Source organism: Girardinichthys multiradiatus, chromosome 7 (assembly GCF_021462225.1).
Source record: "Girardinichthys multiradiatus isolate DD_20200921_A chromosome 7, DD_fGirMul_XY1, whole genome shotgun sequence".
Lineage (NCBI taxonomy): Eukaryota > Metazoa > Chordata > Actinopteri > Cyprinodontiformes > Goodeidae > Girardinichthys > Girardinichthys multiradiatus.
The window spans coordinates 42,094,872-42,147,927 of NC_061800.1; the positions used below are offsets into that span (position 1 = coordinate 42,094,872).

The 53,056-nt window shown below is 45.2% G+C and overlaps 1 protein-coding gene across 1 annotated transcript; it reads right to left on the reverse strand.

Moving 5' to 3' along the window:
* Positions 1-38,539: 38,539 nt before the first annotated feature.
* On the reverse strand, positions 38,540-41,563 carry LOC124870889 (the record flags this gene model as incomplete). The annotated part of the gene is given in 1 exon segment (XM_047369712.1): positions 38,540-41,563. A coding segment is annotated over 1 exon segment (3,024 nt), but the record flags the coding sequence as incomplete, so codon positions are not given.
* Between the last annotated feature and the right edge of the window lie 11,493 nt (positions 41,564-53,056).

The following is a 53,056-nucleotide window of genomic DNA, read 5'->3' on the forward strand; positions in this document are numbered from 1 at the left end:
AGATTGACTGTCATGTTTAGCTTCTTCCATTTTCTAATAATTACTCCAACAGTTGATCTTTTTTCTCCAAGCTGCTTGGTAATTGCTCTGTAGCCTTTTCCAGCCATGTGCAGGTCTACAATTGTGTCTCTGGTGTCTTTGGACAGCTCTTTGGTCTTAACCATTTTAGTAGTTAGTCTTACTGATTGTGTGGGGTGGACAGGTGTCTTTATGCAGCTAACAACCTCAAACAGGTGCTTCTAATTTAGAATAATAAGTGGAGTGGAGGTGGACTAACAGGTCTTTGAGGGCCAGAATTTTTGCTGATTGGCAGGTGTTGAAATACTTATTTGCAGCAGTAACACACAAATAAATTATTTTAAAAATCATTGTTTTTTTTTTAGATTATGTATCTCACAGTGGACATGCACCTAAGATGAAAGTTTCAGACCCCTCCATGATTTCTAAGTGGGACAATTTGCAAAGTTGCAGGGTGTTCAAATACTTATTTTCCTCTCTCTCTCTCTCTCTATATATATATATATATATATATATGTATATATTTATACACTGCTCAAAAAAATAAAGGGAACACTCAAATAACACATCCTAGATCTGAATGAATGAAATATTCTCATTAAATACTTTGTTCTGTACAAAGTTGAATGTGTTGACAACAAAATCACACAAAAATCATCAATGGAAATCAAATTTATTAACCAATGGAGGCCTGGATTTGGAGTCACACACAAAATTAAAGTGGAAAAACAAACTACAGGCTGATCCAACTTTGATGTAACGTCCTTAAAAAGAGTCAAAATGAGGCTCAGTATTGTGTGTGGCCTCCATGTGCCTGTATGACCTCCCTACAACGCCTGGACATGCTCCTGATGAGACGGTGGATGGTCTCCTGAGGGATCTCCTCCCAGACCTGGACTAAAGCATCCGCCAACTCCTGGACAGTCTGTGGTGCAACGTGACGTTGGTGGATGGAGCGAGACATGATGTCCCAGATGTGCTCAATCAGATTCAGGTCTGGGGAACGGGCGGGCCAGTCCATGGCTTCAATGTCTTCATCTTGCAGGAACTGCTGACACACTCCAGCCACATGAGGTCTAGCATTGTCCTGCATTAGGAGGAACCCAGGGCCAACCGCACCAGCATATGGTCTCACAAGGGGTCTGAGGATCTCATCTTGGTACTTAATGGCAGTCAGGCTACCTCTGGCGAGCACATGGAGGGCCAAATGCCACCCCACACCATTACTGACCCACTGCCAAACCAGTCATGCTGAAGGATGTTGCAGGCAGCAGATCGCTCTCCACGGTGTCTCCAGACTCTGTCACATCTGTCACATGTGCTCAGTGTGAACCTGCTTTCATCTGTGAAGAGCACAGGGCACCAGTGGCGAATTTGCCAATCCTGGTGTTCTCTGGCAAATGCCAAGCGTCCTGCACGGTGTTGGGCTGTGACCACAACCCCCATTTGTGGACGTCAGGCCCTCATTCCATCCTCATGGAGTCGGTTCTAATCGTTTGTGCAGACACATGCACATTTGTGGCCTGCTGGAGGTCATTTTGCAGGGTTCTGGCAGTGCTCCTCCTGTTCCTCCTTGCACAAAGGTGGAGGTAGCGGTCCTGCTGCTGGGTTGTTGTCCTCCTACGGCCTCCTCCACGTCTCCTGGTTTACTGGCCTGTCTCCTGGTAGCGCCTCCAGGCTCTGGACACTACGCTGACAGACACAGCAAACCTTCTTGCCACAGCTCACATTGATGTGCCATCCTGGATGAGCTGCACTACCTGAGCCACTTGTGTGGGTTGTAGAGTCCGTCTCATGCTACCACGAGTGTGAAAGCACCACCAACATTAAAAAGTGACCAAAACATCAGTCAGAAAGCATAGGTACTGAGAAGTGGTCTGTGGTCCCCACCTGCAGAACCACTCCTTTATTGAGTGTGTCTTGCTAATCGCCAAAGATTTCCCCCTGTTGTCTATTACATTTGAACAACATCATGTGAAATTGATTGTCAATCAGTGTTGCTTCCTATGTGGACAGTTTGATTTCACAGAAGTTTGATTTACTTGGAGTTATATTGTGTTGTTAAATGTTCCCTTTATTTTTTCAGCAGTGTGTGTATGTATATATATATATATATATATACATACACACCACCAGAACATGACTACTGTATGCAGGCAGGTATAATATCATAGATGTGATTAATGTTTGAGGGGTATAACTAATTGTCATATTTTGTGAGCACCATCTTCTAATTCTGCATATTCCTGATTACATTCCTGATTAGTGATGTGATCCAGCCAGCCCTTTAAACTTGATGACGTGGACAGCGGAAAGAGGCATCACAAATATCTGCAGACCACCTGTGTGATGCTTCGCTCAACATCCAGAAAGACAAACCACAGGTCTCAGTTGCAGCATCCCATCCAAGTCTCTGACCTTGTGAGAAATTTAGCCACACCACCAGACTTTCTGTTCAGAAAGACATCTGCCTCTTTGTTCTGTTGAAGAGGTTTTTCCAGGAACCGGTCATTCAGGTTGATCTTGCTGTCACCATTGTAAATATTAGTACAGTTTTATTTTATGCCTTTTGTCTTGTAATCTTGATTTGTTTGAATGTTGTTGTTTTTTTCACATTCTGTTTAAAATGCTATTTGTAATTTTCAAAATAGACTGTGTTTAGAAATTTAAATGAAGTTGATGTATTGTTAGGTCAAATGGAAATAAAATACATTGATGACAAAAACAATATTGAAATTTATTAGAACAGCTTGAAACTTTAAGAAACTATCTGAACAAAACTTAATATTATTTCTTATATAGCACCTTATTTCAGTACCATTCTTTCTAAGATGGAAAACAGTCTGTCCATTCTCTGTACCCTCATGTCCTCCCTGATCAACTCCATCAACTCCATCATCTCTGTCCCTCTTTCTTTTCTGACCCCTTCCTGCTGGCTCACTGTCTTCCTTCTCCATCTGGTTGCCCACTGCTCCACTTGGCCTTGGAGTGTCCTCAGGGATGGAGGCAATTAGGACAGGAGGTGCTGTGGAAGACCTCTGTCCCAACACCTCATCCATAAAGACAAACCAGGGCCAAGCAGCAGCAGTGGACTTTTCACTGACTCCCTCTCCTGACCCTGGATACTTACAATCCTAAAGTTAGAAGGAATAAAAGAAGAGTTGACTAAACAGAGAAACCAACAAGACTTTTATAAACATTTTTTATTTGTGTGTCATATGAGAAGTTCTGAACATACTTTATATTTCGTTTTCATATTGTCCCACTTTTGTTTGGCCTGCAAGGAGGTGACCTTCCCCTGTTGGACCATCTTCTCCAGAATTGTCCTAAACAAGCAAAAGGAAAGAGGGAAAACCAAAAGAAGTATGTTAATCACTGGATGGATATTTATGAAAGTTAGAAAGATAGGAGTTTTTGAAACTGGACAGAAACTGACTGAAAAGAATGTTGTTATTGTACCTCCAAGCCACGGTGGCTGAGTTTTTAGCTCCAGTAAAAAGGTGGTGGTTCTCACCCCTGAGCTTAATAAACTGGCCCGTCTGCTCCTTTGTCCCTAAACAACAAAAACAACAAGAAAAACCATCTTGCTTAATATTAGTGTAAAACAAGTCTTTTTTTTATTTTACATTTGTCTTAATTTGCAGAACATATTAAAATATTTCTATGCAGATGCCTAAAACAAGCTCTTTCAAACTTTTCATTTCTTTACTGAGATTTGCTTGCAATTGAAAGTGTATTTCTCTTCAACTGTACCTGGAATCATGAATTATAATGCTAGCTGAATTATAAATATACTTTTAAAAACACATATAGCACATTTCTTCATCAAAAATGAATATTTAAAAGCTTATTTATTCTCAATCACACTCTCCAGCGATACGGTAAGATTACATAAAATTGTCCATTTATTCAGGTTAACTTTAATATCACCTGTAATGTCAAATCGACTTGCATGAACAAATGACACAATACATTAAAATAATACTAACATAAACTGTTAGAAATCCCTTGTGTTTAACGTTCACTGTGATGACTGGCAGCAGGAGCTCAGTGCCGATAGTCCGGTCAGATCTCTACCGGGTCTAGCTCGCTCCACTGGCGAAGCAAGCCGGCAGTTACTCCCCCCTTTGCAGGCAACATGGGGTCTGCTTTGCCCACGCTGCCTTGGTCCTCCTCAGGGGCATCTGTATGGGCCGTAAGACGGGTATCCACCCATCTGTGGATAGTGGTCCTGCTGGGGTGGTAGAGGTGCCATACCGCAGTTGTAGCACACATTTCCCAGTGCCCTGCTGGCTCCACCCCTTCCTCTGGGTGCTCCACACCATCCACCACGACCAGCTGACCACCAACATGCCATCCGCCTCCACGACCGGGGACACTGTACCTGTAATTATAAAAATGGATAGGGTGGAGGAGGAGGTAACCCCCCTCCTTGCCACTGATCAGTCACAGACATTAGGGGTGTGTGCTGCTGGAGATGCAGACGCAGCTGGAGGAACAGGTTGAGCTGCAGCTAACATTACATTTTCAGTTTTATCGATTTTTCTCTTATTTAATTTCTCTTTGGCCTCTTGCAGCTGTAATTTAAGGAGCTGATTCTGTAGGTTCTCTTTCTCTTCTTTTCTTTTTCTCTGCCTCCTGAGCTGTATGTAAATGGTGAATTAAATGTTTTTCCCACTTGGTGAAGTCTTTTCCCTGCAAATCAGGATTATTTTTCACCTTTTGACACATGACAACAGGAACTCCTTTTAATATGGCTTTTAAACAGCTGTCCCATTCCTGTCCCGTCACCCTTAGGATTAACTCCTGTGTGTCTCATCCACGTGTCCACTGCAGCACTAATGTGCTCTTTAGGATGCTGATTAGGGTCCCAATCGAATTGAGGGACTGCAACGGGGCGAATACTGATTTCTTATGGCCTGCCCTAGGGCTGTTATCAGGGTCCTTACTGCAATCAGCATTCTGTTCTATCTCCCTAGCCACCGAGGGACGCACAGATCGCCCCAAAATTGATCTAAAGTCACCTAGGCCAGTGTCATACCTTTAGTCAATGTATCTAATTCCTTTAACCAGACACGTCCGCATCCTGCAATAGGTGGCAACTTATCCACTAATGCCTGTACATCTCCCAATGAAAAAGGGACATATTTTGTCATTCCAACTGATGAGGTCAACAACAGACATTGAAATCTGGATGGACCGCTCTGGCTACGAGTAGTCATGGTGTGTGTTCTTCCAGAATCTTTATTACAGTTTCACCATTTAAGTATCTCAACTGTCTTCCCTCACCTGCCAGTTCAGGGTCTCAGGGTCCTATCCCTGGCCACTTCGAGGCGTCCCAATCCCTCGGGGAGGCTCTTACTAACCCCAGCCTAAATACCCCAGTCCTCGTCAGGACTGAGTTTGGATTGCCAAATCCGGAACTTATTTACTTCAACACCGTCACCATTTAAGTATCTTCGGTGAAAAGTATGTTACAGCCTCAACATTCAAGTATCTCGGCTAAAATTTATCTTGTCTCAATCAACAAATATTTTTACGCACTATATCATTTCTTTACCGTAATACATTATTTCAACCAACAAATATTTTACCCAAAACTGATCAAGACTGTAAAATTAAGAGAAAACAGATATGTTTTCCACAACACCACCTACACTATTAGCAGGCAAAAGGAGAATAAATATAGATCTCCTTACCTTTTGTTTTGGGTCGACCCTGTGGTGTTGTAGAACGACGTCCGCCTCGTAGTCAATTAATTATCCTTTAGTTAGTCCCAAATCCGGGTTACGGCACCAACTGTCTGCAGGGCGTCTCCCTTTACACACTCTCACCCACTCCGCCTGATAACGTCTGTTTACACAGATTATTTCTTCTGTGAACAGCTCATGTATTTTTATATGTTTATGTTTTATGCAACTTCTATCTATTATTGGAGTGCACTAAATGCGCTCCAGTTTCTGTTTTATTCAGCTCATAGTTTCTCTTAATCTGTTCTATTCTCACTATTATATATAACTCACATTCAAAGACTCTGTTACTGATCTCACAGGCTCATCCAGCCTGCTCATAGCTTCACGGGACTTTTGACTATGTGTTTTTAAGTTTTACCACATCTGTAATCTGGTTTTATTGAGACAGAACTCAAATAAAACACAGCATTCAAACCTTTGTGTTTTTGCCCGGTCTTAGCTTTCTGACTCCAGAATACAATGCACAACCTAGGGACTTTAACCCTATTTTAAGGACTCAAACCTTAAGAAAACTGTTTACAATTCGGAGGTCCCCACCCCCCGGGCCTTCAACCCAGCTAAATCATCAGTAAAGATCACGTGATTGGGATGGTACAGGATAAAAAATGAACGGGAGCAGACGGGAGCGGGAGCTAACCAATAGGAGGGGAAATAAACTAGGATCAATTGTCCTTGGAAATGTAAAACTGAGACTTTGTTATAAACTTTAAGAAAAAAAAACTTGAATCGACGCCGCCATTGCGTAGTTTTTTTCCAAGAAGCATAAACTATAATGCGAGTCAAACGAACTACACGACCCACAAGCCAACAGTGCTTCTGCTCAATGTTTTCCACCTTCGTTCAGAATGGAGGGAAACAAACGCAGGTGGAGAACTGGACGTGGTAAAATTGGATTAGCAACGTAAAGTCAGCAGTAAGGACTTATCTATTAAACTCATAGAGCTGACAGGAAAGTCGTAAATATTACCGAACTTCAGGAGAGTTGAATGTAGCGGTTTTAACACGCAGTCTGCTGCTTGTAAAACGTGTTTAGTTGTAATCAAGTTCACCAGTGATTAAGGGACACTTGTAAGACAGATTTTGGATTAAATCAACTCTACATCTCTTCATTCATCAAACCAAAAGTACCAACACATGTCAAGTCTCATCTAACCAACAAAATTGCTGCATGTGCAGTAAAGATTTAAGAGGTAAGGTACGGAAGCCTGTGAGGGGACATGGAGAAATTTATTTCTTTTGCGTCCCCACGCAATACTTTTGCGTTCGGCATTTTTGAACAGCAGCACAGATGATAAACTGCTCATAAAACAAACACTGATATGTGATTGATATGGTTTATTTGTCATATGCAGGTTAACACGCAGTAAACAATGCGATTAAATGCTTAGGATAAGAAGAACCGTTCAAATCACGATAAAAACAAAAACACTAATGGCGTACAAAAAAAGTACACATCATGCAGCAGTAATAAGGAAATAAAGTGTCACAGATGTGGTTTCGTGCAGTTTTATTGTCCAGAGTTCAGTAGTTTGTTTGACAGCTTGTGGATAAAAACTGTCTTTTAGTCTGATTTGAAGATCATTTTATTTAAGGCTGATTTCAAAATAAAACTCAATAAATCTCAAAACGGGTGTAGTGTTTGTTTCATTTTTGCAGTTATCTGGTTTGGAAACTATCCCACAAAGTATTGCGAGATAACGCAAAGACTATTGCGTGGGAACACAAAAAGAGAAAAATTCCCCCATGTCCCCTCGTGGACTCCGTATAGAAAGGCTTCATCAAGGGAAGATATTAAATAAATATGTTGTGAAATAGAAAAAAATGTATGTACCATTAAATGTACAATTTATTTAATACATCATTAAATATTAAGTGTACCACTAATTACGTCATGTCTTCTTTAAAATCATACTTAATTATTCAGTGGCACATTTAATTGCATAATAGTCCATTTCATGATATAATGGTACATTTATTGTTTCTAATGATGTATTAAATAAATAAATGGTAACTTTAATTTAATGGCACATTTAATGTTACATTTCTTTCATGTTACATTTACTTCACTTATGGGACATTCACAACATTTATTTATTTAATGATGATTTTATTGTATTAAATTTGTCCAGTTTGACCCTCCATTCTTGATGCCTGTATAGGAGGTCATGTCAGAATTTGAATCAGGTGTTCTGGAGCAGACAAACATCTAAAACCTGCAGGGAAGGGGTCCCTGAGGACCAGGGCTGTGAACCATTGAGGTACAGTTTCTAAATTATGAAGGTAATGCCTTTTTGGCCTTTTGTTCAACAAGTATAGTTCTCTTACTAGGTGCATTTTTCTTTCGTTCCAGCAACTTGAAACATAAAAATGATGTCATTGTTCAAATGAAACGATCACTTAATAAATAAGTAAAATACAACTAGGTACATTTTGTTTATTCAACTAAGATAGACATGGTCTGTTTCCTTGTTTGATATTTTATTATTTCTTCATTATTATTCTTTTTACTTTAACTGGCCTTTACTACAACTAAAAACAGGGACCTAACTGGTCCTTCAAAGAAAGAAATTACCAAAAGACTAAATGAAGAAAACAAAAATGGGAGTGGCACAGGAGTGGGAGTCAATTTACCAGGAGTGGGACGGGACAGGATTTTTTTTGTTATGCTGGCCTGGGATTGGGACGGGACAAGACATTTTTCTGTGGGAGCGGGATGGGACAGGAGAGAAAATCCACTCCCGTGTCACCCTCTAGTGTACAATTACAAAGAAAAAACACATTTTTAGCTGAGTGTCAGTTGAACTCTTACACCTGGCATTCAGCCGTCTGTTCAGACCCTCACCACATTCCCGTTATTCTACTTTTGGCTGTTATTTTCAGACATGTACAGAAATATCTTCACTGGTGCCGGCTGACCACAGCCAAGTCAGAAACACACACATACCTGTTTTGAGCAATCCACTAAGTTACACAGTACATTTTATTTCACACATTATTAAACCTAACTTGAGCATAGCAATGCAGACCCTATTAAGTATTTTAAATATTTTCCAACACATGCAGGGTTTTCTTTACCATGAGTTAACAGAATCATGCATTTAAATCCTAGTGGATCCACGTTCTCATATGTGGGAGCAGGTACAGTGACCAGAGTGGGTCTAGCAGCCGCACATGCAATATAATTGCTCATGGCCGCCTCACGTGCTGTCTGAGCCATCCATATTAACCAAAAATTGGACTCTGTAAATCCCAAAGCCCCTTGGATAACATCTTCCGGGGTTAAGGTGTTATAGTCTATCTGAACCACAGGGGTTTTCATTTCACCACCTTTGGACATAACAGAAACAAGATTAATTCTAACAATTCTACCCTGATCTCGTGCGAGCCATCCTGGCAAATCTACTCCTAAATACATATAAAATCCAGAACTCATATTTCCACATCTAAGAGTAGGTGGCCTTATTGTAATATTAGGGGTTGCTCTGTATTCTTCCAATGCTGAGTAATATTGGATTAATACCTCCAGTTGTCAATTTATCCTTCGCTTGTCCTCTAGCCAAGGTCACCAAATGCTGAAATGTTTCTGCATATGGATTATCTGACAGTATTCGTCCCTGTTTAGTGTCCCAAATGACAAAACCGGCATGCCGATGTTCTCCATACCATTCACCGCACCTTTCTGATAGATACTCAGATACACATTATATTTAGTCCAGGCTAGCTCACTACCTTCACATGTAAACACAGAACAGAGATGAAACTGAAATGTGGTGTCCGAGCTAAGTACATAATCTAGTTCAATACCTCCATGTCTTTTAATGCATGTGTCCGATATTTCAGTCATTTTCCGGAGTAGATGACGTTTGGGACTGGAAGGGTACTCACCACTCTGGAAAACATCACACATCAAGAACACAATTATTCCCACAAGTGTCATTATTAAACATCTCCCACATTTCCATTTACAACTAAAAATCCCATAAATGCGTCACCATTTTTATCCTTTGTACCAGATCAATACCACTTACCCAGGAGCTTACAATATTCACAAACTGTGGGATTTACTCAAAAATGTTGATTAAACATCATACATCAAATACATAAAACAACAATAACATAACTTTTAACACTGTTACAATGATCCAAAGATTAATTAAACAGAGAAAACACCATGTTCACTGATCACATAATCAGAATCAAGAGTCACATACATTCCTGATTCCCAGTCCTGAATTTATCTGTTGATTAGTTGAATATCATGACTCCTTGTAGTGGATAAATTCTCTTCTTTTAATCTTGAAAACTAAAAGAAAAGGTCTCTGGAGTGGTTAAATCCTCTTCAGCTCAGTGCGATCACCGGTGATCCTCCTGATCCAGGGGATTTATTATGCCTTTCAGGCTCCTCTGCTGGTGCACACTGGCTCCAATGATACCAGGTTTCTCCTTTTCCTCTTAGACGAACTGCATGAGATGTTCTTTCCAGGACTTGGAACGGGCCTGTGAACCTGGGTTCACAGGCCCACTGCCACTTCCGCTTGATGACCTTGAGCCACACCCAGGTGACTCCTGGTACCACAGATGGGCTTCTTGTTCCCTCAGGTCCTCTGGAGAACTCTGCCGCTAGGGTCTGCAACTCATTAAAGAAAGTGTTAGAAGATAATTGTGCAGATTCGCCTGTTTGTCCTGATATCTGCTGTGCTAGTCCCTGGAAGACTCTCCCAGTCTGTAGTTCATGTGGGGTGTAACCTGTGGACTGATTAACAGACATCCTGACAGACATTAAAGCAACTGGCAAAGCATCCACCCAATTTAATTTAGTCTGTGCACAGATTTTAGCCAATTTTGTTTTCAATGTTTGGTTCATTCTTTCAACCTTGCCCTGTGATTGAGGATGATAGACTGTACCAAAAGCATGTTTCAGTCCCAACATTTTCTCCACCTATTGCAGATCTTTGCTCCTGAAATGAGTTCCATTATCAGATATTATATTTTCTGGGAAGCCATGTCTGGGAATGTAGTGATTAATTAAACATTTCACCACAGACTTATTGTCTTCCTTTCTTGTGGGCCATGCCTCAGGCCATCCTGAATATCCATCCACACAAACCAACATGTATCTACATGCCCTTGCTGTGGATACCATGTCTGTGAAGTTAATGATAATCTCCTTCCCAGGTGGGGTGTAGTTTTTAAACGTACCTGGAAATGGATGCACAGCAGGTTTTGGATTAAATTGTCCACAAATAGAACAGTTCTTGATCTTCTCTCTCATCATATCTTTTAAATATGGGTGCCACCATTGTTCTGGATTGATAGGCACCTGCAAAATACCTACATGTGATGTGTTCTCTCATGTTTGATGGCTTCACAACTTTTATCACCAGGGCCTTTTCTCTTCCACATAGTAAGTTCTTCAGGGGAGACCCCCTTTTGTTGTTGTTTAATTTTTTCCAAAGTTAGATGTTCAAAAGTTTCAGCTTCAACACTTACTAAATTGAAGCTGACTGTATAACCTGCCGCAGTTTTCGCTGCCAAAATCTGCGGCAGCATTCCCGTTTGCAGTCATACTGTTTGAGAAATCATGACCTCTGCATTTGATTACCGCTACCCTTTTAGGCAACAACAAAGCTTCTGCCAAAAATCTCATTTCATTTTCATGTTTGATCAGCTTCTGTGCTGCAGTCACAAATCCACATCTCATCCATTGTTTCAACATGTACAGCTCTTGTTACATAAGCAGAATCAGTAAAGATATTTACATCCTGGCCTTCTGTCGGCCTCAAGGCTTCAATTACTGCCACCAGTTCAGCTCTTTGTGCCGACTGAGCTCCAGACAGTCTCTCTGCTCTTAACTGTGTGAATCCTTGCGGTGAATGCTCCAGCACTGCATAGGCCGCTTTAAGGCCATCCGTGTCATGTTTAAAACAGCATCCATCAGTAAAAATGTTGCGGACACTGTGTCTAGCGAGTGGCTGTGATTCCAGATCTGGCCTGACTTTCTCCTCCTTCACAACCAGGGCCACACAGTCATGTGGTTCCCCCGTTCCCATTTGCTCAGCCATGTTTACCCCTTCAGGTGTAAAAGTTAGATTTGGGGCCTGCAAAACCCTGCTAAGGCGCTGTTGTCGTAATGTAGTTAAAGTAAAATTCTCTGAGTTTACATATGCGACCACACTGTGTGATGTTAATACAGTGAGTGGGTAACCCATAACAATATGTGCAGTCTTTTGAATAGCTTTCACAAAGCCTGCTGCGTGACGGGTGCAAAAAGGATGTCTCATTTCCATGTTATCTAGCATGCAGCTAACATACTGAAGCACCTCTCTGTGTCCCCCTTTTTTTCTGAAACAACACGGCGTTCACGACAGTGGCCGTTACAGAAACATCCAAGAAGAAAGGCAGACAGTAATCTGGGAGTGCCAATTGAGCAGCAGATGCTAGCAGCTGTTTAAGTGTAATGAACGCCTCCTCTGCTTCTGTTGTCCAGTTTAGTGTTGCATTAAGATTTCTCATCCCCTGTTCTTTTGCCAAAAATCTCAGCGACGTTGTTAAAACAGTGTAATCAGGGATGTAGTTTCTGCTATAGCCCGTCAAACCCAAAAATGACAACATGTCTTTCACCACACGTGGTTTAGAATGATGTAAAATAGCAGATTTGTGTGCAGAAGACATATGGGTTCCTGATGCTGAAATAACCCATCCTAGAAAATTAACCTGTTTCCTCACAAGCTGCATTTTGTTCCTGCTTACTTTAAAACCTTTCTCTGAAAGATGTAAAAGAATAGATTTAGTAGTTTCAAGACACGCGGTTGCTGTTTTGGCTGCAATCAGTAAATCATCAACATACTGAATTAGGGTCACATCAGCCGGCAACACGCAGTCCTGGAGCTGCTGTTTGAGAACCTGATTAAAAATACCCGGGGATAAGGCAAACCCTTGAGGCAATCTGAAGTATCTCAGTTGTTGATTCTTATATGTAAACGAAAAGACATCCCTGCAGTGTTCAGCTAGAGGGATGCTGAAGAAAGCGTTAGCAAGATCTATACATGTGAACCAACACTGTGAGGGATCCAGGGATGCCAATGCAACTTGCGGATTTGGAACAGTTAAAGTTGATGTTTTCAGAATTCTGTTAATGGATCTTAAATCATGAGCCATTCTGTAATTACCAGTACCTTTCTTTTCTACCGGCAGAATGGGGGTGTTCCAGGCAGAGGTACAGCTTCATCAGACATTTCATACCATATTTTTTGTTCAGGTTGAAGTTCAACAGCAGCAGCAACACCTTCAGGCGCCATATAGATGTTTTTAGATGAAATGGTCCATATTTTCCCTTCTAAATATTACTCAGATTGTTCCTGATACCAATCTGTTTGATTTCTGTCATAAAACAAAGTCACATGTGGTGGGTCAAGCGTTGGGCGGTAAGGAGCAAGGGCCTGAATCCAGGGCTTCCAGAGGAGGAAACTGAACATCACCCCAGCGCTAGAAGGGGTTTCAGGCTCAATGTAGCCCCAGTATATGTCCACACAAGGCTCCTCTACAGACTGCAGTAAATACTGGTGTGCTTCAGGGCCAGCCGCTGCCTGCAGTGTGGTTCAATCTGGAAAATTCACAACCAAACCATCCATGGAACATAGTATTGTTGCTCCCACTGCAATCAAAATGTCTCCGCCGAGTAGATTCACTGGTGTGTCAGGCGGAGCAACAAATGAATGCAACAGTTTTTGTTTTCCAACCATAGTGTGAAGAGGTGTAGACACAGGCAGAGTCTGTTTAACCCCAGAGAATACCATCAGTGAAATACAAGCCTCAGACACTTTATCAGATGGGGGAGGAATATTCAAAGTGGAAAAAGTGGCTCCAGTATCCACAATAAATGGCAACATTTGTCCCTCAATTTCCACTGGAACAATGGGTTCTGCTGTTTTCCCATTATCTGAAACTCTCTGTGGGGTGTGTCACTGCTGTTCCCACCCTGTACAGGATATTGACAGCCTTGTGGAGGTATGAATGCTGCATTTGGAGGTTGTGCTGTAAAAGGCACTTGTTGCGCCGGGGGTTAATGCAAAGGTGGAGGAGCTCCTTCTGGGCGTGCCCCGTAGTGCTGGGGGCAGCTGCAGGCCCACTGATCCATCTGCCCACAGACTAGGCAGGAGGAGGAACCAGCCCCTCTCCTTCCAGTCCTTCCTCCGGCCCTATTTCCAAACAGCCCACCCCTGCCCCGCCCACGAGGACCATATGAGTATGACTCCCACTGAATGGGTGGAGGCATATACAATACAATATATACAATGGTGGGGGCCATGGGTATCGCCAGGGGAGATTTTACCTCCTCCTGAGACCCTGCAGGTATAACAGGAGCCATCAGCCCACATGTTTCACGGTCAACCTCTGCTGTGATCATTATTTTATCAGTTTTTTTTTATTATTCATCTGCTGTCGTACTGATGTTAATTGGGCAGTTTTAAGTTATTTGTCTAATGCTTCAGCCTGTTTCTTTTCATCTTCCATTCGTTCCTTTTTGTCCTCCAAATATTCCTGCACATGATGCAACAGGTGTCTCTCCCATCTAGCATGACCACACCTTTTCAAATCTGGATTTCCCCGCATTATTTTCCTGACTTCTTCAGGTATGCCATCCATCACAGTTTGTCTAAAGTAGTGAACTCCATCCTTGGAAGGATGAGTCCCTGTCTGTCTAATCCATGTTTCCACTGCCTCATCCAGGAACAACTTAGGGTGTGTTCACCCATCCCAGGAAAATTTAGGCACAGTGTCTGATTCTTTGGATGGGAACATGTCACGCAGCGCGTCTCCCAGTAATCCAGCCACAGCATAATATGGTGTAGCGTCAGACTGATGAGAGGCACTGGTGGCCTTTAGTTTTATATTTTTTTTGACAGTAGGCAGACAGGAAAGAGTGGTAGAGAGAGGGGGAGACATTCGGCAAACGTTGCCAGGTCCGAGACTCGAACCCAGCTGTGCAAGGTCTGGAACAAAAATCTTCAGGCCAGTTCTTAAAATCTAAAATAAATTTTAATTTGTGTGGAAATGGTTATTGATGTGCAAATCCATGCTTAAATGCAGTGCTAAATAAATTGATTGTTGAAGTGGTTTAATAAAGCCCGCAGGTTCTAATAAAGCAATGTACCAATTACCACAGTAAAAGGGTACCACTAATAAAGAGCCCTTTGTTACATTTATACACACAACCATATCACAGCATGTGGAAATCACAAGGAACATAAGCATTCAGACTTAATTTTGTTTAAAATAAATACTTTAGTGTTTTCAATTTCAGTTTTTCAGTCGTCACTGGAATCTTACTGTTGTATGGCATGGCAGATAGCAGGAAACAGGAGGAAGGTTTAGGATGTTTAGTGAATTGCTTTTGAAACTGCAGTACAAAAAGTCACACAAGTTAAGGACTTCAGTGAGTGAGAATTGTTTTCACACAAGTAAAATATTATAAACAATGAAACTCCCTAAAACTTGCATTCCCAGCTTCTTAGCAACACTAAGCATCAAAGCCATTTTAACTCTGAAAATGCCCCATGACAAACTAGCAAGCTCTATGGAGCTAAATTGGGGCCATAAAGTTTGTTCAAACAAAATAAATTTTAACCTGAAAAATAAAAGTTTGTTCAAACAAAAAAAAATTAAACCTGAAAAATAAAAGTTTGTTCAGAAGAAAACAATTTGAATCTAAAAAATAAGTTTGTTCAAAAGAAAAAAAATTGAAACTGAAAAATAAAAGTTTGTTCAAAAGAAAAACATTTGAACCTGAAAAATAATTTTGAACTTCCCCCAAAAAAGTTTGAAAACTGGAAAAAATGTTTTGCAACTGAAAAAAAAACTGAGGTGAATTTGGAAAAAAACAAGTTCAAAACTACTTTTCAGATTCAAGTTTTTTTTTTAAACTTGCAGATTTTTTTTTCGGCTTCAGAATTTTGGCCCTGTTTTGGCTTGAGGGACGGGGCCTCTGCCACAGGTCATTCATGACAAACCTTGGGCCATTTATCCTTGTAATGTGTGTCGATGAGCATTCTTGTCCTATTAACAAAAAGGAAACATTAGAACTTATGCTTTATATCATTATGGTATAAATGGGAAAAACTGCTATGAGTCATATAAATAAAGATTATCCTTAACAGGTTGATATGGCATAGGTTAGGGCACAATGGTCCAGAAAAATATCAGCGCCCCAGAAACTGTCGCCTCTTCCGTACTTGATGTCGCGCTCGCCCTGCGTCTGTGCAGGGCGGTGAGCCGGTGGTTCTGCTCGTGGGCTGGTGGTTCACGGGCTGAACCACCGGCCCAGCGCCCTGCGTCTGTAAAAGGCGGTTATTAAAAACTAAACATTCACAAAATAAGAAATGCCTAAGCCAGCGGTCCACCGGGGATTTCCCTGGCTGTGAGTCACTTCACTAAATGGAGACCAAACATGTTTTAATCAAAAATGCACCAGAAACCGAAACCTGAGTCCAGTCCATGTGAAAACAAGTCCAGGCTTAATTATGCAAGGATATTCGGAAAATACCGGCTCGTTTTGCATCTGGTTTCATACCGCCGCTTAATCTGGCGGTTCTTTTGCTTGATGTTGAGAGCATGGGAAATCATCTTTCAAAACCAATCACATATATATAGAATATCGATGATGTATTACAGATATTTACAGTTCCCACAGTCCCTGAATGCAACAGCTGTTGCTCAGCCGCTGTGTTGAGCTGTCAGTCATGATTCCGCACCCCCGTGATCTGAGGCCCCGCCCCCCACGCCAAAACAGGGCCAAAAGTTTGAAGCCGAAAAAAAAATCTGCAAGTTCGAAAAAAAAAACTTGAATCTGAAAAGTAGTTTTGAACTTGTTTTTTTTCCAGTTTCACATAGGTTTTTTTTCAGTTGCAAAACTTTTTTTTCCAGTTTTCACATTTTTTGGGGGGAGGTTCAAAATTATTTTTGAGGTTCAAATGTTTTTCTTTTGAACAAACTTTTATTTTTCAGGTTCAATTTTTTTTCTTTTCAACAAACTTTTATTTTTTAGGTTCAAATCATTTTCTTCTAAACAAACTTTTATTTTTTAGGTTCAAATCATTTTCTTCTAAACAAACTTTTATTTTTCAGGTTCAAATTTTTTTCGTTTGAACAAACTTTATGGCCCCAATTTAGTTCCACAAGCATCACCAGACATTTTCTTCAATTACAAATAGCTTTCACGCTGCAAAACATTACACCATTACTTACAAACATTGGAAGTCGGCATTCAAGGGGAAGAAGCATGAGAAGCTCCTTGGCTGCCTGACCTTTTCTCATTGACTCTTTGTGGCAACTGATCTAATAGGCTGCAATTAAGAACGAAGAAAAACCTGCAACCACTTGGCAAACATAATAGTAGATTGTGTTATTTCTTCATTTAAACTACTGACAATTTTGTGAAAGTGCAATACAGAGCAATAGTTTAAAGCATCAAAGCCAATACTTATGTTAACACAAACATTTTAAAAGATATACATCCTTCAGCGAGTACTGCCTTTGTGCTCAGGTATGTTAGGAATTACCTTTATTAATATGCTCATAGCTATTTTTCCCATTTATACCATAGTGAAGTAAAGTATAAGTTCTAATGTTTCCCTTCTGTTACAATAGGATAAGAATGCTCATAAACATACAGTACAAGGATAAATGGCCCAAGGACAAGGATTGTCATGAATAACCTGAAGCTGGGGCACTGGGGTTGATAGTGGAGCAGCCGGAATTTCTGGGTTGATTAGAAACCTACAGCACACTTAGATTAAGTATGGACACCCGCTTCTACACAATCTAACAGATAGACACCACAATGGTGACACATAGTCTACTGATAATCACTGAGGGAGAGCACATCCATTGCATTGGAGAACCAGATATAAAAACTGTATGTGACCTTCTATCGAGGCTCCTCGTCATCCTCTAACAGACGGCGACAGTCCGAGACGGGAGCCTCAGCGCTGATCTCTGTAATCATTCAACTGCCTTAACTTAGATTAAAAAGAGCTAAAAGTTAGAAACTGGTTGAGAGTCGTTCCTTTAATAGTCTTTAGATAGAGTGTGTAACCGTTTTCGGGTTTCCAAAGGACCGGTAGGGTTCCGAGGCATCTGACCGCCAACAGGGGGCGGTAGTGCGAACAAAATGGTGTTTCCGCCCGCGCCCCAGAAGCGGAAACCACTTTTGGATAGCATAGGGTTGCCACGGAAGGACAACACATCACAGCTGCGGCCACAACAGGTAAGGAGATCCTATTAAAAATCTCCAGTGTTTTTCCTGTAAAAACATTCTGGCTGTGTTGTTAGTTCTGAGTGAGCTGTTTTTGTAATTCTTGGAGGCAGAGAAATGGTTCAGAATAATTGTTGCGTACGTATTAATAAGTGATAAGACGTGTTAATAAGCGGTGCGATTTTAACAGTGACAGCCCAAGAAGATAGGTACAATCTTCTAAAAAATAGCTAAAATAAGGGTGTAGGTTTTGTGTTCCTTTATTGTATGCAAGGGAAGATCGGTTTCCCTCGCACACAATATAAAAGCTACCTCCCTGAATGAGGCACGCAATACTCGGCTAAGGTTTGAACGGGTCCTGAGTTCCGCTTAACGGAATTCGAAAGCGCCGCCAAGGGGGAAGTATTAGGTTTCAATAGCTCCTTGGGCTTCTTAAAAGATTCAAAAAGCCGCTTGGTTCCTTGTGAGTAAAACACGCAGAGATAAATGCGCATCCTCGGTTTAGGTCTCAATGGTTCCTGTTTGCTCTCGTAAAGAGCACGAAAGCCACCACCGAGAGGGAGTCTTGAGTTTCGATAGCTCTCTAATTTTTCCATGAGAAAAATTAAAAAGCCGCTGGATATTTTTTGAATAAACAATATCCAGCGGTATAAAGCTGTATAAAGATAAAAATGTAACATCAACTGGCCAGTGGGAGTGTGGATGTATGTGAGTCGGAATTGAGCTGACGGAAGTGACGGGGGACATATTTCACTGATGGACACTGACTGACTGCTACATGCTAAGCTAACATGCTCAGCCAGAGTGTGTGAACGTGTGTGTAAAGTGAGAGAATGACTGAGAGAATGACTAGAAAATGAGCTCTGTGCTCTGTAGGAGCAATGCTTGGACAGGGGAGGAGAAATATATTAGCAAGTTTCAACCACAAACACGCTTTAACAAGTTAAAACAACAATTGGACTCTTAACAGCTGGTGCAAATACATGCAGGTTGTGGGAATGTTTTGGAGATGCATGGAGTTTTATAGGGAAATCATTTTCTCCCACTCTACAGCAGCCGTGGCACTGCGATTCATAAACAACAGGTGAAGAAAATACTTTTATAACTCATGTCAAAATAAGGTGAGATCTTTCCATGTAATCCATGCAATAATTATTAAAGCACACAGTTGAAACAGTGAGGAGTGAAACAAGCATGTTCTCATATTCTGGGGCTGAGAGACTGGAGAGGCCTGTGTGGAGCCACATATTATTTGCCATATATTATCTGTCTTATCTTTTGCAAAAATATAAACAAGTATATCCAAAGAAATGATGTATGATGATTTTATATTCTTTCACATGTATTGAATAAAATTAGTAGTCTTTGATTAACAAGTTAAAAGATGCATGATTGAAATGTGGTTAAGAACTGAGAATTAGAGGAAAAATATTAAGGTTTGACATTCTCAATCAGCTATATATGAAAGAAATATAACATTAATCATTTGTAAAGCATGAATAAAAAGAATGAAGTGATGGTTTTGCAATGGTGTTTTAAAGTAAATGCTGAAAGCTGAAGAATGAAATGTGTAATACTGTGTAAAGTTTAAAACTGAGCAGATTAGGGAAAGAACTGGAGGATGACAAGGAGTGACGAGAGCCAGCTGCATGCTGACAGCGACAGGAGGATGCGACTACAGACCAGCGTGGCTATTATTAGCATCTCCAAGGCTGAGAAGCAGAATCAGTAGGTCACAATGACCATGACGAAAGTATTGAGCAATAATCAAGAAGCTGAGCTGAATAGGTTGCGCAATAACTAAGAAGCCTAATAAGGGCCTGACCGGTGAAGGCATCAAGCGCTATAAAAACAATGCTGAAAGCAGAAACTGGGTTTTTCCTCGCAGAAGACCAGCGAACAAGTTTGGACGGAGAAAATAGGCTTGGATGGAAAAGGAACAGAGACACAGCCCCACTGATTGACTGCATTGAAAAAAGGATCAACCCGTGTTCCCAGAAAGGACTGTGCCTCAAAATTAAGAATCTGATTTTATCTAAAGCCTTTTTATCCAGAAAACAGAAGTGAACTTGATCAGTGAACAGCTGATTGCTCCAAGTTTCAGGCTTCTGGAAGTCCTGAATCAACTTCATTTATGTCTCCGGGTTTCCTTCAACTCTTCAGCCTCTGGAAACTACTGTCTTCTGAGACAAATGACAACAAAGATCCTGTTTAACCATCAAAGCCTGGAGCATCAGTGCATGCCACCTAAAGGAAGAAAACTGAAGATTAAGTCGTAATCCCTTCAAGAAACCACTCGTTGTTAGCAGAAGAAACGTCTCCATCAGGTGCATGGATGAGCCTCCGTCTTCAAAGCCTCTTCAAACCCACTAGTTTCAGCATCAGGGAAAGACAAGTTGAGTTGATTGATTAATTTCTATTATTGAAATTATTTTGTGTTGCTGAATTTAAGCTGTTACTGACCCCTGCAAAAGCGTTACTAATTAAAGAAAGCAGATAAAATTCTAGTTAAATCGTGGACATTCAATTATTTGAGTTACCGTATTGTTGGTTTTTCATTGGTAGTAAAAAGTCTTGTTGCCTGGTTCTAAGATATTTTAGGAGGTTTTTATAGGTTGCCTTAGCCATGTTTGTTAAAACAGCGCCCTAGGGGCTCGTGCCGAGCTACTAAAATAACCTAGCCCATATACCAAGAGCCAGTTGTAAATTAGGGAATGAGCAGCCATGAACAAAAGTGACGGTCGAGGGTGTGGATGACTGCGATAGGCTACTCGGTTGCCCAGACCTCCAGTTGAAGAAGGGCGAGACTTTTGGATGAAGGCTGTCAGAGGCTAGGCGAGTCATTTCCCGACACCAGCTTAAACAGAACTTTCAGTAAACCTGCTTAATAAGATCTTTCAGATTTAGGGAAGTCTGGACCCATTAGATGGAGAGCTGGATTGAGCAATCCCTTTAGACATGGGGAAGTAGGAGGGAGGGGTTAGCTCTTCGGACAACGAAAGGTGGCGCCCGAACAGGGACCCTGAAAGAGATAAAGGGGCCCCACAAGAAGGATGCTCAGCAGAAGGACGTCTCTGCCTGAGTACCCCGGACCGACAGCCTGAAAGGGAGTAAGGTTGTCTGTGACTGATAAGGCCGTCAGTCACAACCCTCGCAGTAACTGCATAAGCTGAGGATAGGGCTTTATTGAGGGTAGAATGACCAGACCCAGACAGTAAAGCTAGTAGCCAAATAGTCTTAATCCATCCCTATTCGAAGGATCCTCGAGAGGCTTTGGAGATGGACAACTCGAGACGACAAAGACATAGCGATGGACGAAGAGAGTGAAACGCAGGACTGGACGGAGCGGGGAGCTGAAGGACAACTCCCGTCAACAGAACAACCGACATCAACACAGTTAGAGCTACACCGCATACCTACCGAGATGCTGTTAGGTGGGGACGGATATTCAACATGGGCTTCATTGGTAAAGAAAATGTTCTTCAGTTTCAACAAAGAGCAATCGAAAGAAGCACTAGAGAGTGAGCTAACAGACCACCTCCAAAGAGATGACGCATTCTATTGTTCAGAGATAAAACATGGATAAAGACTTGACGTGGTACCATGCCCCAAGGCAGTCCAGAGGAAGGATGAAATTGGTCGATGGTTACGGTGGTGGACAGGGTTCATTGAACTATGGGGACTGGGGAAACTGATGTCACTGTACAGTCCATCCGAAAAATATGACCCGATCGTAAAGATGGTTTCTAGTGAGTCTGGACTGAATGGGTACCTCAAAAGCCCCAACACCAGAGCCACGGCAAGGTTAAAAGAGTATGAAATGGAGATCAGAAAGATGAGCCAGTTCAAAGAAAAGCTCCGAGCCATCCAAGATGATGACAAAGAGAGTTTGCTTGAGGAGTGTAGTGACTCTGGACCGAACGGGTACCTCACAAACCCCGACACCAGAGCCACGCCAAGCTTGAAAGAGTATGAAATGGAGATCAGAAAGATGAGCCATTTCAAAGAAAGGCTCCGAGCCATCCAAGACAGCGACAAAGTGAGTTTACTTAAGGAGTGTAGTGAGTCTGGCGGACCGGATCCAAGAAAAGACCACAGAGCTCACTTAGAGATACCAACTTATGATTTAACTGAAGAAACAGAGAGTGAAGAAGAGGGCAACGAGTCAGAACAAGAGGAAGACCAAAGAAAAGCTGAACCCGGCCAAGGACCAACCATTACCCCATTCATCACAAAGCCGAAAGATGAGATACTTCAACATATTGCTCTGGCCAGACAAGAACTGCAAGAGACTGCCAGGCAGAGAGCCCACTTATCAGCAGCCCTCGAGTGCCATAAGGGAAGCCTCCAGCGTATGGCCAACACCTCAAGCCACAAGGAACATGACCCCACACAAAGTAAAGTAAGAGACCTTACCTTCCAGTATGAACAAGAAGCCAAAGAAAACAGTGCAAGTAACCAACCCAAAATGACAGGAAAGATGGATTTTGAAGGAAAAGAGCCAAGAAAGGTTAGTCAGAAGTAAGACAGAGTCATGATGAGGAAAGTCCTAGAGCCGATGCCCACAGATGCAAGACGAATTTCCCTGCAAAACGGGACTCGACTCTACCAAGTTATCGGAGACCCCTGGGGCATAGAGGGAGACGGACTGTTAGTTTTCACAAATGATAACTTCAAGATCCACAATACCAAATTCAGAAAAAGGTTAAGAGCCCAGGCAGGGGAAGATTACAAACGAGAGGTTCGAGAGCTGAGGAAACAAGTGAGCCAGAACAAAGCAACCAAAGTGCATCTGACTAGTGGGGCCGACCTCGCTTATTATGCTGTAATCCACTCTCCCATTGCCGCTTACAAAAAGGGAGAAGACTTGAAAGAGTACAGAGAGAAAATGTGGGTAGCCCTGGAAGAAGGACTGAATGCTGCCATCAACCAGGGCCTGAGAAGGGTAACAATATGCCTAGACGGACTGAGATCGCATAACCTGCCATGGGAGTTGGCAGCAAAAGTAGCCGTTGCAACAGCACACCATGTAGTCAAGAATCTGCTGACAGATGCCTCACTGACCGAAATAGTCATCGTCACTTCCCTTAGCCAGCATGAGAGTCGGAGGAAGAGAGAGCTGGCGTTAGTAGAAAGGATGGATGAGAAGAAGCCGAAAGATCCTCCTCAATTAGATATCAAGAATGAAACAAGAGAGTGAAATCAAACCACACCCTGATGAAAAACGCTACATGCATAAGAGTGAGACCAACCAAGTGTCCCGCCTGGAGAAAAGACCAAAATCAGCAAAGAGAGACGCAGCTGCCCCTTCAACCTCCGTGCTGGCTGTGGAACGTAGCCTAGCTAATTGCAGCCTGGAAGATCTAGATAAAACAGAGCCGGTTCCAATAAAAGATTTAAAAGCAAAGAAGAAGATAAGACAAAATCCAGCCCAAGAGGAGCTCCTGAGTCCATTTAAAATGGAGCCCTTGAACCCAGAAAGAGAAGACAGTGAAGACAGTGGCTCGGAAGAAGAAGAACCATCAGAACAGGAAACCTCTGGGGCAGAGAGTGATGACAGTGAAAGCCTGTTTTCAATCCTAGTGCAGCCGGCAACCTCTCACAAGCCACTCAAAGTAGGACAGAGAAAAGGGGAAAAGAAAGCAGTGGAATGTTTGACATCTACCGGGTCTCAGAAAGAATGGCCAGAGACCTGACATGGGGGCCGGTTCAAGCAAATGATGGCCGTCGAGTGTACATACCAGAAGCTGGACAGAGAGACTATCACATCCAGGCTGTATGGGCTGACCGCCTGGAAGACAAAGTCAAACTCAGGGTAAAAGCAACAGTTGGAGAATGGGCCAACATCCTAATGATGCCATCCTACCACACTCTAGCAACTTATCAGCCCCTGACCAGCAAGTTCAGATCTGCTTATGTTGGAGTTGTGCATGATGTGATGTTAAGAAGACTAAAGAAAGCCGCATACAAGTATGCACAAGAGATTGAGTGACCAGTTGATGAGCTGTCAGCCGAGGAAGAAGAGGAAGAACCTCCACTGCCATCAGCACCACGCTCCACAAGCAAGCCTATAGGGAAAATGTTTGAACAACACACGGCATCCAGCCCTGAAGCTGATGTTTTTCACAAGTACAAAAAGATCAAGACCTTAGTTACAGGTCCTTCTCAAAATATTAGCATATTGTGATAAAGTTAATTATTTTTCATAATGTCATGATTAAAATTTAACATTCATATATTTTAGATTCATTGCACACTAACTGAAATATTTCAGGTCTTTTATTGTCTTAATACGGATGATTTTGGCATACAGCTCATGAAAACCCAAAATTCCTATCTCACAAAATTAGCATATTTCATCCGACCAATAAAAGAAAAGTGTTTTTAATACAAAAAACGTCAACCTTCAAATAATCATGTACAGTTATGCACTCAATACTTGGTCGGGAATCCTTTGGCAGAAATGACTGCTTCAATGCGGCGTGGCATGGAGGCAATCAGCCTGTGGCACTGCTGAGGTCTTATGGAGGCCCAGGATGCTTCGATAGCGGCCTTTAGCTCATCCAGAGTGTTGGGTCTTGAGTCTCTCAACGTTCTCTTCACAGTATCCCACAGATTCTCTATGGGGTTCAGGTCAGGAGAGTTGGCAGGCCAATTGAGCACATTGATACCATGGTCAGTAAACCATTTACCAGTGGTTTTGGCACTGTGAGCAGGTGCCAGGTTGTGCTGAAAAATGAAATCTTCATCTCCATAAAGCTTTTCAGCAGATGGAAGCATGAATTGCTCCAAAATCTCCTGATAGCTACCTCTTCTCGTTGTGCAGCGTTTTCTGCCACACTTTTTCCTTCCCACAGACTTCCCACTGAGGTGCCTTGATACATCACTCTGGGAACAGCCTATTCGTTCAGAAATTTCTTTCTGTGTCTTACCCTCTTTCTTGAGGGTGTCAATAGTGGCCTTCTGGACAGCAGTTAGGTCGGCAGTGTTACCCATGATTGGGGTTTTAAAGGCCTCAGGAATCTTTTGCAGGTGTTTAGAGTTAACTCGTTGATTCAGATGATTAGGTTCATAGCTCGTTTAGAGACCCTTTTAATGATATGCTAATTTTGTGAGATAGGAATTTTGGGTTTTCATGAGCTGTATGCCAAAATAATCCGTATTAAGACAATAAAAAACCTGAAATATTTCAGTTGGTGTGCAATGTATCTAAAATATATGAATGTTAAATTTTCATCATGACATTATGGAAAATAATGAACTTTATCACAATATGCTAATATTTTGAGAAGGACCTGTAGAGAGAAAAGATCAAAAGCAAGTAATGAAAATTACATCAAAGATGTGTGGCCGATGATTACCAATGCTACTGAAAGTGACGAAGCTAAAAAGTTGTGGCTGAGCCATGTAACAGCCCATCCCTTAGACAAACAAGGAACAGCTCAAAGCCATTATGAGAGGTTGGTGTTGGAAGACATGGATGATGAAGACTCCCAGATCAGAAGAGCTAGACTGCGCATGGATGGAGGTCAGCGCCTCGCACTGGTGTGGCATGTGCTTAAGTAAACAATCTCACCAGCTAGATATGTGAAGGCCCTCCGAGAAGTAACCAAAGGGAGGAGAGGAGAGATCGCTTTTGCCAAAATGCCGATGCTGGGTACAACAGTTCCACAGAAGGATCAAGCAGTAATTTCTTATGATCTAGAGAAGCAGTTTTATGAAGAAAGAAGAAAGAAAGAGACAGGACAAGGGGCCAAACCACCAACTAAGGCCAGTGTGAAAGCTCCAGCCAACCCCCCTAACCGACCACCGCTTCAGAGAAGAGAAGAACCGCAAAGAAGATTTTACGGACCACCAGCATCACAAGGCTCACAAAAGAAAAATACCTTTCTCCCTAGAGAACAGTACGACAAACTGTCCTCTGAAGAAAAGAAGGCCCTCTTCGAGTCCCGCAGATCAGGGACCCGGGGGCCTGCCAAGTAATGATGACACGGCCGCGATTCACCCTGGAAAATGCCTACTGGAAGGGGGACGGCATCCACACAGAAGTGGGAGAAGAACCCTATCTAGTGGACACTGGGGCTGAGGTATCCATGACTCGCAGAGGCCTGAAGACAACAGGATACCTTACAGTCCAATTTGCCAACGGGACCGTAGAAGAGATGCCGTAAGGAACTTGGCAAGGAATCATTTGGGTGAAGGGCCCATACAACCTCATCACCGTCGCAGACTTGAAAGAACTCAACAAACCATTTGGAAAGCGCCGCTCTCTATCTCAAAGGCTGAGCCAGCTACAGTCAAGGTTAGTAAAAGTAGGACCGACTCAGATTGGAACCGGGACTCAAGAGTGGAACAAAGCAGTAGATGTGCCAGAAGTAACTGAACAGAAGCTGAAAGAAAGCGACTTCTGCCCGGCTGGGAAAGAGAAGTTACGGAAGATCATCACCTCAGCTAATGTGGCCCGATTCAAGAACAATTGTGGAGATTTGGGACCGAAGTATGTGCACCTCATAGAAGGGGGAGTGCATCCACCTGTTCGACAGTACCCCCTGAACCCGGGTGCTGTTGAAGAAATGGATAAAATAGTAAAAGAATTGAGCGCTCTAGGAATCATCAGAGAAGAGTTAAATCCCATCACTAACAGTCCCATTCAAGCAGTAAAGAAACCAGAGTCAGCAGGAGGAGGTTGGAGGCCACTAATCAACTTCAAGGCCCTCAATTGAAGAACCATAGCAAACCGAGCCAGCCTAATCAATCCCCAAGGAGCATTGAAGATGCTAAGAGTCAAGAAATATAAATCCTGCATTGACTTAGCAAATAGATTTTTCTCCCTCAGACTCGCAAAGCAATCACAAGGCAAGACAGCATTTACACACAAAGGCAAGAGTTATGTGTGGCAAAGGTTACCTCAGGGGTACAAGAACTCCCCTTATGTGTTCCAGTCAGCTGTGATGGAAGTTTTGGGTGACCTAGGAGCAACAGTGTACATAGATGATGTGTTCATCGCAAACGACACTGAAGAGGAGCACCTAGAGGGACTTCAAACAGTGGTAGAGAGAATCACAGCAGCAGGTTTGAAGCTGAATCTCAAGAAATGCCAGTTTGGACAGTTTCAGGTGAACAACCTAGGGTTCCAAGTGACAACAGATTTGGGACTCTCAGAAGGATATCGAGAAAAGCTGGCACAAATCAAGCCACCTGAATCTGAAAATGATCTACAAAAGATTTTGGGACTCTGCAATTATGTGAGAGATCATGTTCCTAATTATCAAAGATATGCTAAGCCATTATATGCCTGCCTAAAGAAGCGAGAAGGAGAAGAAAAAATGACAAAGAAAAACTGGACATGGACTGCATCAAACCAGAACGACCTGGATAAGCTCAAAAGAGCAATCCAAGAAGCCGTGAGGTTGGAACCGAGGAGCTTGACTGAAAAGTTGGTGGCCGAGATCAGCTGTGAAGATGAGGACTCCATGCTGAAAGTAAGCAATGAGAATGCGGGGTTAGTAACGTTGTGGAGTTACTCTTTGTCATCTGTAGAGAATAAATTCCCCCAAGAAGAAAAATTGTTAGCAGTACTGGCTAGATACTGGAGCACCATAAAAGACCTAGCACAAGGACAGCAGATTAAAGTCAACACTCAGAGCCAAGTCCACAAGTATGTCAGGACAGGGACGGTGGAAAACACAAAAGCAACCAATACAAGGTGGGGAAGATGGGAAGACATCCTGCTGGACCCCAACCATGAGATTTGCCCAGCACAACCAGCCAACAAGAAAACACCCTTAGAGCCGTCTGTGACAGAAAGGCCGCCAGAGTGGGTCCTATACACTGATGGGTCGAAGAAAGGACTGGATCAGATGGCCTACTGGGGGTTTATTCTCAAACAGCACGGTCAAGAGAGGTGCCACCAGAAAGGTAAAACTCCCGGTAGTGCACAGACAGGAGAAGTGACAGCAGTGCTGGAAGGAATGTTGGAGTTGATAAAGAGAAGAATCAAGACAGCAAAGATAATCACAGACAGCCACTACTGTGCACAAGCTTTGAACGAAGACTTATCCATTTGGGAAGAGAATGGATTTGAAAGCGACAAAGGAAAGTTAGTGGCCCATCATGATCTGTGGAAGAAGATCGCCGAGTTGAGAATGAGCCTGGAACTTGAAGTGGAGCACCAGAAGGATTATATCCAGAAACGAAAACAGAGTTCAGGCGGGCGACCAGGAGGTCATCCCGAGCAGGCACAGAGTTCAGGCGGGCGACCAGGAGGTCGTCCCGAGCAGGCACAGAGTTCAGGCGGGCGACCAGGAGGTCGTCCCGAGCAGGCACAGAGTTCAGGCGGGCGACCAGGAGGTCGGCCCGAGCAGGCACAGAGTTCAGGCGGGCGACCAGGAGGTCGTCCCGAGCAGGCACAGAGTTCAGGCGGGCGACCAGGAGGTCGTCCCGAGCAGGCACAGAGTTCAGGCGGGCGACCAGGAGGTCGGCCCGAGCAGGCACAGAGTTCAGGCGGGCGACCAGGAGGTCGTCCCGAGCAGGCACAGAGTTCAGGTGGGCGACCAGGCCTGCACCAAAGACGTGGAGGCCGAGTGAGCAGAGTAGATGGCGTACCCTCAGAGGCAGAAGCTGAGGCGTCAGCCGGACCCTCAGTGGCATGAGCTGAGGCGTCAGCCGGACCCTCAGTGGCATGAGCTGAGGCGTCAGCCGGACCCTCAGTGGCATGAGCTCAGGCGTCAGCCGGACCCTCAGAGGCGTGAGCAGAGCCTGGCGAACCCTCAGAGGCGTGAGCAGAGCCCGGCGAACCCTCAGTGGCGTGAGCAGAGGCTGAGGCGTCGCCGAGACCCTCAGTGGCGTGAGCTGAGGCGTCGGCCGGACCCTCAGTGGCATGAGCAGAAACAGAGGCATCGGCCCGACCCTCAGTGGCATGAGCAGAAGCAGAGGCGTCGGCCGGACCCTCAGTGGCATGAGCAGAAGCAGAGGCGTCGGCCGGACCCTCAGTGGCATGAGCTGAGGCGTCAGCCGGACCCTCAGAGGCGTGAGCAGAGCCCGGCGAACCCTCAGTGGCGTGAGCAGAGGCTGAGGCGTCGCCCGGACCCTCAGTGACGTGATCAGAGGCTGAAGCAGAGCCTGGCAAACCCTCATCTCTGGGTTCAAAGGCCAGAACGAGGACAAAACATTCCTTAAATCCCTCAGGAACAGGGTCCAGCGGCACTTCCTCCTCAAACTCCTCGTCGCAGGGTTCAGAAGCCAGAATGATGACTAGTTGCTCCTTGAACCCTTGCGGAACAGGGTCCGGTGGCGCTTCCTCCTCGAACCCCTCGTCGCAGGGTTCTGAAGCCAGAACAAGGACCAGTTCCTCACTGAACCCCTGCAGACTAGGAACAGGAGCTGAGGCGTTTTAGACACCCTCAGTGACGTGAGCTGAGGCGTCGCCGGGGCCCCCGATGACTTGAGCCGGGGCGTCCCTTTTACGACTTCCTCTGCGACGTGTGTCTGGCCTGGAGTCAGGCTGTGGTGTGTCTGGCCTGGAGTCAGGCTGTGGTGTGTCAGGCTGAGGCTGTGGTGTGTCAGGCTGTGGACCTGGCGTGGGCTGCTCTGCAGCAGCATCAGCAGCAACAGTTCCCTGGAGACTTGAAGTAGGCTGCTCTGCAGCAGCTTCCTGGAGACCTGGAGTGGGCTGCTCAGCAGCAGCTCCCTGGAATCCTGGCGTGGAAGGAGGTGGACGGCAGTAAAACTGCCTTACTGCAGCCTCATAATCCCTCTCCATCTGCCTGATTCTGTCCATCAGCTCAGGAGAGGAATACATGAGTCTGGTCTTCCTGAAGCTCTTTATCTGTCGTGCGTAGAACCTCAAACGCTGCTCCAGCTTGTCAGGTGTTGCCTCAGAACACCGGGCTGGAGCGAGCGCAGACGGCATGGGCGGAGGTACAGCGAGCCTGGGAGACAGTGCTGTGGCAGACGAAGATGCGGGCTTACTTGCCGCAGTGCTCACGTAGGCTGGCTGGGAAACCACTTCCTCCCCAGCCGAACCACAGGAAGGTGCTCCACGCCGGCGTTTCTTGCGGCGAGAGGAGGGCGAGGGCTTCACTGGCGGACCAGAGTGCGCAACCAGGGGAGCAGGCGGAGAACGGCGATGACGAGGACCTGTCCCCGGACATGGAATCCAACCCGGATCCACCACAAGCCGACTGCGGCACAGACAGCCCTGCAGACCGGCGCAGTGACTTCTCCGCCTCCCGAGACAGGAAGGTAAAGAGGTCCACCGCATCGCGGCCAGACCCAGGACCAGCAGGTGCGAGTTCCATCTCCTCCAGCAGAAGTGGAGAGGGCACAACCTCCAGGTTGCTCATAGCCTCCTCCTTCTGACGCTGAACCCAGCAATCCGAGGTGTCCGCCTTCTGCGCGTCCGCGGGGTCCGTGGTTGGCGGAAACATTCTGTTATGGTTTGCCAGATATAGGACCCAGAATGCAGACCAGAAGGCAGCATGACGGTAAGTGTAAAAGATTTAATAACAAAAAACTCACTCACTACAGGAGGCAGGAACAAAACAAATGGGCGGGCAAGACAGGCATTGCATGATCAAAAAACAAAACTTGAGCATGAAAACTTGACATGAGCATGAAAACGTGACATGAGCATGAAAGTGAAAAATGTTTCCGCGAAGACTAAACATAACAGGTGTGTATAAATGGATCATGGTACAGGTGGAGCAACAAAACTGATTAACATGGTGCAGGTGAACCGAATAAACTTAATTGACAGAACAAAACGTGACTGGAGCAAAACAGAGACTCTTGAACACAAACTAGAAAAACATGAAGCAAAAGCATAACCAGATCCGAAAACCAAACTTGACAAAATATGAACAAGATGACAAAACAAAAGCATGAGTCAAAACCTCAACTGTGAAAAACATAAGAAACCCGAAACCAAACACCAAACAACCCTACATCATGACAGGATCGCTATGTTCAACAGAGAAAAGTTGTCTTTGTCGGGATCGAGAAGTGGGACAGAACGCCCCAAGGACAGGCGGTCCCTGAAGAGTACGTGGATGAGGTAGTACGGAGCGTGCATGAGGCCTTAGGACATGTAGGCGTGCTGCCTACCCGTAAATAATTGGAAGAGCAGGAGCTCTGGATCCCTATGAAACACATCCGCCACGTATTACGGGACTGTGAAGTATGTGGTCAATACAACGCAGGACGCCGTGGACAGCGGCTGGAAGGTGTGACCATCAAGAGCACCATCCCCTAGGGCTCAGTGTGCATGGATGTCGCGGGCCCCATGGGGATAACAGGGAAGAAAGGTGAGAAATACCTCCTGGTGTTAGTAGACTCAATGTCAGGGTATGTAACTGTAAGAGCAGCAAGGAGAGCCAATGCCAGCAGTGTTGTTGCCATGCTGGAGCAAGTCTGTAGTTCCCTTGGGGTGCCTAAGGAACTGCGAACAGACAATGGGACTCATTTTCGCAACGCACAGGTTGACCACTGGTGCCAGAGACATGGAGTAATGAGAGTTTACTCTCCACCATACACTCCCCAAGCAAACGGAGTGGCGGAACACACCATAGGTCTGGTGAAAAACTGGATAGCAAAAAATGCTAATTCTCGTGACTGGAGCACCAAAGCTGTAGAAATAGGGCAAGCACTGAATGACAGACATCGAGTCAGTAGTCTCTCCCCTGCGGCAGAACTCAACCAACGACCATTTTCTTCAAAAGAATTGGGGCGGCGCTCCAATGAGAAAACAGGGAAGCCAAGGTTCCATTCCGTGAGGGACAACGAGTGTAGGTGAGACCACGAGATCACCCTGTGTCGACAGCAGTGAAACCCAAGTACGACACCACTGACATTGTGAAACAAGTATTAGATCGTAACAATGTTGTTACAGAAGAGAGGGATCCAAGGAGTTGAACAGCTCAAGCCAATACTCAGCTAAGGATAACCAGAAACCGGAGAGATGGCCAGTGAACCAAGCCCCATGCCACCCTACATCAGGCTGGCCACTGTATATGGGGTGGTTGCCATTCGAAGAACCACTTAAGGGCTTTGGGCAGGAAGAGCCTTGAAGAAATTGGAACTTGCTAAAAAAGGATTCCTGTCAACAGAAGATGAAATGCTGTGATGGCGAGAGGTCAAGAACTGTTGCGCAATCTGCTCGGGCCCAAGTCAGCTCAAAGTCCGCTGGGAAGGACCAGGACGAGAGAAACCACTACATCATAACACAGGTGGCGATGAGTTAGACAAACTGCCATACAGGGCTGTCAAGGTAACAGACATCTTCATTTGTGGGGCGTGCCGAATCACCACTCTCCCCAGAGTGGTTTTTTGTGACCCAGTGGGATCTGCGTAAAAAAAACCAAGAGAATGTACCTGCCTGTGGGACGGTTCATTTCTTAAGTACTGGGACTCGTGTGGAGCCCGGACAAGATCAGGAAGGCTGATGCAGGTGGTTCAGGCAGAAGGGTGGCAAGTAAAGCGATTTTATGACCCACTCAGATCCTTTAAATCGCATCCTGCTAAAGGAAGGCCTGCACCGTATAGACAAGCCACCCAGGACCAAGACAGTGTGGTATTAATAGCTTAACCATCAGCTCCTCCACTTTATGAAGGGTTATGTGGAACCGAAAGATAGGGTCACCTGAAGGATGGCCTGGATGGGGGACCAACAGATCTGCTGACAGCATCAATTAGGGAGTCCTGGCCATATGATCCAGCCTCTGGCCAGGAAAGCCACCCACCTTTAACCACCACACAGTATCCCCTGGTGTTCCGAGTGTATAGAGACCAGGGTCCAGAGGGTGTCGGCACTGCACTGGAACAACCTCCTGACAATGAAGAACAACAGGCGCAGCCAAGTGGATGGATCGGGCCCTGGGAATTGACAACCTGGGGACAGTTAATATTAGAAGTTGTTGTAAATCCAGACCTCCCCTTGGAGGACTTGCCCGACACTCCCAAGGAAAGGGGTGCTCGGAATACAGGGCTATACTACTTCAACACCAGTTTAGATGCCTGGGGCAGCCAGGGAGCCAGGCCCAAACAGAAGGTGGGAGAGTTCATAGTAACCTCTGAAAACTGGCATCGCGATAGGGTGCTATAGATTCCAGGTACTGTGGCTCATTGGACAAACACGCCCACTGACCCTGGCTCCACCCAGAGGGTACAACTGGCAGTACAAATGGTTGTAGTCCCATTTAGAGGTGTATACTCTGTAGGGGCAACAATAACAGTCATCCCAGAACATCAAAAAGAAGACTCTGGAAAAGTAGAAGCAGCAGCAGCATACAGGAATAAACGCTCACATTCCTGTCCTTGGCACTCTTTGCCACAGAAGTGGAAATGGATGAGGAAGGACAAAAATTGACGGACCGACAAGGAAAAGGGACAAAAGTTGTCAAGCGTCAAAGGAAAAGAAAAACGCAAAAAGAAGAATGTTATTCCCCATCGGGTTCCTATACAGACGACAGAGTTACAATTGGGCCTAACACCTGGAATGGCCTGATGCATGGAATCCCGTATTTGAAATTGCCATCAGGATTAGTTCTACTGGACACACCGAGAGCGGATTTTGCCCCTTTCTATCCTAACTCAGAGAGTTATTTTGTCTCTAATATAGAGTATCATACAGCAGCAGATCTGCAAAATCCTGACCATGCGGGGAAATGTCAAGCGTTGCCATGGAATGTAAGTAACTTTTTCCTCTCATATCGCAAAATGTCCTGGCCTGGCAACGAAGGGCTTCACCCACTGGACACTCAGGTTAGAATCTCACCAGAAGGGCCTGAAAACCTGCCATGGATATTCAATACAGTCTACCTTGAAGTAAAAGGAGCAGTTCTGGGAATCAGATGGGGACCACATTTTCAAGAACCATTACAAGGCATGTATTATGAAGTTTCAATGGCCGGAGCTGTAATCTGGGCCATATCACCTTCTATGTCAAGAGAAGTCAAGAGAAAAGAACGCCAACCTGGTAGATATGTCTTCAGCAACACCCAGTTACCCATTTCGGTGGAAGAAAGCATGGTCTACCCTAACCCTCCACATCCACACTGTACCATTCCGGCTCGGCCAAGCCGTCGGGTCGAACCCAAGATTCACAGCCACCCGCTGTACACGTCAATCTGTATCCTGTCAGACGTAGGGTTGGCTTATGAGACCTACAGACAAAGGTGGGCCATAGACAGATATAACCTTGCAGGACCACAGGTGCAACCTGACTACTGGATAGTATACCAGTGGACGTGGGTGTGGAAGGGGTTGGAACTTGGATTGCCTTACCCATCACCTATTTATCAAACCCTGCTAAAAGGACGAGTGGACAGAACTGAAGAAGCAGATCATCTAGAATTAGCAGGCTATTCCCGAGGATAACCATGCCAGAGACTTATTCGGATAAGATTCCTCTCAGTTATTTGGCTACTTTTAATGCCCAAGATGAAGAGCCTCCCAACGACCCTGACAACACAAGTCCCTCTACTCGACCCAAGCTATGGAAACGGATAAAGTTTACGGATAAAGCGTCTTGTTTAAAGACTTTTCTTAGGCTTTTTGCTTTGCTTATCGGCATTATTCTTTTGTTAATTATACTTTACCAAGCCGGAGTGGGACCATGGAACTTAACCCATGTTAAGGTCGCTCATGGTCCTTCAAAATATGCCAACCAAACTTGCTGGAACACAATCTCTCTGAACGTCTTTTTGCCTTGGACAGAACACCCTCCCCTAAAGAACCAGTCTGTGTTCTTTCGTGAAAGCCAAGAAACCAATTTCACCAGACTAAAGAAGGTTATACAGAGAAACCCAACATGGATAAACGACTCCACGACCCAACAACTTGTCAATCACACCTGGTCAATCTCCAACCTTGAACTCACTGATGAAGGAGTAATAATATGGGTTAGAATCCTGCACCGACTTGTCCGCCGTACATTTCGCTGCAATTGGATTCACCCTGATCGAGGGGTCCCGGAGTGGCACTGCGACTGGGCCTGTCGGCCCTTAGTACAGTTTAAGGGCCACGGTTATTGGGAGCCTGAAGTTATCCACAAGGCTCCTTCAAGAGTTGTGACTTGCCCAGCCTGGTTTCCCCGTTGGGAATTTTGGGGGAAATATCAGTTAAATTGTGACGAGAATGTGTCCACTGCACCAGACGCATCCCAGCACACCAGCAACCACACCGACTGGAGCCTTGTCATCCCCGCAAGAGGCTCCAACGCCGCAGTGCAGAACCGCACACACCTTCCTGACACTCCTAGGCCTAAAAACACTTTGTCAACCAGAAACCGTACAAATTACCCGTTGGCTTTTCGGAATCGAGAAGCCCTGCACAAATGTATTAATACCAAGCTCAGACATCTGCCCAGCTGTTTTTGGAACATATTCACTCGATGCCGCACTCAGAACTATCTGCCCTTAGCCCCTCTTTACACTCATCGAGTATACCTCTCCTTCATAACCTCCTGGTCGAAAATCATCTGGACTGAACATGAAGAATAGCTGAATACATTTCCCTGGGTTTGGAAGGCTAATGGTGTTCCTCACTTCAAAGGAGACTTCCCAGAGTGTGAAAGCCGAACACATGAAGGTTTTAAAGGACCTTATTATGCAGATATGTACGTCCAAAAACTACCTAAGTCAGATGAACTATTGAATGTAACAGCAGGGGATTTTCATAAAATTGACCAGTGTGTGGCACAAGTTTTTGACAGCCTTATCAACTCTGTTTGGTCAAGCAATGGAGCTTCCCCCCGAAGTGACTTGTGGCAAGCTGACATCTCAGTCATGTCAACATGGCGATATGATTGCTCCGTCCTAAATAAAATCAAAACAGCAAAGATGCTCCTGCAGACCTGGGCTGAAGGACACAGCAGAGATTGGTCCTGAACCTGGTGGGGATTGCAGGAGTATGAAGTTAAAGAGTGGGTTATTCCCTGTTTGTCTCAGACTGATAACTACTGGGTTCAATACCAATATTTAGCAACGATTTACTCCAAAGAGCGAGACATTTGGCCGCAACCCTTCTATTGGCCGGAAAGATTTGTTCACCCAAGACCCTGGCGTATGGAGTGTAACACTGCCCATACTTAGTGCACCATAGGCCTCACTCGCAGACCCTGCCAAGAGCTCACAGGTTGGATTGAATTATGCCAATCCCATTATGATAACGAGTACAACACCTATGCACATGAAGTTGTGTGGAAGAAAATTGGAGGAGTGTGGAGAAGATCTCTCGGTGGAGAGGCTCGACCTGTGCCGAGACCGTACTGGGACACAATCTTAGGCATAGGAAAAGCATCATGGATATTATTGTGCCTTTCATTCCCGATTCAGTAATTGCTCTGGCCGAATTTTATGCTTTTAGACAGCACTTATGCTCTGGCAGCATAGATAAGGGTTTAGACTGGGTATGATATAATCTTTTCTACTCCAACCTCACATGTAAGCCACCTAAAGAAACCTGGAAGAATTGTGGGGAAGGAGCGTATCAGCATGCTTGTAGTTGGTATGAGTCATTAGGACACTCAGTCAGCAATGTAATTACTACAGTTGCTCAGGAAGCTGGACACATGACGGTTGACGGTTGGATCGCTAATTTGTTTATGATGCTATGGCCTTATTTGCTTGCTGCTGTAGGAGTGATTATTGTAGTCATAATATGTAAAGTTCTTGCGCAACAATTCCTTCGGTCCATGCTCAGCCCGGGAAGGAGGAGTTCTCAGCCACTCCCCTTGAGGGAGGGGCCACCCTGGGTATAAGACCCAGGGCTTGGGGAGTTTGAGTCACTCTGAGTTGGATGGCTTTGCTATTGCCACACCAGGTCTTGGTCAGCCAACCATTACGGTTTCTCATCGTGCTTCAAGGCTATGCTAAATTAATCTTTGGCCATTTCTGGATACGCAGATGGGAAGTGGCATTGTTGCTGTTTGCCTTCCTATCTTTTGGGAAGGGTCAGTGTTGACTGGAGAAGAAGCCTGATGGTAGCGCTGTGGCTTTGTGTCGACACCATCGCTTTATTGCTTGAGATACTGCTGAACGGACCCCATGCCACCAGTCGCGCACCTGCTCAGATAGTTACTGCAATAATGGATGCACTCTTTGTTTTTTGCGTAATCGCATATTTAGGGCAATTAACTCTCTCTCTCAAAGGACAAGGCAAATGGATTTGGCTCGCAAAATTGGCTAGCTTGGGGGTGTTGAAGTACCCCTTTACCGGGGCCTTCTGCGCGTTCGTTTATTCACTGTAACCTGGAGGAATTCACAACACATTAGAATAAATCACACAGAGACAGCTGTATGTTGTTCAATTACCTGGGCCCAGGGGAAGAAGAGCTCATGTAGGTAGGATACACTGAGACGTCTTCTGACTCTCCTGACTGGGCTCATTTCTTTTATTAAAACACACACGAAAAATGGGCAGCGCCCTTGTTTACAATATTTTCTACACATAGTCACGTACACATTGTTCCGGCAGACCATATTTAGACAGGCATTGTCCACCAGTTGCATCCCGTATCTACTGATATAAGCAGGGAGTAACACTTATCACCAATTTTCACACACAGGCAGTTCTCAGTAATTTTCCACTTTCCTCTCTTGTGAGAAATACTTCTGCAGGCCACACAATGTCTTATACTAACACAGGTTACACATTTTATTTCCCACACTGGTTATGAACATAGTAATAATAATGATGCACACACATAATATATCTCCACAATTTCCCCCTTTTGAAGTCTCCTAAGACTTCAACACTAATTGGAGATACTGCATAAAAGATTTTAACAGTCATTACAACCTGTGGAGCAGAAGGAAATGTTCGTCATCATGCTTTTTGACCCTGCCTCCAATGCCATGCCATGTGCCCAGGGACTATTGCCTGTCCGGCCTTTGTAGTCCCAAGGATGCTTACAACCTTCTAAGTCTTGACAGGGAGTATTGACCCCTCTAACTGGAGGGTGTCTATCCATGCTTTATTCCATAGTCTGTCCAAATATGCCAATGTAATATTCTACCATCCTTCTGCTCCCTAGACAGTAATACATATCAGACGCCCTGTCAATTTCAAAGGTACCTGCAAAGGAAGATAAGGATTAACAATATGGTGAAACACAAAATACCTCTTTTTTTTTTGAAAAGTTCAGAGTGTTCAGTTCAGTTCTTCGGTGGGAGAGCAGCTACGACCACCAGTGAAAGAGAGGAAAGCTCAATCACATCCGCCTCTTCTGTGTGATGTCCTGGTCTTCACTCACAGGTGTAGACTGACCTGGAGCTAAGTGGTCTCACCATGGGATTATTCTGTCCCTATTGGTGGGACCACTGATCTGACGGTGCACCTAAGGTGTAGACTAACCTTTAGGTGTAAATGAACGCTTTCTCACCCTAGGGGATTATTCTGCCCCTTGAATTGGGTGAAAAGGGTCTTCTGGTGTGCTGGTGTTGTCCCTCAGGTTCTGCTGGACCTCTGGCAGCGATCTCTGTGCTGCCTCTGCTGCTGCACACTGGCTCCAATGATACCACGTGTCTCCTTTGCCTTTGACCCTCACCGCATGTGAGGTTCTTTCTGTGACTTGGAATGGACCCGTCCACCTGGGCTCTGACCACTTCCGTTTGATGACTTTCAGAAAGATCCACTCCGCGTCTGAGGTGGTGGCTCGAGCCTCGGATGGTTGGGCGGCCACCTGTTTTGAGAATGCTGCAACCAAGCTGTGGAGAAATCTATAGTAATCACGGTGAGACATAGATTGTTCACATTCAGTCAGAAAAGGTAACCTGGTTTTTGGGCCTGGAAAAGGTCTTCCAGTCTGCAGTTCATGGGGCGTCAACCCATGTCTTTGGCTCACTGAGCTTCTTACTGACATCGAAATTAAAGGTAATGCTGTGACCCAATTCATTTTAGTCTGTGCACAGATCTTAGCCAATTTGGTTTTGATTATCTGGTTCATCCTTTCCACCTTCCCTTGGGATTGGGGGTGGTACACTGTTCCAAAGGAATGTCTCAGTCCCAGGAACTTTTCAACCTCTCTAAGTTCTTCGTTTTTGAAGTGTGTGCCGTTATCTGACCTGATTTTTGCAGGAAAACCGTGCCTGGATATGTAGTGATTAATCAGACACTTCACCACTGTTTTGCTATCTTCCTTTTTTGCTGGCCAGGCCTCTGGCCAACCGGTGAACGCATCCACACACACCAAAAGGTATCTGAACCCATTCACTCTCTCAGTCATGTCTGTGTAGTCTATGATGATTTCCTTACCTGCTACCGGGTCCACAGGGAACTTACCTGGTGCAGGCTTCAGAGTGGGTCTCACATTTAATTGTTGGCAGGTGCTACACGAGCTTATCCAATGACCTACTGTCTGTTTCAGGTATGGATGCCACCAGTGCTCAAGACTCTTCATCATTTATGCAGTTCCTGCATGTCCCGGTCCATGTGCTTCTTCCAGCGCTGCTGTGGTCAACCCTGGGGGTAGGATGAGACGTCCGTCTGGACTTCTCCATAGTTCATCCTGGTCTTTTCTTCCCCCTCTTGCCTTCCAGACTGATTTCTCTTCTGGTGAGGCCCCCTTTTGCAGTCTACTCACCTCCTCCAGAGTCGGTTCTGGTGTCCATTCAACTTCAGAGTTCATCAAGATGTGTATGGGCAGATATCCAGCTTTGGTTTTGGCTGCTTGGTCTGCAGCTTGATTTCCTTGAGCCACCCTAGTGTAGCTGTTATCATGTCCTTTGCATTTTATGACCGCTACTTCTTGGGGAAGTAGGTAGGCCTCAGCTAATCTTCTCATTTCTTGCTCATGTTTAATGGGTTTTTGTCCTGCTGTTCTAAACCCTGTTCTCATCCATTGCTTTAGTTCCACGTGCGTTGCTCCCGTGACATAAGCCGAGTCTGTGTAAATGTTCACTTTTTGTCCTTCCCCTAGTTCTAGGGCTGCTATTACTGCTAGCACCTCTGCTCTCTGTGCTGATTGGGTGTCTGTCAGCCCTTCTGCCTTAAGAGTCACAAAGTTTGTTCCTGTGTCTTCCTCCACCGCATAGGCTGCTTTCAGACCCTCTGTGTCATGTCTAAAACAACAGCCATCTGTGTACAGGTTTCTTGCTTCTGTCAGTGGTTCTCCTTGTAGGTCTGGTCTGATTTTCTCACTTACCTCAACTTTTTCGGCGCATACATGGGGCACTCCTTCTGTCATTCTGTCTGCCATGTTGATCCCTTCATGGCTGTAGATGATATTTGGCGCCTCCAGCACCTTACTCAATCTCTGTTGTCTCAATGGTGAGAGTGTGAACGTTTTGGAATTGACAAATGCCACTACCCCATGTGATGTTAAAATGTGTAGTGGATGTCCCATCACCACATGTGCTGTTTTTTGAATTATTTTTGCCAACCAAGCTGCATGTCTGGTACATTCATGGTGTCTTTGTTCCATGTTGTCAAGCATCACGCTAATATACATTAGCACTGTTCTTATGCCCCCTTTTTTCTGGAACAGCAATCCGTTCGCGGTGTGTGCTGTTACAGAAACATCCAGGTGAAAGGGCAATGTGTAGTCTGGATGTGCCAAGTTAGCAGCTTGGGAAAGGCTGGTTTTAAGAGCAATAAATGCTTCCTCTGCTTCTGTTGTCCATTCTAAAGGCGCTGTCAAATGGCGCATGCCCTGTTTCTTCACTAAGTCACGGAGTGGGGGAGTTAGGTCAGTGTATCCTGGAATAAATGACCTGCTGTATCCGGTGAGTCCCAAGAAGGAAAGCATGTCCTTCACCCGCACCGGTTTTGGATGAGAAAGGACAGCAGATTGATGTGAAGGGGACATTCCTGTCCCGGGCTGGATGATCACCCTGCCCAAGAAATCCACCTGTTTCCGGCAAATTTGTAGTTTGGCTTTGCTGACCTTGTACCCAGCTTTTGCTAGGTGTGAGAGCACCACAACCGTGGCCTCCAAGCATTCAGAAACAGTTGGTGTCGCCAAAAGAATGTCATCCACATATTGAATCAATGTGGTGTTCGGTGGGAGGGCACAATCTTGGAGGGATTCCTTAAGGACCTGATTAAATAACCCTGGTGATAGAGCAAAACCCTGCGGCAAACGAGTGTAGCGGTACCTGTTTGACTTATATGTGAATGCAAAAATATCTCTGCACTCCTCAGCTAGAGGCAGGCAGAAGAAAGCGTTGGCCAGATCGATGCAGGTGAACCATGCACGTTCGGGGTTTAGATTGGTAAGAGCAACATAAGGATTGGGCACTGGAACCTTAGGAGTGGAAAGTGCTGCATTTACAGCTCTCAAGTCGTGGGCCATTCCCCATTTCCCAGTGCCCTTCTTTTCTACTGGTAAGATGGGTGTGTTCCAAGAAGAGCCGTCAGCTGGTTCCAGCACCTCAGCGTTCCACAGCCCTTCTATGGTGTCAGAAATTCCACTTTCGGCTGCTGATTTGTGAGGGTACTGGGATTTCCAAATGGGTCGGTCAGTATTAAGCTGGAAAGTGATGGGAGAGCACTGAATGAGTCCCACGTCCATGGGGCCCTCAGCCCAAAGTGAAGACGGCATGCTCTGAACTACAGCTGCAGCCATTGGATGATCTGTTTTTTCTCTGCCATGATGTCTTTCAAGTTGCACATGTTCCAAGGTGCCAACATCTGTGGACATGTTAGTAATGCGGTAGGTGTTACCTGAGGGTGAAAAAGATAGATTGGGTGTGGATGAAGAATGCCAGTCAGTGAGAGCTAGGGAGTGTTTTAACACTCCTCCCAGCTCGCGGGCTTCGTGAGCAGGTTGGAGCGCCAGTGAAACATGGGGTACACCATCAGACCACATTTTAAACCAGTTCTCCTGTTCTGTAGACAGCTGCACGGAGGCTACGACACCTTCAGGGGCTACATAAATGTCTGCGGTGGCGATCTCCCAGGAAATCCCCTCCAGCTCCTCAGCAAAGCTTTCCTGATAACACTCACAGTTATTCCTGTCATAGAAGAGGGTGACATGTGGCGGGTCAGGGGGAGAGACGTAGGGCGCCAGGGTCGAGATTCAGGATTTCCACCGAAGGAAGGACGAGAGGATGCCTCCGCCCGCTGTGGTTTCTGGATGCAGGAGGACCCAATATATGTCGGCCATAGGGTCAGCCAGGGGTTGTATGAGATACTGTCCATGAGAGAGGCGGGAATTGTTGCCACAGGCTAGTTGAGCTCCATTGGGCAGATGCACAGACAGTCCATCAGGTCCACATAAAATGGTGGCACCCATTTTGATCAAAATGTCTCTGCCCAATAAGTTGACAGGGGTGTCCGCTGACACCAAATAGCTGTGGTTCAAAGTCTGTCCCCCTATCTCGGTTTTTAGGGGTGTGGTGTAAGGTAGGACCTGTTTAGCCACAGAAAACCCCATGACAGTGGTAGTCCTTGTGGAGAGGGTGGTAGGAGGGCCTCGTTGAATAGTTGAGCATGTGGCCCCAGTGTCCACCAAAAAAGGAAGAGTTTGTCCATACACTGTCACGGACAGTAAGGGGTCCTCAGTCCCTCTGTCCGGGGGGTTCTGTGGGGGCCCTCAGTAGTGGTCTGGCCCAAAGCTGGGTTCATTCCAGGCTGGCAGCTGAAGTGAAGGTTGCTGCTGTTGACCTCCACGTGGTGGACCAACCCGTCCTCGATACGGGCATCGCCCTGGGCCTCCTCTGGGTCCATACACACGACCATATGCCTCAAGGTTGTATGGACATTCTCGGCTCCAATGACCCTGCTCCTCACAGTAGTAGCAAACGTCAGCACCCCCCCATCGCCTTGGTGGTCCTCTACGGAATCCACGGCCCCTTGGCCCGCCTCTGCCCCTGAACCGGCCTGGTTGGGCATGATAAGGACCAGAGGTTGCAGACCTCGGTGCAATCGTGTCCTGGTGGCCAGGAAAGAGATGAGTCTGGGGGCCCTGAGAAACCGCACCTTCATACATTATTTTGGGAGTTTTGTTGTCTTTCTTCTTTTCTCCTGCTTTCTGCTTTGCTTTGGCTAACTGCATCTTTAGCAATTGGGTGTGCAGGGTCTTAAGTTCCTCCTCATTTTTCTTATGGTCCTCTCTTATTTTGGACAGGTGGTGAATCAGATGGCGATCCCAAGTTCCAGTGTCCGCTCCAAGCATGTCAGGATTGTCGTCCATACTGGCCTTCACCTGTTGGGGTAGTCCTTTAAGGACAGCATCTCTGAACCAGTCTCGTTGTGCCCCCTCATTGGCCGGATTAGTCCCTGTCTGAGTTTGCCACATGGATTTACACTGGTCCAGGTATTCCCTGGGGTTAATTTTAGGGTCCCATTCAAACTTAGGAATGGTGCGTCCCCTGGTTACAGGGTATGCTGTTCTCAATGCATCACCTAGCCAGTGGACATGCTGGGTGAAGAGGTCAGAATCCGGGGCTCTTGAGGTGTAATCAACAGTCTCAATCTCTCTACATGTGTGGTGTGGCATGCAACGTGCTGCCAATGCTCTATAATCTCCCAATCCTAGTGTGGTGCCTGCCGTCAGGGTGTCTAAAGTCTGGAGCCACACTGCTGCTCCTTCAGTTATGGGGGGCAGTTTGTCACAGAGAGCCGTAATGTCGCCCAGAGAGAAAGGTTTATACCTACAGGGGGCTCCAGAGCCTTGTTGCTGTAAAAGGGGATAATTGGCTTTTGGGGCATAACTAAAGCTTCTGGTTTAGCTGCAGCTTTGCGGATTAAATGTTCCCTTAACTGTCCAACTGTCTGACTGCGTATTGGGGATCCATCCTCAGGATGGTTTTGCTGCGGATCTGCTCTGTCTTCTCCATCTTCCTGTGGTATGCTGTGCCTGTTTTCCTGCAGCTCTACAGCTGGGGTAGAGGTGTAACAAGGTGTGGGTGTGAGAAAAGGATTGGGACACAAAACCCTATCTGGCCTCCAGGATCCACTTAGCAGTAAAGCCACTGATCCCACCGGATCAGTCCCTGCTACTTCTAAGCCAGAGCCTGGGCCGGGTGTCCCGGATGGCCCCCGTGTCCCAGCCTCTGAAATTAGAGAAGCTGGTTGAGAGGATTGTTGTGGGGGTGAGCAAAAGGGATTTGTTAGACTGATGCCTCGTTGTTGTTGTTGTTTTCTTTCTCTTACCTCTCTGTCCTGAAAGGCTGCCTTTTCTGCATCCTGAAATGAGCCATCAGATGCTGACATAAATAATCAGGAACTTCCACCAACAGATCCAGCTCCCCATTCTGGAATGTCCAAGCCCTGCAGTACAAGTATCCGATTCTCTACTTCCAATATGGGGTACAATTCACCAGGGGGCAGTGTGGGTGCACCAGTGAGTGAGATGTACTTGGTGGAGGGTGCATTCGGGGGGCAGTCTGTCTGGGCTCGTCCCCTGAGCTGATTTTGACCCCTCCTTCTTGTCTCCTCCTCTGGGTCCTTTCTGCGTCATGGTGTGCATTCCTCCTTGATGAGTTAAAAGCATGTCTCCCCAGAAGCGATCCTCTTTTTCATATTTATCTATGTTTGTGTTGTACTTACTTTTAGACCAAACAGTAGCTTCATTCAACTTACCTTGTGCGTCCTGTTTGTTTTTCTTCGCTGTGTTCAGTTTCTTTCTAAACCGATCACCTAAATTCCACTTGTCCGTCAAATTAATTCCATCCGCCTTCATTGGTTCTCTTACTTGTTTTTCGATCTTCTCTTTCATTTTTTCCATTTCCTCCTTACCTCTCGTTTGGAGAAGCAGTGCTTGCATGTTAGTCAATTGGGTTTCTAAATCCACCCATCCTGATGTTTCCGGAAATTTCCCTTCCATGTTGTTTAAAATCTTGTGAAATTAATGTTCAATTAACGCTTCACAATATGCATATAAAATCCGCTTATCACTGTATTGTCGTTGTTAACAACACAGTGCTTTTACTCAACTGCAATGGTGAGCCAGCTCTCTGCTGCTTCACCCGGTCTCACACACACACACACACACACAGTCAGCGCTTGTCACAGTCAGTCCTATTTAATATCAGCAAAAACACTTAATATTCACAATCCGCACTGCAGATGCCTATACCTAGTACTTGTCTTTTATTTTACCCCTACTAATCATCTAGCTCATTCGCACACACACAGTCCAGCTCGGACTTCCTCAATTCAACACCACTGTCTGTGACAGACACTCGCACACAGGAAATGCATAAATATGCAGAAACAATCCACTACAAAGCCACTTCACCTTATATTCAATGAATGTTTTTTATTTTCCCTCAAATAATTAAAAATTCAACCGCATTTTTTATTCAGAATGAGTGTCCAATGATTTAACATCGACTGCACTACCAGTCGCTTGAGTAATTCCTCTGTGTGTCCACTAGATGGGCGTCTACCCTTCATAAAATTTCTGAATGAATCAGTCACCTGTTTAAAACAATTCAGAGGAAGGTTCGTGAGGACTTTAACCTCTTTTAATCCTTTGTGTTTTGCCAAAACACGGGACTTAAACCCAGCTATATCTTATTGATCCGTCAATCAATAAGTTGGGACGCCACTCCCAGCAATATCACCGTTTTTTCAGCTTTAAATGAGGCCTCTAACCTTCAAGCTGCCGTATTTTGCCGACACTGTCAGCAAATCTTATCTGACTTTATTTTAACACGTCCAGTTAACACACACTCTTTTACAGTTTTGCAGAGTAAAATGACATTCAGAACCAACTGAGACCTGGTTAATTTAGCCTATATATAAATTCAATCGGAGAGTTTAATAAAATAGGCTCTGCCTCACCTTTTTAGAAGACTAATGGGCACCCTGGTCTCAGAAGTTTCCGTCTGTCTTGTTGTCCACGTCGGGGGTCACCAAATTGTTGAAGTACCCCTTTACCGGGGCCTTCTGCGCGTTCGTTTATTCACTGTAACCTGGAGGAATTCACAACACATTAGAATGTATGTCGTTCAATTACCTGGACCCAGGGGAAGAAGAGCTCATGTAGGTAGGATACACCGAGACTTCTTCAGACTCTCCTGACTGGGCTCATTTCTTTTATTAAAACACACACGAAAAATGGGCAGCGCCCTTGTTTACAATATTTTCTACACATAGTCACGTACACATTGTTCCGGCAGACCATATTTAGACTGGTATTGTCCACCAGTTGCATCCCGTATCTACTGATATAAGCAGGGAGTAACACTTATCACCAATTTTCACACAGGCAGTTCTCAGTAATTTTCCACTTTCCTCTCTTGTGAGAAATACTTCTGCAGGCCACACAATGTCTTATACTAACACAGGTTACACATTTTATTTCCCACACTGGTTATGAACATACAGGTCCTTCTCAAAATATTAGCATATTGTGATAAAGTTCATTATTTTCCATAATGTAATGATGAAAATTTAACATTCATATATTTTAGATTCATTGCACACTAACTGAAATATTTCAGGTCTTTTATTGTCTTAATACGGATGATTTTGGCATACAGCTCATGAAAACCCAAAATTCCTATCTCACAAAATTAGCATATTTCAACCGACCAATAAAAGAAAAGTGTTTTTAATACAAAAAACGTCAACCTTCAAATAATCATGTACAGTTATGCACTCAATACTTGGTCGGGAATCCTTTTGCAGAAATGACTGCTTCAATGCGGCGTGGCATGGAGGCAATCAGCCTGTGGCACTGCTGAGGTCTTATGGAGGCCTAGGATGCTTCGATAGCGGCCTTTAGCTCATCCAGAGTGTTGGGTCTTGAGTCTCTCAACGTTCTCTTCACAATATCCCACAGATTCTCTATGGGGTTCAGGTCAGGAGAGTTGGCAGGCCAATTGAGCACAGTGATACCATGGTCAGTAAACCATTTACCAGTGGTTTTGGCACTGTGAGCAGGTGCCAGGTCGTGCTGAAAAATGAAATCTTCATCTCCATAAAGCTTTTCAGCAGATGGAAGCATGAAGTGCTCCAAAATCTCCTGATAGCTAGCTGCATTGACCCTGCCTTTGATAAAACACAGTGGACCAACACCAGCAGCTGACACGGCACCCCAGACCATCACTGACTGTGGGTACTTGACACTGGACTTCTGGCATTTTGGCATTTCCTTCTCCCCAGTCTTCCTCCAGACTCTGGCACCTTGATTTCCGAATGACATGCAGAATTTGCTTTCATCCGAAAAAAGTACTTTGGACCACTGAGCAACAGTCCAGTGCTGCTTCTCTGTAGCCCAGGTCTGGGGAATGCGGCACCTGTAGCCCATTTCCTGCACACGCCTGTGCACGGTGGCTCTGGATGTTTCTACTCCAGACTCAGTCCACTGCTTCCGCAGGTCCCCCAAGGTCTGGAATCGGCCCTTCTCCACAATCTTCCTCAGGGTCCGGTCACCTCTTCTCGTTGTGCAGCGTTTTCTGCCACACTTTTTCCTTCCCACAGACTTCCCACTGAGGTGCCTTGATACAGCACTCTGGGAACAGCGTATTCGTTCAGAAATTTCTTTCTGTGTCTTACCCTCTTGCTTGAGGGTGTCAATAGTGGCCTTCTGGACAGCAGTCAGGTTGGCAGTCTTACCCATGATTGGGGTTTTGAGTGATGAACCAGGCTGGGAGTTTTAAAGGCCTCAGGAATCTTTTGCAGGTGTTTAGAGTTAACTCGTTGATTCAGATGATTAGGTTCATAGCTCGTTTAGAGACCCTTTTAATAATATGTTAATTTTGTGAGATAGGAATTTTGGGTTTTCATGAGCTGTATGCCACAATCATCTGTATTAAGACAATAAAAGACCTGAAGTATTTCAGTTAGTGTGCAATGAATCTAAAATATATGAATGTTACATTTTCATCATGACATTATGGAAAATAATGAACTTTATCACAATATGCTAATATTTTGAGAAGGACCTGTAGAAGTAGTCTAGCACTACAGTCTGATTTTCACCTGCTAGAACGCATGCTTCTATAATTAGTTAATCTCTTCGTTTAGTTTAACCCTGGAGGTGATTATCCAGGGTTCACATTATGTTCCTGAAAAATCCACTTACAGGCCTCCAATATATCTCTCCAGGACACAGTCTCCTGTTCCAGATGTGGGATTTCAGCCTCAGTGCTCAGATACCTCTGGGTCACGCCTGAGGCGCATTGGTGTCACCACTGTCTCTCTATTGCTGTCAACTATGCTACAGTGACAAGTGTTGTCTGCATTGAGGGTCTTGGAGATCTTCCCTATATCTCCATGACCATGAGCCGAAATCTTCAGACACAATACAAGGTGACCTGGACATCGGCCTTCGGGGCTGCTGCACACACTTTTAGGATAAAGACACAGCAAGGGGGAATGTATCTCCCCATCATCAGTTAAATCTGGAGAGATCCTAAAGATGGATTCTGGCTGCCCACCTTCCATCTACTCGATGGGAGGGTTGTTGCTATTGGCGCCCATGGCTCCCCTGATTTGCCTCCTCGGGGCACCGAGGTCCAGGGATGCTAGGTGTCAATCACTACTGCAGAGAGCAGCACTCAAACCTCTGTCACCACCAAGAGCGTCACCTGCCAAACGTCTGCAGGTGATGATGAAGAGCAACACCAGCCGGTCTCGCTGGAGGAGCTAGTCTCCCAGACTTCTCCAACAGGTGACTCCATGCGTGAGGAGACGGGTCCTCCACAGCTGGCTGATGGCCTCCTCAACCCTTCTCCCCCCCTTCGCCCTTACCCCCATTCCTCTCGCCTATCCATAGCCCTGTTGACACCACCTCACAAGGGGAATCCGCTGCTGATGGGTCTCCCTCACCACCTGTCCTCCGGAAGGAGCCTGTGTCATCTCCCCTTTTGATGCATCCTGACTTCATCGACGAGTTTGAAGTTCTCGATGTCTGGTCCCCGCCGCCAGTGCCCCGATCACCACATTACTCAGACTACTTGGAAGATGAGTTCCTCTCCTTGTGTGTTTATGATACAGACCTTGATTTTCTCTAACGTTTTAGCATGGATACAGTCTGATCTCAAGAAGGGGGTGTCAAAATAAGGTGAGATCTTTCCATGTAATCCATGCAATAATTATTAAAACACACAGTTGAAACAGTGAGGAGTGAAACAAGCATATTCTCATATTCTGGAGCTGAGAGACTGGAGAGGCCTGTGTGGAGCCATGTATTATTTGCCATATATTATATGTCTTATCTTTTGCAAACATATAAACAAGTACATCCAAAGAAATGATGTATGATGATTTTATATTCTTTCACATGTATTGAATAAAATTAGCAATCTTTGATTAACAAGTTAAAAGATGTATGATTGAAATGTGGTTAAGAACTGAGAATTAGAGGAAAAACATTAAGGTTAGACATTCTCAATCAGCTATATATGAAAGAAAAATAACAATCATTTGTAAAGCATGAATAAAAAGAATGAAGTGATGGTTTTGCAACGATGTTTTAAAGAGAATGCTGAAAGCTGAAGAATGAAATGTGTAATACTGTATAAAGTTTAAAACTGAGCAGATAAGGGAAAGAACACTGAAAAAAATAATGCATTGGATTTACTCAATTTAATAGTGGACATTGGTTGCACACAAAGTTTTTACTTTGGCAGCAATCTACACTGTTGTGTTCATTTAACACAAAGTTGTTATATTCAGTAAACACAAGTATTTTATGTTGCTACAAAATGATTAAAATGTGTTTGAATAAATTAAGTTCTGCTATCATTTCACTTTTGTCATTTGACTTCAGCACAACTAAGTCATTTTATTCCAACACAATTTGATTACTTAAATTCAACATTAATTTTATATGCTAATGACACCTTGATAATGTTAATACTTTAATATCATTAAAAATTTTAAAAATAAATGTTACTCAAAAAATAAACCTTATTCTAAATTAAAACCAAATTTTAAATGCAAATTAAGTTCTATTCTACAATCTATTTTCAACTTGTTACCCACTTCCCCCCACCAACTAAGTTGACATTTAGAAAACATTTTGACACAATAAAAGCTTTTATTCAATGACTTGCAAAAAGTTAAAATGGCACATTTTACAGCCATTATAAATAGTGTATTGATTTAAAAGAATTTGCACCAAAACATTCAACAAAACTGGTATCTGGACCTCCACACACATGAAATGTCAGTTTGTTTTTAAATGCAAACGCTCATTAACAATTATTGCATTGGCTCATTGGTGCAGTCATTTTATTTTATAACCTGGAAGAACAGTCAAAATGGCACAGCATTACATTATAAATGGTGTATTGATGCACACATTGCTCCAAAACGTACAACAAAACTGGTATCAGATCCTTCCACCCCTCCCTACCCACACATTATATTCTATAACCTGGATGAACTGTCAAAATGGCACATTTTACATCCGTTGTAGAACAGCATTATATTATAAATGGAGTTTGATGCACACATTGCACTTATTGTCACTGTTGGGAGTTCCTCTAGATATGTAGATTCCAACAGTTGTTGCTTCTATGGCACTGTGGTGTAGTAGACTTAGTCATGTCCTGGTGATAAAACAATAATTTATTTTTAGATTTTACATTTAGATCTTACTTTTATACTTTACAGTAGAGTTGAAACGATTGGGTTAATTCCATTTAATTGATTAAATAATCAACTAATTTAATAATCAACTAATTTAATGATCAAATAAAACATGCCATTTCCTAAAAGATGAACACACCCAGAGCAGTAATTGAGGCAAAACTGTATAAAAATATGAAAAAAATATAAAAGCACACAGTGGGACACTACAGATAAGCAACTATGAAATAATTGCATGAATGCCTCAAAGTAAAATATATATCACAAAAACCTATTCAGCTGTCCACTGATCATCACCTGGTGGTGAGTTGGATCCGCTGGAGGAGGAGAAAGCCGGACAGACTCGGCAGGCCCAAGCGCATAGTGAGGGTCTGCTGGGAACGCCTGGCGGAGCCCTCGGCCAGGGATGTATTCAACTCCCACCTCCGGGAGAGCTTCGACCAGATCCCGGGGGATGTTGGAGACATAGACTCAGAGTGGACCATGTTCTCTGCATCTATTGTCGATGCTGCTGCCCATAGCTGCGGCCGTAAGGTCTGCGGTGCCTGTCGTGGCGGCAATCCCAGAACCCGGTGGTGGACACCGGCAGTAAGGGATGCTGTTAAGCTGAAGAAGGAGTCCTATCGGCTGTGGTTGGCTTGTGGGACTCCTGAGGCGGCTGACGGGTACCGTGAGGCCAAGCGTGCTGCGGCAGAGGCAAAAACTCGGGCCTGGGAAGAGTTCGGTGAGGCCATGGAGAAGGACTACCGGTTGGCCTCGAAGCGATTCTGGCAAACCGTCCGACGCCTCAGGAGGGGGAAGCAGTGCTCTGCCAACACTGTTTATAGTGGGGGCGGGAGACTGCTGACCTCGACTGAGGACATTATCGGGCGGTGGAAGGAGTACTTCGAGGATCTCCTCAATCCTGCCATCACGCAGGTTGGACTCTTTCATCACCCAGGCTGAAGTCACCGAGGTGGTTAAAAAGCTCCGCGGTGGCAAGGCTTCGGGGGTGGATGAGATCCGCCCTGAGTACCTCTAGTCTCTGGATGTTGTAGGGCTGTCATGGTTGACACGCCTCTTCAACATTGCGTGGCGGTCGGGGACAGTGCCTCTGGACTGGCAGACTGGGGTGGTGGTCCCCCTTTATAAGAAGGGGGACCGGAGGGTGTGTTCCAACTACAGGGGGATCACACTCCTCAGCCTCCCTGGTAAGGCCTACGCCAGGGTATTGGAGAAGAGAGTCCGACCGATAGTCGAACCTCGGCTTCAGGAGGAACAGTGTGGTTTTCGTCCCAGCCGTGGAACACTGGACCAGCTCTATACCCTCTACAGGGTGCTCGAGGGTTCATGGGAGTTTGCCCAACCGGTCCACATGTGTTTTGTGGACCTGGAGAAGACATTCGACTGTGTCCCTCGTGATGCCCTGTGGGGGGTGCTCCAGGAGTATGGAATCGGGGGCCCTTTATTAGGGGCCATCCGGTCCCTGTACGAGCGGAGCAGGAGTTTGGTCCGCATTGCCGGCACTAAGTCGGACCTGTTCCCAGTGCATGTTGGACTCCGGCAGGGCTGCCCTTTGTCGCCGGTCCTGTTCATAACTTTTATGGACAGGATTTCTAGACGCAGCCAAGGGCCGGAGGGGGTCTGGTTTGGGGACCAGTGGATTTCGTCTCTTCTTTTTGCGGATGACGTGGTCCTGCTGGCCCCCTCTAGCCAAGACCTACAGCATGCGCTGTGGTGGTTCGCAGCCGAGTGTGAAGCGGCTGGGATGAGGATCAGCTCCTCCAAGTCCGAGGCCATGGTACTCGACCGGAAAAGGGTGGCTTGTCCTCTTCAGGTTGGAGGGGAGTTCCTGCCTCAAGTGGAGGAGTTTAAGTATCTCGGGGTCTTGTTCACGAGTGAGGGAAGAATGGAGCGGGAGATCGACAGACGGATCGGTGCAGCTGCCACAGTAATGGGGGCGCTGTGCCGGTCCATTGTGGTGAAGAGAGAGCTGAGCCGAAAAGCAAAGCTCTCAATTTACTGGTCGGTCTACGTTCCTACCCTCACCTATGGCCATGAACTTTGGGTCATGACCGAAAGAACGAGATCACGGATACAAGCGGCTGAAATGAGCTTCCTCCGTAGGGTGGCCGGGCACTCCCTTAGAGATAGGGTGAGGAGCTCGGCCATCCGGGAGGGGCTCGGAGTAGAGCCGCTGCTCCTCCACATCGAGAGGAGCCAGTTGAGGTGGCTCGGGCATCTATACAGGATGCCTCCTGGACGCCTTCCTCGGGAGGTGTTCCAGGCACGTCCCACCGGGAGGAGGCCCAGGGGATGGCCCAGGACACGCTGGAGGGACTATGTCTCTCGGCTGGCCTGGGAACGCCTTGGGCTCCCCCTGGAGGAACTGGAGGAGGTGTCTGGAGAGAGGGACGTCTGGGCGTCTCTGCTGAGTCTGCTGCCCCCGCGACCCGGTCCTGGATAAGCGGAAGACGACGAACGAACGAATGAACGAAAAACCTATTCAGTTTATTCTTAAGTCCAACTGGATGTTTTTGCCAAATTTTCAGAAAATTCCATC